Source organism: Pinus tabuliformis, chromosome 9 (genome assembly GCF_031772625.1).
Source record: "Pinus tabuliformis cultivar Carrire ecotype Pingquan chromosome 9, CPIR1, whole genome shotgun sequence".
Lineage (NCBI taxonomy): Eukaryota > Viridiplantae > Streptophyta > Pinopsida > Pinales > Pinaceae > Pinus > Pinus tabuliformis.
The window spans coordinates 1,460,990,424-1,461,062,512 of NC_142307.1; the positions used below are offsets into that span (position 1 = coordinate 1,460,990,424).

The following is a 72,089-nucleotide window of genomic DNA, read 5'->3' on the forward strand; positions in this document are numbered from 1 at the left end:
CCATATCAGACATTGGATCAAAATTCAGAATTTTGGTGACCTGACCTCTATAACTGCTGTTCCTCATCAGTTCAGTCAAGGGAATAGATACCTTCAATTTAGAAATTTCATTTTCTAAACTAAAAGTGGAAGTTTTCTCTACCTCTTTGGCTAGAACCTCTTTCTTCTCAGCTTTATCTTTTGGTACAATGGGCTGATTGACTCGTTCATTTTCTGATGGAGATTTGTTAGGCATAGGATCAACAACTTCTTTGCCTTTATTTGGTGCAACCGGTGGCTCATTCTTACATGATGGACCTTCCTTTCTCTTTTGGATTGGATTAATGGGTACATTTCTGTTTCTTAATGAATATTGACGCTGCTGGGTGGACAAGGCATGCATATACCCTCTTTCATACTCATCCGACTCCTCTTCAAGAGCTGTGTCATTCGACAAGATAAAAGATGCATCATGCTGTACAGCTGAACTTTCTGCATACTCATCATCTTCAGTGATAAATGTGGGCATATCATTAGGAGTAAAGAAGTCATTTTCTTCTCCTATTACATGGTCTTCATCATCAGATTCGATGCCAACAAAATTCTGCTGAAGAGGTGTCTTTACTTGCTGCTGTTGTGATGTCGTTTCTTGTGCTCGCTACTCACGCTGTTTGATCCTAAATTGTGGCTGCTGCTGGCCACGGAAATTGGGATTCCGTATCTACGATTTACGCTTATCAAGTTTCAATATTTCAATCATCTTTTCTACCTTGCGAAGCACTTAATCTGAGGTAGAGGCTTCTTCTTTTATTGAGACTTTCTTCTCTGCTTTCAATCTAGCTCTCTTGTCATTCAAATTTGCCTCAACACTAACGGAAATTTTTTGCATTTCTTCTAAAGTAGTTGGATCTCTCTCTCTTAACTGATAAGCCATGTCTGGATCAAAACCATCCGGGAACTTAAGCAAAGCTGATCTTCCAGTTGGCTTTAAATCATTAGGAATTGCATTATAAACCGCATTGAATCTAATACAATAGTATTGAATGGACTCACCAGCATTTCGCTTGATCTTGGTATATTCAGAAGTGATTTGCAGAGGATCTTTCTTTACTTCCCAGTGTTCCAAAAACTGTCTTTTAAGCTCTTCTAATGTAGGAATACTTCTGGCCGGCAAAGCTCTGAACCATTTTCCTACCTCTCCATCGAACGTCTGCACGAATAACCTCATGGTCACATTTTCTGCATCGATCTCATGGAGATCAAATAAATCCGTCATTTTATCCACATGTTGCTGAGTTGTGATACCCTAAGGCGTACCATCAAATAAAGGAATTTTTCTCTGATAATCTGCGGGCATGTCATTCAAAACTTGAGGCAGCGCAAGAGGTGCAAATCGAGCAGCCATTGCTCTTGGTGGATTTGGTCTGGAGGATGTTGGAGGAGTGGGAGCAGCTAATGTGTGAGGTGTATGAGGAGGTGTATGCAGAGGTGAAGCAATTTTGGATGTAGAAGGAGTAGATGGAGGTGAATTTATAGCAGACTTTTGATCAGCAATATTAGGCTGTGGGAGAAGCGTGGGAATGAAGGGAGGTTCGGTAGGGATTTTCGAAGCGGATGCCGTTATGGAAGATCCGAGGGATGCAAATGTGGCTTCTAGGAAATCAACGATATTTGAAGCGTGAATTTCACTTTGGAGGTGCTTCAAGATAAAATTCTCAATTGATTTATTGTTTCTTTCAACTTCAAGAGTTGCAGCAAAGTCAAGATTTGGGACTATAGAACCAAGAGCACTTTCAGATTTGGTTTCAAACAATGATAATTCAAACTTTTCATCAAAATCAAGCTCTTCAAGATACTTAAAAATTGTAGGACATGAACGAGATTTAAACACGGGAGTGATAGAGCTCTCTTGGCAAACAATTCTTGAAATCAGATTAGGATTCTCGTAGAAAGGGGGAGGATTTGGATCTGGATTAGCTCTGGTATATCTCTTTGAAGCCAGCGTGTTGTTTTCAATAAATCAAAGGGACATAGAAAACTTTTTTAGCCTTTCAAATTCTAAACTTATCATCCAAAAGCTTAGAATACTCAGATGTACTGGGGTGATTCGCAAATCAAGTGTCACGATTACAAGCTAGATCGGAGATTGACTGAAGCAGCGTTTATCTACTTGCGCTAATGCAAAGCAAAAGCGTTTCAAAGGCTACCTGGCATAACTTCAGGCTCCATCTGTAGCTTAGAAAGCCAATGACATCAACAAGCAAACCATTTTCTTCCCCAGTATGGTCGCCACTATGTTAGAGCTTAGATTTGCCTCAGGCTGAAAAGACAAGGTTCTAGGTTCACATCAAACCACGCTCAGCCTCGTAGCTAACCCTACGAGGACATAAGAGGGCTCTCTCCGGGTCGATCTTGGCAAAAGACAAGCGATGGGGCTCGAGATGACGGAAATAAAACCTAATTTTAGGCTAGGTATGAAGTACAAGGGATTTGATTTGAGTTTTTTAGGGTTTTGTTGAAAAATGGGAAAGGCAAATTGGGCTCGGGGATGAGGCACAGTTTCTGCAGAGTTCCGTTTGGGGCAAGGAAGGAAATCATTTTGATGCTTTAAAGTGAGTGAGATGGATAGATTAGAATGGTGAGGAGCTAAGGAGAGTAAGAGAGTCTCAAGAATTCTCCTTAAACAAATGAAAACATGAAAATTTAAACAAATTCAAAGGCAGAGCATAACAGTTATGGATTCTACCTTAATCACTCATTTGTTCAAATTCAGAAGAAGAAGCTTGAAAATGATACACATAACACTAGATAAACTTACAATTACTCGGAGAAGCACACCATCAAAACATAAAGCCACATGGATCCCAAACAGTGCTACAAAACCCTGGTCTTTCCTTTGCCAAAAATGCAGAAAATGAATGTACAATAGAGTGCCAAATTTTTCCCAAGAGTCCAACCCTGAAAATGACTTAGAAATTACATGATATAGACTAGCTCAACCCATTCCCTTACCTCTAAGGGTCGAGCTCATCATTCTAGGAGCTGTTTCAACCAATTCTAAACAAAGCACTACAATCTAGGTAGTCAAAACAACTTGCCTCTATAAGGTAGGAAACTGATTCATTCATTAAATTTTCACTTTTTAGAGAATGAATCCTCTAGAACAAGTAACTAAGTGCCAAAATTACATCATGTTCATCCAATTACATCAAGATAGATCAAAAATAACGTCACAAAGAAAAACTAGTCAAACTGGCCGAATTTTTGAGCTGGAAGGTGAAAAATTGGGCAAAAAACCTCTGTGCGCTGCACCAATTTCTATATGCATCGCACCACTTTGATGATGATTTTGCGGCACTTTCTCACCCAATTCAGTTTGAAATGCTTTTCTTTGACCTTGGCATGCAAAATGACATTGATCTTCATGGAAAAAGCTTATAAAGACATTGATTTGATTTTTGGTTCCTCAAAACCCATTTTTGTAATGTTTTGAAATTGGCACTTTTTCATAATTAATACAACTCTGACTTTTTGTTTCCTCCTTGATTTTTTGGTTGAAATGATGAAATTCTTGGAAAATTTTTGCAGGAATAGCTGACATGTGATTTGGCAAAGGAGACCAGGGCTGCGCCTGAAGAATTCAAGAACTGAAAATTTTGGAAAATTATTACAAAAAACGAAATGTCGACTTGTCTTCAAAACAGAGTTTTGAAGAAAAGTCATAATCCATCCATATGACGATAAAAATCTTTGAAATAACAACTTATCAAGAACCTCCCTCTGGCCTGCTGGCTTTATTAGACTTTGTTGAAGACCAAATTGACTAACCCTAGACCTAATAACTAAAATGACTGTTATGACCTAGTAACTGAAACAGGACTGCAAATGACTTTTAAGACTTGATTTTGATGAACAGACCTGAGCCAGTAGTGCAAAGCATGAGGGGGATGAATGAAAAAAGCCCTTCCGACATATTTATGGCATGCTCCTAACAGAATGCCACTGATCGATTGAGATGGGACACCTAAACATGAAATGCAAAAAGAGTTTTGATCTCTGACAAAGGGATGACCAAACAGACTCTAACACATATCATGGCCTTCTCTTCATTGAATTTTACATCTTTGTGAACAACTGTCATCCTATTGGTTGGCAGGTGCACTCGATAGTTGTGAGTTGTATCAATGTACCCCACAAATATGCCCAACTTTGTTGTTATCTCTAGATTTTTGCATGCATATTTGGTAACATGATAGTATATTGATGAACCAAATATCATGAAGTGTGCCACATATGGTTTCTTCCCTGAAAATCCTCTTCAGGTGTACTCATCCTGAGAGTTCAATGAGGGCTTCTGTTCTGCAAATAAACAACTGTGTTGCATGCTTCAGCCCATAAGTGTAATGGTAGGCCCTAATTATGAAACATTGCCTCTATCACTCCCATAATACTCTTGTTCTTCCTTTCAACCACTCCATTCTACTGTGGGTTATGAGGTGTTATCAACTCCCATCGAATGCCTTCTGATGAACAGAAGTTTTTGAACTCATTTGACACATACTCTTCACTATTATCACTTATAAGAGCTTTAAATTTCCTTCCAGTATCTTTCTCGACAAGTGCTTTAAATTCACAAAACTTAGTGGACGTCTGATCTTTCTTTTGCATGAAGAAAATCCAACACTCATGAAAAAATTCATCATCAAATATAACATAATACATGTGCTTGGTCGTGGATTGAGAATGGTACACACGCACCTAAGTGAACTCGATCAAGGATCGTCTGTGCTTGACTATCTTTGTCATGAAAGGAAGCTTTGGTGTACTTCCCCAATGTACACCCTTTTCATGTGTCTCTCTACTCTAGTGTACCCTTGGTAAGCCCTGTAGAAATTTGCTGCAATATCTTGAAAGGACCATGATGCAAGTGACCCAATCTCATGTGCCACAACACATCGATGTCTCTACCCTCCAACATGGCAACAGAAATCAATTTCTTATTCAAACCCAGAACATACATAACATCTCACAACATGAGGGGATAACTAGACTCCCTTTGAAAGGTAACGGTACCAATCCTGGTTGTGTTGTACCTCCCATCATCACCCATCTTGATATGCATTTGGATATCATTCTCCTCGAAGTTACTGAAGAGCTCTTTGTTACTGTTCATATGGAATGAAGCTCCATTGTCTAGGTACCACACACTACCCATCATTGATGACACCATACAAGCAATGAGGGTAAAATCCGATTCGAACTGTGAAGTAAGAGCTTCACCTACCACTACTCCTGAGAGCTTCTTACTGGCCTTCTTTTGCAGACACTTTGTGGCAAAGCATCCCAGCTCATGACAGTGAAAACACTTGATTTTTGACATGTCCTTCTTCTTGCCCCCTGACAAGAATCTAATTTGGAATGGGATGACTTCCCCTTCCCTTTCTTTGCCTTACCTGCTAAGGCACAATTATCCTCATCATCATGCTTTGATGAGGATCCATCTCTGTTTTTCCGATGAATCTCTTACTCTAACAAGTCAGACCACAATTTCTCCCACTCTAGTAGCTTCTCCCCCCATTAACTAAACCTTGATAACTATGCTAGCTCTTTGGAAGTCCTAGAAATGCTAGGATCACCATATCATCTTCAGCGACAATAATCCCAACACTTCCAAGATCATCTCGACATTGAGTGAAATTGGTCAAGTACTTCAGAATAGAGTCACATTTCTCAATATTAATAATTCTGAGATTGTCCTTCATTGCCATCTTCCTGTGGTCACTGTTATTTTGAAATAGGCCTATAAATGCCTTCCGTATTGCAAATGGAGTTTACTTACCATGGAGATTCAAGACAATATGATCTCTAACTCCTTCTAGGATAATCCTTCTTGCTTTTGCCACACAATTTCTCCATTAAGCCAGTTCTTTAGCATTAGACGTTGGAGGCTTCAGAATATCGTGATCTATGAATTCCTTCATCCCATTGTCTTCCAACACTGCCTCCATCATATCCTTCCAATCTATGTAATTAAAGCTTCCCTCCAGGGCATACTTAACTCTCAATTTGTACAATGACATACTGTTGACTTTGAAGTATGAACCTGCAAATTAGATTTCACCTACACAACAAACTTGAATTCTCCTCTTCTATAATGTCTTTAGCTCTGATTCCATGTATATTTTTACTTGTAGATCAATAACTTATGTGACATGCTAAAACATAAGACAATAATTTACTCTACTCATCAGCAGAAACAAAAATTGGTCGATGAAAACACTAAGCATAAAAGGAAGAATTTCAATCGCACATAACACAATATTTTTATGGGGAAAGCAACTACTCAAAACCCCGACTATCTATATTGCATTAACTAGAATATTTGAGAAGAAAATACAATTCTTGTTCAACCCAAACAATTCCTACACAAGTACAATCTATCTCTCTACTTCACAAACCAACTCAACCCAACACTTAGCCAATTCTTCTATCTGCCAAGCCCCTACTTCCTTGCAAAATTCTTGAGAGAATTAGCCCATATTTAATTGGGAAAATCCCTCACCACAACTGCACAATCCATCATATGCCTTCTACCGATTGCATGCACCATCTGTACAACTCAAAAAATTATACAATTGATAGTACATTGTCCATGAACTCTAATCTCAACCGGGTCTTCCTCCGAACTGACATGCATGAGTTATTTATTAGAATCTTCAATTAACTGGTGGAGCAGTGAAGCTGCATTGAAGTTGATCCCCACTATTAGACCTCCTAATAGTTCCTCCAACTGATTGAACTAGTTTAAATGACTATAACTCAGTTAGACTGAGTTAATTAACTACAACTCAAAAGAACTCAACCTAGACCCCTAAAATTTAGGAATCACTCTACATGACACTAGATAGACTTCCAACTCAAATTTATTGAGCCAACTAAGTCAAATTAACTTAGTTAACTATTACAAGTTGCTATGAAAACATAATTTCAATTTAATTCCTAATTTAATTTAACCTGGGATGAGAGCCTTCCTTACGTGCATCACAACTATAAAATAGCTCTCCATAGATTGACTAGTCGTAGTCCCTTTCAAGTGGGTTTTGGATTTCAACCATTATGTCTAATTGATGTTGCCATGCCTCATGTGACTACACAGACAAAATCCACACATGTATAGTCCAAGGCTAATAGAGCAACCATATTTATTGAATGCATCCATCACATCCGCCAGTAGGTTCATGACATCTTGAAGTTTAATGCCAATTACAAGAAATGACATTATCAACATCAGGTCCCACTCAAGTTGAAGGTGGGAAACAAAGTTTGGTTGCATTTGCATAAAAAACACCATATCATAGCCCATCAGAAACACAAACCACTCCAATATGGGCCCTACACTATCACTAAGGTTGTGGGAGATAATGATTTTGAGCTATTCCCCTATTCCTTGGTCTGCACCTATTGTTCAATGTGGACCACCTTCATCCATACTTTCCACCGTTACTAGAAACATCAGACATTGCAAAACAAGTCACACCAACAGAGCTAAACCCAGACTGCATGGAATAGACCACAACTAATCAGATAATGGACATGCATATCAAGAACATTTGCCAATAGAAGATCCAACTATGTTGGCTTTTCAAAGCTGGCCAACTCCTACACCAAGGAAAGTGGCTCACCATGGACCAAGTTCAACAAAAGTTTCCCCATCTCATGGAGGCACTCAATGCAATGGGGACCATTACTTCCTAAGGGGGGAGGATTAATCTAGGTGGATATTGGTATCCACCCACCTATTCTACTTGGACCCCCACCATTATTTCTTTTAGTTTCCTTAATTGTAGCACAAGTTATTATTTTTGGCAATTTCTCAAGTCCTAAACTTTCGGATCTGTTTTAAGTCCCTAAACAACGTTTTTTTTGGAAAATAGGCAAATGTGAGACTTTGAATCACATTTTTAGTCAAAATTTGTAGTCCTCGTGTAGATATTTATAACGAGGTATCGTACGCATCAAATGAAAACCATATTCCAAAGTTATTGCCCTAGGAAGTTGATGTACCAATTTACCCAATGGGACCCACAATGTTTTGACACTTCATCTCCTAGGGTTTTTTGATGTGTAGGGTTTTACATTGTTTCTCAATAATAAATAGGCATCTGAGCCTCACTGTAACACAATTCATAAGGCATGTAGCCACCACATCGCTTCTTAAAGATAAGCTACCATCACCTGAGATAGTTTATTTCCATTCTGCATGTAAAAAATTTTTTAGTACTTTGTTATTAATGAATTGAAGTTTTGTTTTCGTTATATCTTTGTGTTTTTGTTCATATATGTATTTCATTTTATCCCTGCATAAATTTATATCATAAAGGGTGGAGGTAGTGGACCTTTGGATTCCCTATGAGAAATTGACTACATGAAGTAGCTGGTGGGTGGAGGTGGATGGCCCTCTGGAGTCCCTATTTCAGCTAGCAGAATTAGTTTAATCCCTTAAGAACTCATACTCAAGCTCTAGAATCTAGCTCGGGGGTGACTACTACAGTAAAGGCTTGGATGTAGTGTGTCTAAGGTTGGGTGGAGAGTTCCAAACCCAATATCAGTTGCTAAGCACGTTTTATAAGATAAGTATATACTTAAGCCTTTATGCATTGGTTGTTAAGCATATGTTTGATGAGCTTGCTTAAAGTCTGTTTGATATTTCTTTAATTTACTACTTTAATACCAGTGATTTAATGTGGAATTTAATTTCCTGCATGCTTGAGTAATGTTGATTCATTTGTAACTCCCTAGTAATATAATGTATTCTTATGTATTCATGAGCTTGTTTCTTGTTTATTACCATCCCAAAAGGTCTGTAGACCTCTGAACTATTATGAGCTTGAAATTGGTCCAATGGGCCTAAGTATAAATGGCTGGACAAATCTCTCTCCTATTTATTATGTAACTAGTAGATTGACTATCAGGACTTATCTTATCAGTGCCAACCTCAGGAAGGATAGCGTTTTTGTATATGAGAAATTACACACACTCATTTATATATATAGTTCCAAGCTGGGTCGAAGCCTCTGTAAGCTCAAGAAGGATAATGTTCATGTTATATATATACGTACACTTTAAAAGTTTGGGAGGGATAACTCTAAGAGCTTCATAATACATACATACATACATACATACATACATATATAGTCACACGGGGGTAGAGCCTTAAAGTATTAAGGGGACCGACCCTTGAGTCAAACAAGCTCAAAACACATTTACATATGTCCAGGGGGCTGAAACTTCATCAGTCAAAGGAGAGAAAAATAGTAGACTCCTTGCCAACTATATGGCCAGGTGCTATGACCAGGGGGTGCGGGTTGGATATCTGATTTTTTGGATGTCACAGGAGCATCAGTGCCATCCACATAACCTCAAAAGAATTCCCCAAATGTTTCAAGTGGAGGTTGATTCAGATCTTGCCAAGAATTAATCATTGGGGTGATGTGGCATTGTGTGGCTTGCTAGTAAGGCGGCCTCTTATTGATCTCGGGTATTGAATTCTATAAAAATTCCTCACCATTGGATGGACCCTATGAGTATTTTCCTAGAGATTTTGAAGGGAGCCCAAAACAACCTCACTGGGATCTTATTATTAAGACAATGTGGTGAGGTGGGTGTACTGCTTGTTCGACATATTAGGGCGAAGGACCCAGACTTTATTATAACATGAAAACATGTTTTACCGTGAAGCGTAGGATTGGTGGACCCATGGCCAACATGGTAGGTGATGTGGCCTCGGGGTAATGTGGAAACTTAGAAAGTAGGACACGTGTCAATAAGAATTGGGGTTTTGGTGGGGTCAAGTGGCTTGTAAACGAGTGGCATGTGGCATCCCTAAAATGGAGCCACGTGGAGGGTTTGACATTACCCCAATGATAAAATTTGATGATGTCACCTTCATGCCTCATTCTTGAGAATTTCTTATGGTGCTTGGTGCAATCCTACTAGAATTTTACTTCCACGGTGAGGTGGCAAAGGGGGGGCCCACATGATGCCTTTATGACTCTCCCTCATGTTATAATATAGGCTTGTATAAATGTTTTCTCTGCCACGGATGAGGAAGGTTGTGACACCAAGCATGAATAGGTCAACCACTGGGGTGGAGATTCCACATGGTGGTTATATGACTGACTATGGTAGCCACATGGGCACCAGGTGGCAGGCTAGAGTGACATGGCTCTATCTAATAAGCTAAGCTTTAAATGGCCATATATTTTAATTTGGGAGTCAGATTGAGGCAAATTTTATATCATTGGAAAGATCTCAAGGAGATGAACACATTAATGTTAGCCACTTTAATTTTTGAAGAAGTTGAAAAAAGATAAAAAAATTTAGACCCCATTTCCATAACTAGACTTTGGCGGTAGGGTCAGTATATTAATTTTCTCCTTCTACCCTTAGTATGGGTTAGGGATGGTAAGGGGTGTGTTACAGTGGCCTGGTTATAACACAACCTAATATCCTACTAGTAGTTAGGTTTGACTCCTTCAACCCTTAACTAGAGTTACAATATGGATACTTCTAGAGTCTTATTCATCATGATCACATGGCTAGTCCATTTTCCATATGTAATGGGGTTGGATGTAGCATCCTCTTGAATTATGGTAGACAAAAAAGGAAGGTCAAATTTTGATTGGCATAACTTTTGCATACATAATCTAATTGAGGCAACTAATGTATCATTGGAAAAGTCTCTATGTGTAGAATAGGAAAAAAAGGGCGTGGTGCTAAAGCAGAAAAATGTTACATTGAAAATTTTTGTCTGACGCCTCAAAATTTTCCCATAATGTTTCACACCTCAATTTTCCAAACTGTGTCCTACTAGTAAAAGTGTCCTTGTGCTTTATTTTCCACTTTTTCCACTCTAAAAGCATTGATGTGGATGAAAAATAATCTAATTAATCAATCTGGATTACTAGAGTATAGTTCATGTGTTGGTAAATTGGTGTATTTTTTTGGGATAGGTGCACTTAAGCCTTTTATTTTCCAAGAAAGACATTTCTTAGGAAAGCATTGGATATTTTATTTAAAATTTTTTAACTCTATTAATTTTGATATTATGATTAATTAAGGTGATATAGATGTGATATTATGTTTAATCACTGTTGGACAATTATGGTTAATTGAATTTGATGGAAATTAAAATATGGCGGGGAACTAGATTTTCTATGTTATGATATCATGTATTCCATATCTAGGCCTAACAACCTTATCCTTTTTCTTCTATAGAAAATGCAAGTCATAAAAATAAAAAATGAAGGAATACAAAATAAGTCACTGCATACATTGATGCTTAATAGATTTCCCTTGTGAAAGGCCCATACATAATTATAAATCATGGTGTGAATAATTTTGTTTATTTATTAATGACTTCCCCACTTATTGTTCATCGTATGACATGGTTTTAAATATTTAGATTGATAATCTAGTACAATAGTGTGATATAGAGTGATCCATTTCCTAATAATACTTTATTTACAATACAAAACACTCTGATCAATGAGACACATTTGGAGGATAAAATGATATGTGTGGATCTTTTATCTTGGGTATATCATCATTAGTCAATGATCAACAACTATACAGATATCCTACATATTCAAGTACACAAATAATATAATGATTGGAAACTGTATAGGTCATGTGTATGCTTCATGGATATCATGATTTTTTTCTTTGTGTTAGTTTTAACGAAATTGATTAAATCACATATGTATTAGCTCCTATAATGGTCACTATGTTTTTTTCAAGGTTTATAATGGAATGTGCAATTAGTATTTGGAAGATTATCCAATGAGTGAAATCAAATTTCCTTTACACAAGTTGCTTATGTAGCATATTTATGTCCTCTCCTCACATTGACCATGTCATAAGGTTATTTTACAATGCTTTGATCTCATATAATTTTATACTACTCTATAGTGACAATACAAAATATATAATTGTTCAATCCTCATTTTCTTGTATCCATGTAATTTGTAATTGTTTAATGATTTATTAATGGGTAGTTATGTTCTAGTGTTTCTTTTGTTGACTTTTTTAAGTATGTACACATCAACATAAATTAGATTTTATGGCTTATTTTATTTATGTAAATGGTAAGAAAATCATAAATAAAGTTTATTAACAACTAATTAGTGCAAAGTTGAACCAAGGTTGGAGATTTCCATATAAAACTAATAACTCATACAATTTTCTATTTTTACTTAATATACTTTCAGTTTTGTTTAATATAGCTTGTGTTGAACTTCTATACTTACCCTGTAAAACATATTCCATTATTTGTATATATTTTTATGTATAGGTTTTATACTAATATAAGTGGTCAATCAAATGTTTTCAAATGATTTATTATTTCAAGAAATATGATGAAAATGAATTCATTCCAAACATAAGACATAACAACAACAAAGAAATAGTTAATATCAAAATATGTGATGAACACTTGTATTTTTCATACTAGTCTTTTGTATATATATATATATATATAAAATTTACAATTGAGTATGAATGTTTCTATAAGGTTTTTATGTACCAAGAAGATCTACCAATATTGGCATTGGAATGAAGATGGTTTGTGAGTATACAATGGCATCTCAATGGCTAGTTAATAATTATTTTGATTTTTATAATATAATTAATTTACTATTAATTATGAATGTTTCTATAAATCTCTCATGTGCGAAGAAGATTTACTAGAAGGTTTGATTGACGTTAGAATGAATATGCATTTTCATATCAATGGCTAGAAAAGATGATTGTAAGTATCTATGTTGTTTTCCATCCCCTATTTTATAAATGTTAGAACCAAAAAATAACTTATAACTGTTTCTAAACTTTTTATTGATGTCAAACCTCATAGGAAACAAAGTATGGAGTGTAAGCAACAAAAATATTTCATGGAAATTAGCGCGCCAAGCAAGGATTCAAAACCATGAGTATTTTTATTAAAGTAATGATGTCTTTGGTGATTTTGAATTTATGAAAATCACATTTATTTAAACCAACAACAATATATTAATAAATACCTACATATCTTCATAATAACATATATTCATGGTTACACTTGATTTCTATGTTTTCATATTGAAAATCAAGTTAATTAATGTAACATCATAACTAATTCAAGTATGATATCTCCAAGTGATAATAATGATAATAAGAAACATGTTCTACAAGAAGCTGATAATAAGAAACACGTTCTACGAGAAGCTAGAGTAGTGGACATAGCTTTTACAATAAAAAAATAACTCAAATTAATGAATGGAGAATATAAGTAAATATTACAATTTTAAATTTTAGAATATTTAATGGAGAATATAAATAAATGTTACAATTTTACATTTTAGAATATTCATTTAGAGAATAGTTAAATAGAATTAGTTATATTTCATAAAATTTTATTAATTTTTTACAATAAACCTATCGTCTCATTTTATATGACAAGGTTACTAAGTATTATGAGAATTATAAATTTTGGTAATTTTTTTATAGTAAACCTATTGTCTCATTCTACATGACAAGGTTAGTAAGTATTATGAGAATTATAAATTTTGGTAATTTTTTATGGTCTCATTCTATATGACAAAGTTACCAAATATTATAAGAATTATAATTTGGTCACAGCATTATATTTTTCATTAATATAATGGTGTTTCTTATTCTATTACAACATATAGTAAAAATGTGACGTTGTAAATTAAATATATAGCTGATTTACAAGATTACCAAGTATTATAAGAATTATAATTGGGTCAAAATGTTATTTTTTTCATTAATATAATAGTGTTTCTTATTATATTACAACAATATTAGAAATGTAATGTTGTAAATTAAATATATACCTGATTTACAATACTACAACGAACAATATTTGAAGTTAAATGTTGTCATTGGGCTTATTTTTTTATTCACACAATATAATACATTAATACAATGATTAAAACAAAACATAATAATTGAAATTTATATGATATTGTTTATTTTCAAAATTAATTTTTTTTTTTTTTTTTTATATTTTATAATATTAAAAAAAAACATGTGTGATATGAAAATTATTATATAAAATATAAAAAAAACATGTGTGATATGAAAATTATTATACAGTATGGCTTGGGTAGTGTAATGAGAAGACTTTAGTGGTCTTATTGTTAGGATATGCTCCAATGCTCTTGTCATTATTGGATGCGCATGTAGCTTGGTTTCTGTTATGAGAAGACATTGGTGGTGTTATTGTTACTGCATGCATCAATGATTCTGTCATTATTAGACACACTAGTGTTCTTATCATCATTGTATAAATACATTGGTGTTCTGGTTACCTCTCTATGCATCAACTCTCTTGTCACTTTTGGATTCATCTATGCTTGTAACAAAATAATGCACTGATGTCCTTTAGATCAAACTGCACCAATGATATTATATGAACAGGGGCATCTTATAGATGCATTGATAGGGCATTCATTCATTAACATGCAGTGCAGTGTGCTTATGGTGGGTGCTAACACTTTAAAGCAAAAAATCTAGTTTCAAATGTCATTGTATCTATGTGGAGGTGCACATAACTTTATAATGCAACTCTGTGCTTTATTACACTGATATATACATGACACATGGGTATATCATTACAAAAAAACAGATCAATGAAAAGACTTTTACAGAAACTTCCACTTTCCACTTGTCAATATTTTCCAATTATAAGTGACCTCAAATCCTCAATTATTATTGCTCTTCAAATCCTCCTCAATCATTATTAGTAGGTTATGTCAAGACAATTTTCGGATTTTTTCCTATATTATAATATGAAAAATTTAACTAAACCTTATTTTCCTTATATACGGATATTTCATTACAAATTTACATTTTAAACTTTTCTCTTACGAGATTTTAATATTTTATCTTACTATGAGGCACATTAGGGGAATTTGTAATTTATTTATGGTTGAGTTTTACATTCTAAAGTAAAGTATAATGAGGTTCAAGGATAAAATTTTGTTTTGAATTTTTGAAAATGTGATTTTATTATTGTGTCCAGAAGCGCTTTATAACTCAGCAGAGGGATGATAGGTGTAGTGTAGATAATGTAATGTAGGTGAGTCTGTTTTTTATTAAACAAATATATATATATATATATATATATATATATATATATATATATAAATATAAATAAATAAAGAGAAAGAAAGAAAGAGAGAGAAAGTGTTTATTTTATATTTAAATTAAAATAAATGTAAGGTAAAAATTAAAATGTAAAATGTAGAATGTAAAATCTATATAAATTAAAATAATATTATATTTAAATCTAATTAATAAGTACACAAAAACATAATACTTATAATAAAGTAAGATTTATCTATGCATATTTATTTTAATTTTACTATGGATATTATTAACTTGTAAATAGGCTTTGTTATATTACCATCGGCGAATACCATAGCTTATCAATACAAGATGACCAAAAATCATACTTAAATTTAATTAATAAGCACATAAAAACTTAAAATTTACAATGAACTTACAATATGACAAGCTTTGTAACCATGGATATTCACTCCTCCACTTCACCATGGATGTTATTAATTTGTAAATAGGATTTGTAACAATATCATGGCTTATCAATACATGATGCCCATAAACCATAACTCATTTCTTAATCAAAATGATTTAATTTTACAACTTTTTTAATTAAATCTAAAATAAAAATGATTATAATTACTTTTGAGATATATTAAAACTCTCTAACGTCACCACTACTAAAAATATTTGGTAGATATTCCAGAGAGAGAAGGAGAGAAGGAGGGAGAGAGAGATGGTGTTGAAGGGGGGGGAGAGGGTGAGAAGAACAAAGACATAGAGAAATAGAGATGGGGAGAGAGAGGGAGTGACAAGGGAGAGATGGAAAGAGAGTGAAGGAGAGACTGAGAGGAAGGGAGAGAGAGCTAAGGAGAGAGAGAGATTGGGGGGATAGAGGGAGGTGGGACAGAAAGGGAGAGAGAGGGGTCTTGAGAGAGAGTGTGTGTGAAGGAGAGAGGAGAGTGAGAGGGAAGATAGAGGTTACTTTTAGATGTAAAGTATGTAATTTAATTGAGTCTTAAGCAATCCAATCCCCTAGTGAAGTGACATGATTACCACTAGTAGGATTTGTACAGAGAATACATGGACACAACGTAATGTCCACACACATATATATAGGATATACATATGGAAAGTCAGGTTTATGATGTTAGATAATCATGGGGCCATGCACATTAGTGTATATGATGAATGGTTTAGTGGTAAATTATAAGAGTATGTTGAATGGTTCAGTGGTAAATTAGAAGACTTCAAAGTTCTAATAAATAACATTTAACTTGGTTATCTTTTTTTAATACGTACATAAATATGTTAGAGCTAAAAACCAACAATTTTATTTGTTTATATAATCCAACCTAGATTCATCTTAACTCCAAATCTTCTAAATATTAAGAGAAATCAAATCTATTAAAATACAAACCTCTTTTAAAATGCAAAAAATTGATTTCTCAATACAGAATAGATACTGAATTAAGATAAATTTAAATTAATTATTATTAATAAAAAACAATTACTAATATAATACATAATAATTTCCTAAAAATATAATTATATCTTCATTTAAAATTATTTTCTTAATTTAAAATCAAAGTCTATCTCATTATTTTTATATTTATTTCACACTATCAATTTTATTTAACAAATGATTATAGAATAGAACGTAACCAAACATATGTTTACTCTTTCCATGAATGCAAAGGCAGCTGAACCAACCCATTATAAATGCTCAAGTCATAACATTTCATCATAGGACGCTCAATACCATATAAATTTATTTAAATATATATAAGTAATCTTAAGAAACTCAATAACATAAAATTCATTTGAATATTTTCAAAGCTTCTCGTTTATTTAATATTAATTTATAAATTTATATCAAATTAATTTAAGTAAAAAGCAATGTATTGAAAAATAAAAATAATTTATATTTTTAAATTTAGAATTATGATAATAAATTTTTGTACGAATGTTCATTAATCTAGTAATTAGGAATTAATTCAAAAGTTCTTAATAACATTCATAAAAATTAATATAAAATAATTTTGAATTAATTTTAATAAATAAATTTAATAATTAATTGAGAAAATAAAAAGAATTATACAAGTTATTTATTATTTTTATAATTTCTATAATTTTATTAATAAATGTATTAATTTTGAAATAAATTTTATAAATTTAATTATTAATAATTAATAATTAATAAATAAATGATTTTATTTTATTTTTTTAAAATATTTTTATTATTAGTTAAGACAGAAGATTGATTTTATATATATATATATATATATATTTTGCTGATTATAAAATTATTATAAATTGAGTTATAGTTTTTACTTATGATATTGTTAATTACAAAAATAAAAATTTATATAGTAAAATTATCTATCTATCTATCTATATATATATATATATAGATACATACATATATACATATACATATACTAATCATTTAATATATATCACTATATTAGTTTATTAATTACTACAATCACATTAACTTAACATTACAATCATTTTATTAACATATTTCTACTATATTTAAAATTTTAGAACCTTTTTCTTTTATTATGGTGTACAACTTAACAAAATCAGCCTTAATCATATCATGAAAGTTGTCGAACAGCATTTTGGAAGTAGGAATTTTATTAAGATTGTAATGATAATTTAATTGGTTTATGAGTAGTTATTATTATTATTTATAATAAAAAAAATTGCAATTTAATTAGTAATTAGGTTTATAAAAATATTTATTTTGAAGTAAGATTTTTAAAATTTCAGTTTAATTATTAATAATTATTGAGTGGATGGTATGGATTTAATCTTCACAAAATGTTTTATAATATTTTTAATAGTAGTCACTCATTAAATGTTGAGATTTATCTCAAAGTGGATATGTATTTTATGTTATTTAATTAAATTGATTTATTAAAAAAAATGGTATATGAACATGAGTTATGGTTTTTGGGTATATGGTATTCGCAAGCTATGATATTGGCTCATGGTATTGTAACAAAATCAATTTACGTGTTAAAAATCTCTATGGTAAAATAAGGTAAATCAAAACATGAACCAATACCATATTTTATCAATACCACATGCTAAATAAACCACAACTCATTTCATAGTCAAAATATTCTATATATATTTTAATTTAATTTAATTTAATTTTATAACAATTTTTTAAATTGTTGCTTCACATGTTTTAATTAATATTCAAATTAAAACATATATAAATGTAAAATGATCTATCTTTTTCATCTTAATATATAAAAGATAAATTAATAAATTGGATAAATATAAAGTACACAAAACCATGGGCTCTAACAAAACCAGGAAAAAAAAAATAGATTAAATAAATATAAAGTACAAAATTCTCTGCTATAACCAACCATCGGCAATGACACTTTTATCAAAAGCTACTTTAACACAATCAAGTTCAACTACTAAAATTAAATAGTTTAGTAAGTTATAGCCGCAAGCTATATTTTTATATAATATTTATTTTAATTGAAATAAAAAATTTATAATTTAATAATATTTTTAAAATCAATTAAGATTAATAAATAATAATACTAAGATTAGTATACATTTAGGGTAGTTAAATTTGACCATAAAAATTGAATATAGTAATAAATTTATTATACAAATTATGTGTCTGGTCCATTAAAATAATTAATATAAAAATAACTATATATACTAATGATTTAATAAATGCAAATATTTGTATATGAGAGATTCATTAAACATTTTAACAATACTTATAGTAAATAATATATATGAAAATGCTCATCTTAATTGATAAATGAAATTAAAAAATTATAGATAAATAAATAAATAATAAATTAAACATTATCGCTTATAAATGGAATAATAAAAGGTTATGACATTTTTATCAAGATTATGAATTAAGATCAAGTGGTCTAACTAATAGATGAAATTGTTCTATTCCAAGCATTTTTTTTTGGTTAACTGTATTTAAAATTCAGTACAAATTTTTAAAAATCATAGTTTTAAGTTTAATTTGCAAAGATCAAGAGCCTTTGGGATTTTTCAGGGTGCAAAATATATTTATGCATTCAAAAGTGTATTGTAAACAACAAGAAATCACAAGCTAAAAAAATTATTCTTAGATTCTGGCCAAAAAATCATTTTGTCTATTAATTACACTACACAAATTTAACTTTAAAATATGTATATGTTTTAATTTACAAGTTTAAATTTCAAGAATTACAAAATAATCATTTAAAAAAAATAAATAGATAGTGAGTACTTTTTTCAAAATTTTCAAGATAAGTTATTATTAATATACTATAATTTATATTAATTTATAAAAATGATATTTAGCAAAAGAATGCTAATACTTAATATTTAGTATATTTGAAATATGAAATAAATACTATAAATGGGATTATTTTTAAAACCATTCTAGATCCATCTTATCTTTGGATCTATGAAGTATTAAGAGGGATCAAATTTTTTGAAATATAAACCTCTTTTAAAGTGAAAATAGACTTCATATCTCTTAGAGCTAGGTAGATCTAGAGATAAGATGGATCTAACCTCGTTAAACTAAAAGGAGAAAAGATGTAACAACATTTCATATAAATCTCAATACTTTATCTTGACTATTATTAAAATATGTGGTCCATATTCTATAAAAGTTAAATCCCTACCATCTACCTATTAAATATAGTGTTGTCTACAGAGGCCACAATATCCCCTAGCGGCCTCACATGAATCTAGTGAACTTTTTTTTAAGAAATCTAATTGTGGGAGTGTTTGAATCAATTTTTTATGGTGAAGGTTATCTTAAAGCTTAGAAACCTTGGCAAATATCATTAGTCCCTAATATCCAAAATGTAAAATGTTTGGCTAAATTTTTGTAAAAATACTCAGTTCATAATGATTTTATATAATATCTATGATTTTTTGGCCATTTTTAAGGTAAAACAATCTTGAAAAAAATATGGAAACTAGCTCACCTCGAATATTAGCCCCTACAATTTTGTTTTGAACTGGAAATTGGATGAACACCCAAAATACTAAAACTTGACAACTGTAATCTAGATAAAACTATAACCTCATTAAAAAATAACTAAATTAAAATTCTAAAAATATCAACACATAATTTTTTTTTATTTCAAATGAAATAATTATATACACACTTTATTCAGAAAAAGTAAATCATTGAATACACTCCATTTAGAAAACTCCATGATATAAGTAAGTCCAAATCATTGGATACACTCTCCATTAAGGTAACTAGACGTTATCTATCTAATTTGGTATGAACTTCATTTCAAATTAGATACTGATAATATATAAGCATGACAGGTACCTGCCATCCATTTGGGAAAAGTTCATACCAAATTAGATAAGATAACATTTAATTCTCTCAAGTAAGTCTTCGAGAATCATACCTATAATTTCATTCACATTATCCAACCTCACCTGATTGACTTGTGATGGGTACCCGTACAATAATACAGCAATGTATCATTGCAAAATTTCCCTCACAATCTTTACTTCATTTCGTTCACAGTACGTTGCTGGCTCTTATTCTTACATCACTCCATTCACAATAACAACCTTGCCAATTAGATGGAGGCCGTCCACACTCGTGATACTTGTGTGTGACTCTGAGAGATCACAGCCCCGTGGAAGTGGTGGTGCACGCCAGCCACAACAAACAAAGGACCTGACACTATAGCAGCAAGTTAGAGGCCACTTTTCAATCTCTCCCATGAACCACACGGAAACAGCCAGCACACATATTCCACCTTCCCCCCGTACATGGAATCTCCACGCCTCCTGTCTTTTGCCAGAATGCTGAGTAATTTTCTTCGATTTGTCCAATTCAATCGGTATTTTCAACGTGGTTACAGTGTACAGTGAATTCTGAAATGCATGCACATCTTCAATTTTAAGGATGGTTCCCACTTTTTTCTCCTTCCATGCCATGTAATTTTATTGTTTTGGTTCACCGATGAGATGGAATTTTACTCAAATTAATTACCCTTACTCATTTAAGTATCAGAAGGATATGACACGTAGACAATCACTGGCATATTAACTTGGCATTCCCCTTTATAAGCATGTTGTTTCAGAGCGTTTCCATGAAATTTTCAGTGGAGTTGCACTAGCAAGCATGGAGTGGTGTATTTGCTATGGCTGCTGATTCTGGCATGGAGGGCTGGATCGATAAATGTCTCAGTCGATTGTTGAGGCTGCAGCATCATCACGATTCACACCTCAGTGCCCAACAATTAGTTTTTCTACCCTATTCAGATTCACAATATGAGATCTCTAGCTCTCCGTGTCTAAATATTGAGTAAATCTGCACTCAAGCATTTAGTCGTCAATGAGTGTTGGGTATTTGGAGACTGATAGGTGCCAAGAAATTTAAGTGACCTATTTCTGTAAATGCCCAATGGCTAAAGTCTGAGGAGAGAATCCTGATGATGCTGCATCAACAATAAATGGCTACAAAAGATTGCTTGACTTCTTATCTCTGGTAAGTACCTCAAGTTTCATTCTTCTTTAAAAAAATGTTTTGAATAACTCTCAACAATGAATGGTTACAAGAACATTGTCGGACTGCTCATCTCTGGTAAGTACCTCAAGATTCATTCTTCTTTAAGAAAAATGTTTTGAGTAATTCTCAACAATTAATGGTTACAAGAAAACTGTCAAACTACTCATCTCTGGTAAGTACCTCAAGATTCATTCTTCTTAAAAAGCAATGTTTTAAATAACTATTACACTTTATAAATTTGCAGTATTTCACATTCCCATTTGGATTGATCTTTATAAATTTGTTTAGTACTTCACATTTCTATCTGGATTTAGATTTATCAGGTTTTGCAGGACTTGTCTTTTCTACTGGTAATGAATAGAAACTATTGTTCTTCAAAGGTTATCTATTAGTAGTTTCCATCAGCCATCCTTATCTAGATTACCTATATAATGATTAGTAACTATGGTTCCTCATGGGTGCCCATATAATGAAGAGTAACTATTACTCCTCATGGTTATTATATAATGAAGAGTAATTCTTGCTCCTCCTGTGATATTTAATGAATAGTAACTAGGGTTCCTCATGGGTTATGGATGGGTAAACTTAATCAGCAAATTTTTATCTAGATTGTTTATCCAAGGAATATTCCAATCATCATTTCTAGAATATTTCAACCTTTGATATCCCATATAATTAATGTTAATTATTGCTTCTCATGTATTATGGATTAGTAGTCTTAATCCACCATGTTTATCTGGATTGCCCACTCCTAAAATATTCCAAAATGAAATGGATCAGAGTGATATCAATTCCTTGATCTCACTCCTAAAATATTCCAAAATGATGAAATGGATCAGAGTGATATCAATTTCTTGATCTCACTCCTATGAGTTAAATTCCAAACTATTTCTTGAATGGGCAATCTAGTTAAGTTCAGCCGTCTTAATCACCTTTATTGGTATTAGTACTGTGCGTGGGAAATTTTTACAAATAAATTTTAACACTCAATCCCTCCCTTGATCCTATGCATACTTAGTTTAAAAAAGAATATCAACTCTTTCGCTTTAGTCGCTCGTTAATAAATGCTGACAGTACTTGTGACTTTCCTTCAGCCAAAAGGGTTTGGCTCTGCATGTGCAATCGAACTCCATGTCGTATATTCCCATCGTTTGGGTCTATTTGTATTAGATTTCTATTAGTACAAAAATATTTGTGAGAGATCCTGCAAAAGATGTCGAATCTGATATTTTCTACCTTGTCAATAAAGTTTGTTCTATTTATCTGGTATTAAAATTTTTGAAAGAACAACCCAAGTGATGTATAGAAGCAACTTGCAAGATTGACTGCCTTACATGAAAGATTGCAACATTTTTAAAGACAATGAACTGACTGTCAGGTTTCAATTGGTGTGATTGTTACACATTCTGAGCAGGAGAGGAACTGTGGCTTGTAAGGATGTTGATATATTAGATGAATTCGATGTTGCACCAACATAATACAGAGTCACAGTCAAAGAAAGAGGTGTAGAGAATTTCACACACCATATTCTGTAAGACCGGGAAAAATCTTGAATGGCTTCATTTTGTATTATGTGGAAAAATTGCATCTTAAATGGCTTCATATTGTATTATTTGGTTTAAGGGGTGTGGAGAGCTTCACTATATATATGTGAGAGATTTAGGCAGCTGCGCAAGATTCCAGAGATAGTGAGCTGCGGGATTTGATATCAAGATTTTTCTCTTATAATTTACATGATTTAACCATTTAATTAATTTACTGAACTAATTAATTTTAAACTTATTATATTACTTTCTAAAGTTTTGTATAGAGTATTATATCAGACTGACAATTAGTTATTTCAGTTTTGTATAGAGTATTATATCAAACTGACTATTACTTATTTCAATGTGTTATATATGAATAAATGTGTTTAACATTACAATCTTTTCAATATGAAGTTGTAAAATGTATTTAGTCATGTTGTATATGGTAATAATTTTCCTTTCAATTTTTTATAAAATTTATATTTTGAATATTTTTTTAAGCTTGGTAGGACTACATCTTCATCATGTCTAAATTCTCACCTAACTCAAGACTTTTGGTTCCGTGAAACTTTATTTCAACAATTTTTTATTTGACAATTATTTAGTGTTTTCAAGGTTTATGTTATTATTATCAAATCCAAGAACACTAGTTACTTTAATGATCCTAAAATCCAAGATTGTTAATGACTTTAATTTAGTGTTTGACAATTTAACAATCTAGAGGAAGTCCATTTGTATGAACATGTTGGAGTTTCCCTTCGTCACAAGATGACTAAATGGAGGATAGAAATATTATTTTTTCTTTAAGTAGTAAATTCTGGTTCCTAGAAAGAAAAAGAAAGGTCTATCTCATAGATTTGTTACTATAGTTATTTTATATAGATATGAGGTTTGAAGTTACAACATTTACATAGAAATCAAGAGAACGTTTGAGCAAATCAAAAACAATTTACAATCCCTAATCTCAAATTGAAAAGTAGTATACACCTTATCAAATATGATCTTAGGGGTTGAGCTTCAACCTATTGAGAATGCACATATGGCTAGGGCAGCTATATTAATTAAATGGCTAGTAAATGTCAATAGACATGAAGACACTCTCATATTGCCAACTGTAAAAAAAAAATCACAAAAATTAACTAAATTATAATTTTATCTTAAATTATTATTATCATTATCACTTATAAAAAGAATTAATCACACCCATAGAAGTTTCTATTTTGGAATAGGGCTTCTAGAATTTTAATTCGTTTATCAATAATTACTAGGTGAATGGTAGGAATTTAACCTTCATTGAATATTCCAGAATATTATTAGTAGTAATCAAAGATCAAACATTGAAAATTATCTCAAAAGTAGTTATGCCCTTTCTACCATTTAAATTAAATTAATTACTTAGAAAAAATGTCATATAAATAAGTGTCATATGAAAAGAGTTATTGTTTTTTTAGCATGTGGTATTTATAAGGCATCTTAATTTAAATCCATACTATCCACCTAATAATTATTAATAATTAAATTAAAATTGTGGAAGCCCTATTCTAAAATAGACACGCTTATAGGTGTAATTATGTATCTAATGCACAAGCACAATATAATTAACATAAGGATAAGAGTTTTCCTAGCAATGATTTGAATATAAATAAAAGTCACCTACTACTTAAAAGAAGATGACATCAAAATGTTAATTCTTGATTAAAGCATTTGAGAATTGAGAGGGAGGAAACTCAAGAAACGATTACTACCATGAAAAGTTCTACCATAATTAATTTAAAGAGAAATTGTGGTGCAAGAGAATGAAAGAAAGTTGAAGTATCATAAAAAGATAATTGACCCCAAATTAGATGGTCAATGGTAACTTTCTATCATGGCTTAAACAAGAAACTAACATTTTAGAATAAAAATAATCTCTCACAAGCTTAACATTTAAACTCAATGATGGAAAGACCTAAACCACCTTGGAAAGAATATTTCATTTTTTTGAAACTAAGAAAATATCCGATGAAAAACACTTCTTCTTAGAATGCATATACGTCATATTGTCTCTGAATGTCTCAATTTCCTCAAAGTAAGCAGTATGAAAATGAGTGTGAATATATGGCTAATTGAGCCATGCAACTTTAAGTGGAGGGTCTAATATGAATGGGTTACCATGTATGCCCACTCATCCTAGGTGTAGGGATGTCCCCCCAACAATAAGGAAGGCCATATGTCATTGCAAAACCACTTAATTGTTGAGAGAAACTTATGATTTTGGGGTAGCTTGAGAAGTGTATCAATGACATGGTCTTTGTTTCAAAATATTTATAGCATTGGGGATCTTTATAATTTGTTAACTTTTGAAAACCAAAAGGATCTGAGAAATTTCTCTGCAAGACTTTTGGATATAGAAACAAAATATTAAAAAAATAAGCTAATGCTCATTTCACTAAATTCAGTTTTATTAACCAAAATCTAGACTTCCAAAATGTGAATATTGAATCTGAAAGTGTGACTATTGGGTTTCCAAAGTGTTGATATTCAAAAGTGTAAAAATGATATTCCCAAAGTGTTTAAATGTGTGAACATTGATTATGAAATTTAATTCTAAAAGAGTCAATATCAAATTCCAATATCAATGTACAAAATTTTGTTTATGTATGTACATGCATATCACTCTAACCTACATTCCAAATAATATCAAATAAAAAATATTAACAAGAAGAAAAATAGAAACAAGTATTGTGATTGTATTGTAGACTTATAAGTTTTAATAAATATTTAAAACAACATATAATAATCATTCCTACACACAATGAGAAACTATGAGTCAATTTGTTGCTTTATATACAAATTATAACTAGATTATGGAAATATTCACAAAATCCCACATCTTCACTAAAGATAGAATGATTAAATGACCTTCAATAGTTTTAGTTAGAAATAATAGACTCTTTCATCATAATCACTCTCACTTTCTTTATTTTATTCCATCTATTCTTATTGTGTATCAATAAATACAAATCACTTTCCATTTATTTTTATTATTTATTCTTTCCATCCTATAGTTGGTGGTTATAACCCTATGATTCTATTCACATCAATAAATGTCATTCATTCTCTTTAAAAAATCCATTATCAAGTTTTACTTAAACCATTTTATTTTACTTTTGTTCACATCTTTGTTTTCCTTCATTATTCTTATGGGTTTTCACAGTAAAAACCTTTATCTTAATGTATGTCTCAATAATAGAATCTAAATATTGGTAAAATTATACTCTTCCCTATGAAATTGTATTACAAAATTTGGGTTTGATGATCATAGTAAATTTGGGATTGATGATCATACTATGAGTGTTTATCCCTAAAGAAGATCATCTTTTTCAGAAAAATCATTCATATTTTTTTTTTAATAGAAAGGCTCATTGTAGTGGTTCTCAATACAAATACCTATTTTTGGGCATTTGAGGTGGTTGTATGACCTTTTTATTACTTTTACTATCAAGAAATTAAAATTGATTATTATTCATTATAGAGATTACACATCCTAATTTATTTATTCTTTTCACTTTTTAAAATTAAATATGTTTTTATTATGCACCATTTTTCCTAATAGCCAAACAAAAACAAAAACAAAAACAAACTATGCTTCTCATTGCGCAACAATAATTATTCTTTCATCAACCAACTAAACAAAAGAGGTCTCATCCTCTCTAATTGTATAACATAATGGTTAATCAGATGTTTAACATAACCTAATGCTATGCAACCTCCAAGAGTTCAGAATTTATGCAATAGTCAGACTTCCTTTCAAATGAATTCCACCCTGTGTTGTGATATTTAATATATATTGAACTTTGCTTGTGACCAATATTTTATTATGTAATGGCTCATTGGTTTGCATATCATTACCATGTTTCCCATTTATTCATATAATATCACGATGCTTGTCTGAACATTCTCAACATGGCTAGTTATCACTTTTATGTTTAACTAGTGGCTACATATCTCACTCAAGACAAGTCCTTATATTTCTGATATTTCCATTGAATGAGTAATCTTGATAACAATACGACCGAGTCGAATGTGAATGCCATGCAACTTGTTTTTTTCTAGATAAATTAATTTAGTTGTGTATGTGTAATTATCCTAAAACAAGTATAGGCATTTGGAAGTGATTAATGCAAAAAAAAAAAAAACCTCATAATAATATGGGATACAAAAGAGTCATCATTAAATATTTAAATGTGATTATATATCATATTCACACTAAAGTTAAAACATATACTTACATTTAATTGATTTTGATTTGTGATCAATTCTAAATTTAGTAAATTTAACCGTAAGAAGTGAGCCTTTCTTTTCTTTATGTAATAGTGTTAATATAAAAATAATGTATTTTTGTAATTATTTATTTTATATATTTTTAAAATAATAGGTTTCTCATAAAGTCATATTATTTTAATTATCTGCTTAATACTATGTGTTTCTTTTATAGATACATATTATAAATATGACATTAATACTTAATCTATTTATGAATAATACATAAAAGCAATATTTTAAAGTTTTAATAATAATGAGCCATAAAAAAACTTTTATCTAAAAAAATTGTGTAACCCTATGTAATTGTTATTCTTTCCAAAATTCATTAAAAATATCTCAAAATAAATTAAAATAAAAAATTATTAAAATTTTATTTAGAAAATTATTTCAACTTTAATTTATAATATTATTAATTTATATAATTGTTTTTATACTAAAATATTATAATAATATGTTTTTTTTTTATAAGAAGTTTTAAATCATGAGAAGTTTTTTTCCAAAGTAAGGTTTGGTTTGTAGGTTTAACAGATTTTAGTTGTGGTTGACAAATCTGCATAAATAGATCTATGAAACATCGTAACGACATTGAATAGATGATATGAGTATTTATCCCATGGATCAAGGTTTTTTTTGTTGTTGCTTTCGACAATATTAGGACAATAAGGCCATTTGTGAATCTAGGTCTTGGTTCTAGGGTAGTGTCGATCTATTCATGCAACTTTGTCTCCCACCTTTGATCCGGTAATAGTATCAATCTCCATAACTCCAACTTGGGTAAGGCTTCTAAACCTACCCTTGCATCTTTGGAATCTCCAATTGTTATCATCTATTGAGATAGTCTTGGAATTTTTTTTTACCACATCCCAAATACAGGAAATTAATATAAAATCGCGTATGTTTGAATTTGTGTGGAGATGGACTTCAATGCCCTGAATTATGTTTGGGTCCAAAAGTTTGACTACGAAAATGTTTCATTTCAGTGTAGAGCATGCTATGAAATGGGGCATGTAGCAAAAAAACAGCCCCAAGCATCAAAGCAACAATGATAGGAAAAAATATAGAAGGTTTAATTAGTGGGAAGGAGCTTAGAGCAATCACTCTATAGTTTACAAAGAGGCAGGGTCTCAGGATAAGAATGAACCAAAAGATAAACCAGAAACTAATACTACCAAAGAAAATGCATTCGAGAGAACAAAAGTCAATCAGGAAAAATCACATACTAGTGAGATTCTTCGGACTCAGTTAAAGTGGAAAAGCAACAAACCCTTATGAAAAATGGATCCCCTCTGGAAACCACAAGGAATAATGTTGGAAAGACAACTTCTTGGGAAGATCAGGCAGATGAGAAAGAATTCAAGAACAACACTGTGCACTAGTTAGACTCAAGTTGGGAATAAAAGAATAAATGTTTTTCCAAGAAAAACAAGAAGTCAAATTAAATCAAAACAAAAATAGTGAGTAATAGAATGTAAATGTGTGTGGATATTGGTTGTTTTTTGGAAAAAAATTAATTGGAAATAAACTAAAATTTTTTATGTCATGGGGAACTTGCTTGAGAGTTTGGATTGAGCATTCGTGCTCAATTTCAAACCTCCCAAAAAAAATTAGAATATGTAAAAATTTTGACATTATAATCTTGATTTTTTTTAATAATATTAATCTCTACTTGTTTTGTAAAAAAAAAACTTATGATGATAATTATTATAATATTAAAATATCAATATTAATATAAATAATATCGTTATAAGAGAATTTTAAAATAAAAATGTGAAATTAAGAAATGTTGCCAAGTCTGAAACGATAGAAACACCATTCCACATTAAGTGTAAACAACGATGGAATGGAAACATGGGAAATAAGACCCAACTATCACCATCATTTAAGATATTGAAGTTCTTAGTTAGGTAGTAAAAAAGGTAAGCATATGGTTATAAAGTGGTCGATAATAAGGTAAATAATAATATATTAAATTTTGATTTGTACACCAAATACATGCGGTTCCCGTGATGATAAAATAACATCGTTATATCAGTATTAAATCTTGAAATAATAATAGTGCAACAACATTTTCGTTAAACAGTGAAACAACTCTTTTCCATTGCCCATTGGCATACGCTACCACCAAGGTGTTCAATGTGATTTTCACATCGATCTCTTTCAAAATATCATATTTTATTGCCATGATGAAAATTAGGGATTTTGTGAGTGTCATGGAATTTATAGCTTTGTGGATTTTAGGGATTATGTTATTTTCATTGACACACTGTCTTTTTATCACCTCCATCATTTTCATAAATTCCAGGGCTCTATGGAATTTCTTTTGTTAACTTTGTTGGTAGATTATGTGGCTAGATCACAAATCATGTGGCTACATGTAAAGGTCCTTTAGAATGTGTGGAATGTATGCTCAAATTTTAAGTACATATAGAGACCATGTTTATTAGTTATTATTTCTTTAAACCTAAAGTCTTAATGATCTAAAACCTAATGCTTCAAACATGTCCATCAGTGTAATTTGTTTCTTTATTGTTGTTAGGGCTAACATTAAGGTTTTGTAAGTTTATGCCCAAACAACGCCCTTTCAACTATTTGATCTATTATATTTTTGGGGGACATGAATGACTTCTTGTTTGTACATGTCTCCATTTAACGATGAGAATATTTTCATTATTTTTATTTATGGAAATATTCAATAATGAGTATTTATTTATGGAATTGAATATTATTTAAAAATCTTTCATATCAATTGTAAAGAAGAGGAGAAATAATTACATAACTACAAGCATACATAATATTGAACACAATAATGATCTTAAAATGTTGTTGTGGAATTTTAATAATGATAGGATTAGTTTAAAGAATTCGGCTAATAATGATATGGTTAGTTTAAAGAATATAATCAATTATATTTCAATTTTAGAAATAGAAATAGAAATAAATACGAAATTTAAAACATGTTTGGTCTTTTTGTGGGTGTCTCTTTTATGTCATAGTTGTCACGTGTCTTGTTAGTATTATATTGTATTGTTTATATGTTAGGTTAGAGCAATATTCGAAATCATTAACTCACATTTTTGTATTGTATTGAGTTGAACTAGCATAACATATGTGTCCTATTGCACCACAATTGTATTATGTTTAATCAAAATTGCATCATGTTAATGTTAATGGTGTTTTTTTGTGCAAAATTATGTGTCATTATTATGTTATGTTCAATCAAAATTGTGTTAATGTTAAAATGGTGTTAATTTAATGTCAAAATTATGATACAATTATTAATAATGTTTTATTATTATTTTAATAATATCTTATTATTTTTTAATAGTATTTAGATATTGATGAGTTTAAATTTATTTTACAACATAATAATCATGAGAGGAAAAATGATCTAAATATAAACAAAACACCTTGACCAATTTCACACCATTGGAGAAACATACCATGTAACCATACAATTTTTTATGGAATTATATAACATTGACATTTAATCAATTTTACATCATGAAAGAAACAACCCATGTATATACAAACACATCAATGCAATTTTAGATTTAACTGGAAAATTACTCTATATTTTTTTTTTTCTCTTTGTAAACAAGTGGTATAATGACACCGTAAGAAAAGGCCAACAATATATGCAACATTGCATGAAAAAAATATAGACATATATGACGAATGAAATAAATTTGACATTAGGAATTGATTTATCTATTGTCATTTCCCTCCACATCTTCTAAACCCTCCTCATATTCACTCTGTAGAAACCTTGTAAAAGAAAATCGGTTCAATAAATAAAAAATTACTAACATTTATAGGTTAAATACTTATCAATACTATATAATCTCTCTAAGTCACCCTCGTCATCATTATTTTAGAAGAGTGTAATATATTTCAAATAATGAATGAATATCTCTCTCTTTACATACATCTCGTGATATGTATGTGTATGTGTGTGCGTGTGTATGTATGTGTGTGTGTGTGTGTGTGTGTGTGCGTGCGTGCGTGTGTATGTATATACACACATACACACACGCATGCACACACACACACACACACACACACACACACACACACACATAATGATAAGGAGTTAATATTAACTCTGCACTTGGTCGCAACAAAATACTCGGGAGGTTTACATATATTCTAGAGATACAAAATAATCAAGAAGGTCTAAGAGGAGAATCCCATAAAGTTCTTGCCAACTTTTTCTACAATTCTTCTTAAAGCTATAACCTGAGCTGCTATAACTCTAAACTCTACAATATTGACCAATGAGAAAAATGCATTTGCATTGAATAATCAAGGCTTACTAAGGAGGATCTATTCAAATATTGTACATTTGGTTCTCTAAGGCACGGCTAGTAACTCTTCTACTATCCTTGTTGTTGTGATGGTCCTGCAGCTCAACAAATTGATGCCTCACCCACTCCATCTCATCCTCTAGTTGTCTGATGTGAGATTATTGATGTTGCATTGTTTTAGTTAATGACAAGATTAATGCATCTTGTTGAAATACTTGTTGGAAGAGGTCTTCAATTTCTCTTTGGATATCCATCAAGAGGTGTGGACACAGATTGCATGGAGGAGGGTCTTTGAATTCCATTGGTAAATTCTTTGATTGGATGTGAAAGGAACCCCAAAAGTTTGAAGAGGGGAACCTAATTATGACACAGAGGCTAGCTACTTGTGGAGAAGCTCTTGTCGCACTAGTTGGACTAGAAATATGAAAGAGAATCTGTCGAGATGTTGTAATGTTAAGAGTATAATGCCTCGAGCCTATCCTTATTTCAAGAAATGAGCCACACTTATTAAATTGCAAAGTGCAGCACCTTCTCTTTGGAATAGAAACAACTGAAATTGCCTCACTAGCAATCCAAAAATCCATCTTGGAAAGGATGAAACTTGCGAGTGTTTCCAGAGCCAAGATGATCTTGCAGATAATGTTGATGAAGGAAGATCATAGGCAAGCGGATGAGGAGGAGACCCCAAGCCCGACAGGAGCTAGCTTGGGAGACTTCAAAGAGACTAAAGAGTTGAGCCCAACACTGAAATATAAGAATTGAATCACCCACCTCACATAGTGGTGGTCGCCATAGTTCCTATGTGAGGAGTTATGATCCATCATCTTCTCCTTAAGCCTAAAGTCAACTAGTGTGTGTGCATATAGATATTCCTAGGTTTCCCATGCTCCAAGAGGTGGTGCCAACTCTAAATTCATGCTCCTACGCCATACTTTGGTTTCCTTCTCAATACGATGGCTGGTCTAGGAAGGAAATGAAACCTGGATTGAACTTGTCATGCATGCAACTCATAAATGTATCCTTTGCCTCCAATAAAGAGATCTTCCACCTCATGGAGAAGGAGGATATGGTGATGCTGCATGGAGATCATGTCAATGTCATTCAAAGGGATCGGCTTCAGAGAAGTAATGAAGGGGATTTTGCATCTGTCATATATTTTTTTAGCATTCCTGACCCTTTTCTCATCTTTATTTCTAATGTTTATTGAGGAATCGTCTAACTTGTTTTTGTCCTTCATGGAATGACCTTCCATCCTAGGGAGTTATTAACCTCATACTAGCCCTCATCCAATTGGCAAATGATATTTGCTTGAGCATAGACTTCTTGATTTTTATTGTGGAGGATATGGAAGAAGCTCTTATTTGTAAATGAATAAAGAATGTTATAGATTCTTCTGAGAAGTTGAGAGAGAAGATTGTTCTTTGGGAGAGATCACATGTGGAGATGTTGAATTATGATGAGGGAGTCCCCTAGAATGAAAATGGATGAGATGGTGTGTTCTTTAGCAAGATGTATGCCAAGAAAGAGCCCATACATCTCAACAAGATTGTTCATTCGTTTACCCAACATATATATTACACAAGGCAACGGATGTATCTATTCCACCATTATTTTATAACCATTCTCAATGAATACTTTAATTCTTCAAGAATGGACGAGTATAGTCATTTAATTCTATGCAATAAGAGAAAACCATATTTAATAATAATTGATAATAAGTTAGTATATAAGCATAATAATGAAATTATATGATAAAAGTGTCTTCTAATCAAGGCTCCCTTGGATTGAACCAAAGAATGTGTAATTACTAATTTATGTGCATCTATTTGTGGCGGCACATAAAAAATATAGGACTAGTTAAGTTTATGAATATTTGAAAATTGATCACAAAGTAGGTTAACCATATTAAAATATTACAAAGATAAATTGAAATCATATCAAAATAAATAATTGCAAGGATGCCAAAATACATAACTAGAAGCATATATTATTTTATTACCTTTGTGGCTTTTTCCTATGGTGCCTCAAAGTCCACTCCTCATGCCTTATTTTCATCAACTGTAATAACCCTTGGTTGATATTCCATGTAAAAAAATATAAGACCAAGTTCAAGGGACACGTATTCCAAGTTGAATGGTGGGAAAAATATTTTACTGGGTGTCACTTTCAGTTATTTATGGCTAAGGAAATTGGCAAAGGAAAAGAGGTATTAATTGTAATTTATTTATGAAATAAAATAAAATAGGAGAAAACGGAGATGAAAGGTCACAAATTTCCATGTTAAGGAAATTAGAGGACAATGAAGAAAATAGAGGCCTCAAAGATAAAAAGGCTTATAAGGATCAATTCATGGTTTTTTGTGAGTTGGGCTTTGGTCAGTTCAGTTTTGGAGCTCTCCTCTATTCTCTCATTCTCTCATACTCTTTCATGCATAGAGTATTCTTAGAGCATGCTTGTAGCTAATCCATAAATTGTCGTGGATATTCCAATGGATAGTTCGTCACAACAAATATAATAATATTATATTAAAACTATGAAAATTCTACACTATTACTATTTATTAAACTTTAAGATCTGTGGATTTAACTGTAATTAGTGCATGCATGTGAATGGAAATTATGCAAAAAAGTAGAGAATGAAAAAATAAGCACACACACAATTGACACAAGATATGCTCTCTGGGAAACCCTTTCGGGAGAAAAACTAGCTAGAAGGTGAGGTTGCTTCGCTCTCTTTCTCTGTTTGGAAATATGGTTGTAGGCATAAATAATTAATGTTTGTGGTTCGTGGGTTTGTACATCACAAAGATCCTCTCTATGTGCTCTACCTCATATCTCTCCTAGCTATCTTTTCTCAGCTATGGAACAAAATTGTCTCAAAAGAATGGAATGCCTCTTCCTCCTAGTGGCCCAGTTATAACACATCTTGATAGCCTACTAGTGGTCAAGTTTTACTACATCAACTCTTAACTAAAGTTACAAAATAGACTCCTTTTTTTTTTCGCTGAAGCAAGAGTCGTGCCTCCTATATCATTAAGCCAACAAGAATTTACATAGTATACAAAAGTCATCTAACACTGTGGACCTCCGCAAAAAAGGCTAACCGCCGAAAATATGACCTTCAACCTAACAGAGAATGCCTCCTAATGCTAGAAAATACGTACAAAGAAAGCGCCTAGTGAGCAAAAAAACAAAATAGAATAGCAGAGTCATCCAGACACATGCTCACCAATCTTGCCTTTAGATCTTTAACCATCCAAACCACCGAGCCATCCATCCGATAAGACAAAAATTGCCCGAAAAGTCAAACGAAGTTTAACGGTCCAGCCCACCAAACAGCATGATCATTCCCGACCGTAGATCTGCCCCACCAGATCCAACGGTCATGAGCCATATCGCACAGCACTAGGTATCCGAACAATAGTGCCCAGGGAGGGTGGTATTCATTTTCTCTCTCCTGCCACGTGTAGGATCCCAAATGGAATCGCTCCCAAAACACTAAAACCACTTTCCACTTAAGTGTCGTGCGATCACCAGAAAACCACCATAGTAGCTGTTTTCCTTCCCGCCAAAGAAAAAAGAGGAATTTGCGGTTGCCAGAAAAGCCAAGTTTCCCATCCCACACATTCGTTTGTCTATGTCTGTAATGAAACTCTGGATTGTTATGAACCTCTCTGCAATGTGCCCACCTAGAAAACTGCGAAAACCAGTTAACAAATACCAAGGTTTTTCGAGGCCAACCTCCAAAAACCCGACTGAAGAACAAAGGTGAAACTTTCTGCATTATAGTCATTTCATACACTCCTCCTTTGCTCTGTTACCAAATATGTCCATATCCTCTGCGGCTTGCTCACTACAGAGAGCCTTTAGTCTACTTTGAGGTATCTCCTGCCACTTCCTCAATGCATTGCCTTCAGTGCAACTCACTCCTTGGTTGGCCAGGATATCCGCCAGCTTATTGGCCTTTCTTCGCACATGGTTGAAACTAACTGTGTGAAGACCCAGGAGATGACTTTGAATTCTTTGGAAAACCCTGATGAGCCTCCAATGTTTTGAAACTTTCTCTGGTTTAGTTCCATAGCTAATTCTTTTCACCAAATTAATGGCTAACTCAAAGTCCGCTTCAATAATTACATTTAAGCAGTTGTCCTACTTCAAAAACTCTAAGCCTTGTTCCAAGGCCATTAATTCTGCCATGTTTTTGGTAGCTCTGCCTAAATGACCATGGAAGATAAAGATGATGATTCCTTCTTCGTCCCTTAAAACCCCTCCAAAACCAGCAGTTCCCAGGTTCCCTTTCGAAGCACCATCAATGTTTAATTTCAAAAAACCTGTCATAGGAGGATGCCAAAAGTCCTTCTCCACCTCCCTTGTGATCCCTGTCCTCTCCAGGCTTTGAGGAATGAGCCCTTGCAAACCCAGTTGTCTGAGAATTCTTAAATCCGCCTCTAAGGAAGGATTCTTGGGTTGATTGTGCACTGTGGAGCTAACAGTTTCCTTAAGTTGTTTCAAGGTTAGCTCGAACAATCTCTGAGGGGGATTTTTTTCATCCTTGAAAATTCTCTTGTTCCTTTCTTTCTAGACATTCAATATAATGAAGCTTGGCATTAGGGCCCAAGCCAAGCTGAGGAATTCGTTGTCCGGGAAATTTTTGCTCCAATTGTTAAGGGTATTAATGATACTTTCTTTATCCCTATCAGGCTTTTTGAAAAATGATGGCGAAAAAATCCCATAACCAGGAGGAGAAAATGCAATTGTTGAGTACATGCTCCATTGTTTCCTCCTGAGCTTTATAGAGTTGGAAAATGGAAGGCCCCAGAATGCCCCTTTTTCTAATATTGTCCCAAGTCAGGATCTTTTTTTGAAGAACTAGCCACATGAAGAGTTTTATCTTCATCCATCCTTGGTGCTTCCAAAGTTTCTGCCAGATCTTATCTGGAACATGGGAATCCAGCTCTAAGAGAATACTTTTTGCTTCCTTAAGATTAAAGGTGCCTTCTTTATTGTTGCCCCATCTTAGTTGATCCTGCCCCCCTACTACTAAGATCATTCTTTGATCCAGTATTCTTCTAAGTTCTTCTGCTTTTGTTTTCAAGGGTCTATTATCATCACAATTAATGTTCCTCCAGACTCTCCACTTTTCAGGATTCTGAGTGTGATCCCAGAAATCTTTTACCTTACTTAAACCTTGGATGTTTGTTTCATTCTTAAGGCTTAGAAAGTCCTCTTTTAGCAATATTGGTTCTTGTTGCCATCTATCCTCCCAAAATAGTGCTAGATCTCCCTCTCTGATTTCCCAGAAGCTATTATTTTGTACAAGACCCCTATTCTCCCAGGCTTTATTCCAGATGTATGACCCTTTTATAATATCAGACATTCTTATGAGATCACTTTTTTTCCGAAGAAATAGAATTTGTAATTTCTATTATAAAGATAATAACAGAGATTACATGTTGTTGATGCCGAAGCATATGCTGTAATGTGGTATATCCACTGATCAAAGGATTTATAATCCATCCTGTAATGTCCAAAAATGGTAGATACTGTGTATAGTATCCACAACACAAAATACCGGAAAATAAACAGAGTTCATGTAGCAGAAAATAAAACAGGTATCTGAGGCATATACATCCTCATACAATAACAGATAGACATAGAGCCGATATAGAGTGGCTGATATATACAAGAAAAAACCATGTAGATCAAAAATTCTATGTATCAGGGGGATCCCCCTGTAGAAGGCCGTCGATATATGGGCGGTGGTAGTAGCTGTGCATGCCTTCTGGAGTGTACTCTTCAATCTGCCAGTCACCTATGTGACGATCCGCCGCTTCTTTCGAGAGCCGGTCAGCAAGCGCATTTCTTTCCCTGTAGATGTGAGAAACAGTGATCTGGTCAAAATGTGTTTTTAGAAAAACAATTTCTTCCAAGATGTGTTTCAAAGAATATGCATGACAAAAAGAGATATTGTTTGCCCAATCAATAACAATCTTTGAATCCCCAAATATTTGAATTTGTCTGCACTGTTTGGTAAGAGCAAAATAGAGGAGATGTCTCAAAGTGATCAGCTCAGCAAAGTTATTAGAGCCCATCCCCAATCCCAATCTCAAATGATAGTAATGTGTGTCAGATAAATGGAGAACGATACCCCCCCCACATCCTTGTAGGGGTGCAGCCCCGTCAAAATAAGCCCAGGGCAGTTCCTTATTGATGATTTCAGGCTGTATGTTCCGAGGGATATTAGATTTATGCTCAAAGGGAATTTCAGTGTAGGCCGCGCAGATAGAAGGCGGGAGAAGATGCCAGGTGACTTTATAGTCCTCGAAGATAATGGCATTTCGACAGTTCCAAATGTACCAGGAGACCACCAGCGGAAGGTTCCTGGCCTTTTCAGAGGACACCGCAGTCCACCATTGATCCCAAGCAGAGAGAATATCAACGCCTTGCCAGACAGTATTTATATTTAGCACCTGTGTGACTTGTGTCCATATATTCTTCGTGACATCGCAGTGAAGGAAAAGATGAGCCGTCGATTCCTCCTCATTTTTGCAGAGAACACACCAAGTTGGACCAGTGAAGGCCCGCTTCTTGAGGGTGGTACCTGTTGGGAGTTTATCAGCTATGATGTTCCACATATGGAGTCTGGTACGGGGCTGTGCCTGAAGCTGCCATACATCCCGCCACCAGTTTTTAAGAATATCCGGTTTTTTTCCTTCGATTAACTTCATGTAACCGAGCTTAGGTGCATATGTACCAGATTTGGCAGGGGCCCAAATTAATTCATCCGCCTCCTCCTGCAGCTTGATGTGAGATTCGGTGAGGGCCCGAATGTAACCTTGCCAATGTGCAGACCAATCCTCTGGCAGAAGCCATTGTCGACCCGTAACCCAAGCTTGTGAAAAAATAGTTGATCGGTGCGGGTCTCCAATTTGAGCCAAATATTGGATGCCTCTGTGATTGAGGTGTCGAATTAACCCTTCAGGCAGTAGATGAGCATTCCCAGAGCCGGGCCATGGATCCAAACCGATGCGAACCTGTGCACCATTCCCTATTCTCCATAGCAGGTTGTCGCGGATTAGGGGCATAGCTTTTAGAGTAGCCTTCCAAATAGCTGATATGCCAGAGTGGTGCCAGGTAGGTCTGCGAATCCAATCCGTAATGCTGGAAGGCCAGATGTATTTGTGGTGAACAACTTCCGCCCATAAGCTGTCCATTTTGATAAGAGACCAACCCTGCTTTGCCGTTAGTGCCTGAGCAAATTCTGACAGAGATTTTATCCCCCATCCTCCCCATCTCTTCGGCATGGAGACAATAGCCCATCTGGTCCAAGCAAAAATCTTACCCTTTTTGTTGCCATTCCACAGAAATCTATTACAAATTTGTTGTATTTTTTGTAGAATTCCTTTTGGGATCCAAGTAAGCGACATCCAATAGACAGGTGTAGCCTCGAGCACTGTTTTGATTAATAGGAGTCTGCCCGCCTTTGACAGTAGACGGTGTTGCCAGCCAATAATCCTCTTTTCGATTTTAGTAATGAGCCAAGTCCAGTGGGCCACTTTATATCCATCCGGTCTTAATCTGAAACCAAGGTATTTGATACCATCCATCAGCTGGCTTTCCGTGAAGGGAAAATGCTGAGCAGCCAGCAGAGATTCCTGTTGTGTGCAGCGCATCAGGGATCTGGTGGATTTGTCCTGGTTTATTTCCATGCCCGTGGCTTTGCAAAATAGCAGCAGTATATCCTTCAAAGCAATGATGTCGCGTACACTCCCATTAAGGAAAATTAAAATGTCATCAACAAACAAAAGGTGGGTAAGTGTAAACTGTTCAGTGATTTTGAGACCGCAGATATCACCATTTCTTTTAGCTTCCGCAATGAGCCTACTCAAACCCTCCATGACAATGAGGAAGAGTAGTGGGGAGAGGGGGCATCCTTGCCTTATTCCTCTGTTGATATTAAATCTTTCCGAGGCTGCACCATTGATAAGGATAGCAAAGGAGACCGAGGAGACACATCCCATAATCCAGCTTATAAGAAGGTGTGGGAATCCCAGATGTGTAAGGATCATCTTGAGATAGAGCCAATTCACTTTATCAAATGCCTTTGCTAGATCAATCTTTAATGAAATACCTTTAAGATTCTTCAGTTTTATGGAGTGTAGGGCTTCCTGGGCAGTGCCAATGGCCTCTTGGATGTGTCGGTTACGGAGGAAGGCGAATTGTTCAGCAGATATATGCGAAGATAGGATAGGTTTGATGCGATTTGCTATGATTTTTGCAATAATCTTATATAGGCAGTTGCAGAGGGAAATAGGGCGAAAATCATTAAAGGATGTGGGGTCATCAGATTTAGGTATCAAGGCAATGAAGGTTTGGTTCATAGGAGGATGAATGTGCCCTGTGATTCTGCTCTCCTCGACGACAGCCAATAAGTCCTCTCCTATCTGTTCGTAGAATGCCAGATAAAATTCCACTGGCCATCCGTCAGGCCCAGGACTCTTATCCTTCTTAAACCATTTGAGAGTACTTTCTAACTCTTGTGAAGAGACTGGTAGGTCAAGGTCTTCTCTGTCTTCCTCCCCAACAAATCGAGGGAACTTTCCGGCGAGGCTGATGATGTCAGGCAGATTGACATTATTTGGGGCCGTGAATAGTCTCTTGAAGTGATCAACCCCCAATCTAGCAAGTTGTTGATGTGTAGTAGCCCATCCATCTGGTTCCGCTGGAAGCTTCCAAATGGTATTGGATGCCTTTCTGCCGTTTGCTAGATTATGAAAGTACTTGGTATTATTGTCTCCGGCTTTGAGCCAGATGGCCCTGCTTTTGAGTCGCCATAGTTCCTCTTTATCTTGCAATAACTTCGATCTCTGCTCCATCATCTGGCATAATAGTGCTTTTGTGGCATCAGATTGAAATCCAGCACCTCTCTCATCAGTCAGATTAGCAATCTGCTCTTCCAGATACTTCAGGGACTGTTCATCTCTATCCCGTTTTTCTCTTGCCCATGTTTCGGTCAATGATTTGAGCTTCTTTAGTCATGTGCAAAAATCCATCGCTTTTCTCTGCTCTCGCAATGGGGGTTGGGATGCCCAGAAGTCAATGACCAGCTTGTGATAATCCGGGTCTTGGAGGTAACCAGCAAAAAATTTGAAGGGAGAGCGCGGCTTTGGATTGTTATCACTAATCTGTAGGAGAATCGGGTGGTGATCCGAGAGGCCCCCAGATCCGACCCACTGTCTGTATAAGGGAAACATCTGAATCAATGCTTCATGCATCATAAATCTGTCAAGTCGCCTTCCAAGAGCAGCCTCACCAGTTCTTTGGTTGTGCCAAGTGGGGAGCATCTTGTTCATAGGAATATCCACAAGGTGGTGAGCATCAAGTAACATGCTCATCTGTTCCGCCAGAGGGTCAAACTGCGCCTGATGACCCCAGGTTTCCCCAGCACCCAAAGAGAAATTGAAGTCGCCCCCTATGATAGTATTCTGAGTGATATGGTGACCAGACAGGAAATGATGCCAGAAGGTGTACCGATTCTGGTTAGGCCCATAGATATTAATACATCTGATCGGGATGTCGAGTTCTCCCAGAATAAAATCCATTCCAAGAAAACCACAGCCCCCCCAAGCCGAGATAAGTCTGCATTTTCTAGGGTTTATGCCAATAAGAAGCCCACCAGATCTACCACAGGCATCTAACCCATGTAGAACCCATCCAGGAAGCATAGCTTGAAGAGTTTTCACCGCCATCTCAGCAGTGCATAGGGTCTCCTGTAGGAGGATAAAGTCACATCTAGATTCATGTATAAGCCGCTTCAGCGCCAAACGCTTTTTGGGGTTGGCTAGTCCCCTACAATTGAAGGAGAGCCAGATCATGGGGGAACACAGGTCAGGGGCTCGTTTGCTCTAAGTGCCCGCTCGATAGTAACTTGACGGCCCATGGCGACGTCTGCAACCGCATTAAGCTTAGCAGAGGAGATTTGGGATGGTCTACCACGCTTTTGCTTGCGGTGACGACCAGGGGATGATCCTAGTCCCAAATAATTTGCGCGGACCCGGGACCGTAGGTGGTAATGATGTGCTCCAGAGGCGACCGGGGAGGGAGGGGAGTCAGGCCAATCCAATTTTGGATTGTAGGAGGGGGGGGTGGTAGAAAAAGTGGGCGGAGGCGGGGCTATAGTACACAGAATGGATGGGAGGGGCTCATGATCAGTGCAGGGAGTCCGAATAGATGAGTGCATAGTAGATTGCAATGCATCAGAAATAAAAGGATTACATAGGGGGAATGGAGCAATACCCGAGTGTGTAGATGCAGCCTCCGCCGATTTTGGTGCAGCCTCTGCAGTCTTGGAACGTGTACGCGGCGGCTCTGTGGAAGATAAAGCCTTTCTTCGAGTGCTCTTATTTGCTTCTGCACCCTGCTTCTTAGTAGAATTCTCCTGCGGTGCTAGTCCTCCAGTAGTAGGTATGTTGTCGCCAGCATTATGGACCCCAGTAGACTGCTGTCGAGGGCCATTCGGATCCGCCGATGACAAACCTGTAACCAATGGGCAATCCTTGTACAGGTGACCAATTTTATGGCATCTGCGACAGCGGAAAGGGACGCCCTCATAATCCAGTAGCTGTTTCCGGGAGACATGTCCGTGATGCAGAGTAATCTTCTCCACTAGGCCCGGTTTGATATCCATGTGAACAAGAATACGTGCCATGGACCTGTTGCCCGTCTTCTCGAATGAACGGTCGTGTTCCAAGTATGAGCCGAGTGCGTTCCCTATCCTCATAAATGCATACGTGTTCCAAAATTGCCATGGCAGTCCAGGAAGACGAACCCAGATGGGGCCTGCCCCCAATTGCTCTCTTTCCGGATCAAATAAGGGATCCCATCGCTTGAGCATGACAGGAGCTAGCTCGATGTGCCAGAATTGTGATAGAATCCACTGGGTGAGATCTGGCCGGTTGAAGTGCAAGGCGAACCAGCCCCGGGTGAGGACCATGACTTCTGGTAAGTCCTTAAGCAATGAACCCCAAATCTCCTCCACCCAGAGTTTTAAACGTTCGGCCGTGTAGGTGCGTCCACGAACCCGACCCACCAGGACTTTGCGAGAGGCGTCCATCACGTCTGGCATCGGAGGTTCAGGCCCAAATATAACGCTTATATCAGGATCAAGAGCCCGTAGGCATCTACCTTTCTTTGCCTTCTCTGTGCGCTTACCAAAAGGGGTCTCCTTCAGAAGTCTGCGGCACGAGTCCGAGGAGCTGTGTTGGGCGGATCCCACAGAGCGAGCAGGTAACGGCGGAGTGAAAACGCCGGACCTAATAGGGGAGCGAGGAGCCGAGGTAGAAATGCCCAGGGGAATGCAGGAGTGGGGGGGGAGCCGTTGGGTCTGCGGCATAAAGGAGACTGAGAGGGAGTGGGAGCTGGAAGGGGGCGGAGGAGGTGGGGGCGCGGGGAGATCAGGTCTAATATGGGGCTGAAGCGGAGCGTCCAAAGATGGCGAGGATTGAAAACAAGGACCCAAGAGCTGTAAGGTCGCAGGAGATAACGGCGGACAATCTAGCGGAGAAGCATCAGCGAGGTTAAACTCAGTAGATTTTTCTTTACCTTTGAGCGGCAAAAGCGGATTCCTCGATGAAGCACCTGTCTCGACCCTGTGCGCGACACTCCTCGGTATTAAGCACGGCCTGCTGGTGTGTGCCCAGATATCCTGATGGGGCATGGGGTCCGCATCATAATCCAAAATATCCTCTTCGCCCATAGTAACAGTCGGGGAGAAGCCTATGACCGTGATCGTAACTGGAGCCGTCTAGCGGAATGAACGGGGGGCGGTTGTTGGCAGGTAAAACGGTGGGGGGTCCGCAGCAGAGAGCGACAAATGGAACCTCGTGAAAAACAAAACTACTGTCGGTGCTCAGACAGTCAGGTCTGTCATTCCAGTGATAATCCAGGTGCCAATCGCCATGAAACGGAGTCTTGATACGAAACCCTAGCTAGGGTTCCACCATCGCCGCGAGCTCCTTCACTTCTCGTCAATTGTTGTTCAGGTTCCGTCATCATTTTGAATGCCTTTTCATTCTTATGAGATCACTTGTTTGCTAGGAGTTGGCATATTTTTCTTTCCAAATACTTGCCCATTGAGCATTTGGATCATGAACCCATTGCCACCATAGTTTGGCCCCTAAAACTTTACTGAGAATCTCCTGGTCATCCAAGCCAAGGCCCCCATGGTGCTTGGGTTTACAGATTTTTTCCTAGGAAACCAAGGCCCATTTCTTCCTAGTCTCCTCCTTACCCCAGAGAAAGTCTCTTTGGATATTTCTGAATTGCTGCAGAACTCCTTTTGGAGCTGGGAGAGCTGATAACATAAAAATAGGGATAGCTTGTAAAACAGCCTTTGTAAGGACCAACCTACCAACCAGATTTAAAGCTCTGCTAGTCCATCTTCTGACTTTGTCCTGCATCTTATTGATCAACGGTTCCCAAATGCTTTTGTGCATCAGTTTGGTAGTTAGAGGAACTCCCAAATATTTTGAGGGAAGGGAGTCTGTTGAAAACCTAGAATTCTGGCGATATTTCTCTGTATAGCAATATTGGTATTAAAGAAAAAGATTTTTGATTTAGAGAGATTAACTTCCATACCTGAAGCCCGGGCAAAGTCATCCAGGATATTTTTGTAGGCTGAAGCTTCTTTGGCTATGGGGATTCCCTATAGCATTGTGTCATCAATAAATTGTTGATGAGTCAGAGCTTGACCATTCTCTATAAGTTGTAGTCCCTTGATCTTACCTGTTGCTTTAGCATTTTTGATAGCTCGACCCAATCCTTCCATCATGAGAATGAAAAGAAATGGAGAAAGTGGGTCTCCCTACTTGAGGCCTCTAGAAGGAATGAAAACCTCAGAAGGATAACCATTTGCAAAAATTGAAAAGCTAGAGGAAGTCACTAGGGACATTACCCATCTCACCCAATTATGATCAAAACCGAAGGCCATTAGAACTTTCTTGATGTAGGACTAGTTTACCTTGTCATAAGCTTTGGTAATGTCCAGTTGCATGATCATTCCCGCCTGCCTCTTGCTAGTCAGCGAGTGAACCACCTCGTGAGCTTGAATAATGTTATTTAGAATTTGTCTACCTTCCACATAACCTGATTGTTCCCTTGAAACCAGTGAAGGAAGTAGAGGTTTGAGCCTGTTGGCTACTACCTTGGATATGATCTTATAAACCACATTGCATAAAGCTATGGGTCTATACTTGTCAGGAGTTTGAGCAAAGTTTTGTGTAGGGATATTGGAGATGGAGGAGGTATTGAAAGCTTTCAACATAGTTTTTTTCAACCTGGAATCCTCTACAACATTCAAAATATCCTATTTAACAATATTCTAGCCGGCTTTAAAAAAATCCACATTAAATCCATACAGGCTTGGTGCTTTGCCCTTCTGCATTTCTTTGAGGACCTCACTGACTTCCTCTTCCGTTACTGGCCTATTGAGATTGAAATTTTCCTCTTTGGACACCAGCTTAGGGATGTTGTTGGTTATTTCCTTGATGGACTGCTCTCTATCTGAATTGTTTTCCTGGGTAATGTCAGAGAAGTGTTGAACCAATACAGAATCTATATCCTAATGGGAAGTATGAAGCCTTCTATCCTTGTCCTTGATCGAGGAGATTCTGTTGTGAGTTCTATTGGCCATGGTAGATCTGTGAAAGAATTTAGTATTGCGCTCTCCTTCTTTCAAACATTGGATTCTTGACTTTAGCCTCCAAAATATTTCCTCTTGTTTGCCCAAATTCTCCCATTCTTGATGATATCTGTCAACTTTATCACTCTTGACTTCATCAAAGCCTTCCATTATTAGAGCTTGATTGAGTATTTGAATTTTGATTTCCACAGATTTTTTTTCCACAAAAATATTACCAAAATCATTCTTGTTCCATTATTTAAGCCTGAGTTTGATGTGCTTTAATATTTTATGCAGAAGGAACATATTTGTTCCTTGAATATGCAAATCTTCTGACCACCATTTTTCAATATTGTTGATGAATTTTGGGTGAGAAAGCTAGATGTTATCAAATCGAAAAGGTCTGTTCCTAGGAGTATCTATGCCCTTGATTTCCAGTTGAACCGACCAATGATCTGAGCCTCCAAAAGGAAGAATTCTCGTTGTTATTTCTTTATCTATAAGCATGAGATCTTTTGAGCTAATGAATCTATCTAATTTGGAGGCGACCTGAGCCTCTCCTCCTCTTTTATTATTCCAAGTCAAAAGGCCATTGCTCATTTATGTATCAACAAGATTCATATTATCTGTAAAGGTTTGAAATGCGATAGAGTCTTTACTTAGAGCTCTAGTTCCCCCTATTTTTTCTGAAAGATATTTAATCATGTTGAAATCTCCCCCCATGATCCAAGGAATTCCTACATGTCTATCCCCGAGTTCCACAAGGGAATCCAAAAACTTGAGTTTATCCTATGATCTTTGGGGGCCATAAACATTCATGACCAGATAGTTATCCTTATCTCCTACAGGCTGAATAACAACTGATAAATAATTCCTAGATGCCTCTGCATCTATTATGCCAATTTTTTGGGGGTTCCAAAGAGTGAGGATGCCTCCTGCTGTGTTTTCTGCTTTAACTTCTAGATACTCGAATCTATTGAGCCATTTGCTATGAATTTGTCTTAATTTTTGAATGGAACATTTTGTTTCCTGGATGAAGATTATGTCCGGCGCCACTTGTTTCATTCTATTACTAAGCATTCTCTGTTTTCTTTTACTGCCTAAACCCCTAATATTCCATGATGTAAACTTCATAATTAAAGATTTGTAAAGGAGTAGCTGGCTAGATCTTTCATCTTACCCAAATCTATCATTAGCTTTCCACACTCCATCAAGAGCTCATTTTGCTTTTTTCTACCTCTTTTTTTCCCGGATTTCTGGTTGCTAGGGGTTGTTTTCATTGTTTTCACACCTTTATTATCCTGCTTGTTACTGTTTTTTTCCTTTTCAAATCCCTTGGCCTGAGTTTTCCATAAAAACAATTGTTGTATTCTATTGAGCTCTTCTTGAGGCACCGAATCTACCCCTCCCGTGGTTCCTTGAATTAAGAACCCTTCTAGATCTAGGTGTTCCTTGTCAAGAATCTCTTGAAGCTCCTGGTCCTCCAGTTCCATTTCACTTTGGGTCATTTCCAGGTCCATCTCTAGCTCTGCATTTCTTATCATGGCTTCATTTGATTATCAATGTCCTTTATTTGTTTCTGAGTATCATTTTCCTCCTTTTCTTCTGGACTCCCTTCCATTTCTTGATCTTCTTTTGTATTCACTTCTTCTTCCTCAAGAACTTGGAACTTGTTTTGACTGACCTTTTGCCCATCATTTAGATGTTGCTTTGGCCCTCTTTTTCCTCCTTTTCCTTTATTTACCACTTTGTGAAAACTGTCATTGTCCTTTACTGTGTTAACTTTGCCCTTGTTTTCTACTTTATTGAGGGGGCAGTCTCTGTAAAGGTGCCCATGTTCATGACATCTACGACATCTGAATGGAATATGTTCATAGTCTACTGCTTGCACCCATTCTTCATCATAAACTTCCAAGATTACCTCATCTAGAAGGGCTCCAGAAAGATCCATTTCCACACATATCCTTGCGAAGGAAGTATATTTTCCTCTTCTTGTGGCTTCAGAGGCTTTGACAAACCTACCTAATTTGTTGCCTATAGCCGTTAGCGATTCTATTTGCCAGTAATCAAGAGGTAAAGAATAGAGCCTTACCCAGACTGGTACGAAGGTAAAAGTTTCGCGCTCTGGGACAAAATTCATCATCCATGGCCGCATGTAGAGGCCAACTGCTACATAGAAGTAGGGCCCTCCTTCAAACACTCTATCTTTGTCCTCAATGTTTGTGAACACTACTGTGAAGAATCCCTTTGACCCAAGATTTAGTTAAATGCTTCCTTTAGATTTCTAGTGATATTTGATACAAGTTTGTAGAGCTTTTTCAGTGGGCCATAGGCCCATGAATTTGCAGATGATGGAATAAGTCCTCATGTGATCCCTGTAGTTACAAAATAGACTCTTATAAAGTCTTTTACATCAAAAAAATGTGGATATCCCCTTTTCAATGAATAATGGGGCCTGACGTGGCATCCTCCTGAACTATAAGTGTGAAAATACGAAGGACAACTTCTGAGTGGCAAACTTTTGCATACAGACTTTGATTGGCACACTTCTTACGTCGTTGGAAAGGTATCTGTGTGTACAATAGCATGAAAATATGTGGTGCTAACGATAATTTTTTACCCCCAAAAAAAATTGTTTGATGCCTCAAAACACTCCTGGAAGGTTCATACCCCATTTTGCCAAATTGGGTCCTAGTGGTAAAATCAGTCCTATGAGCTAATTCCTCCATTTTTTCCACTCCAAATGCATCAATATGGATGAAAAACAATATAATGATCCAATTCAGATCACACCTGCCCATTTTGGGAGGCATTTGGTCCCCAAAATATTTTACTGAATGAGGTGAGGAAAATTTTTCTCCACCTTCTCTTTGGTGTAACATTTAGCCTTGCCTGGAAATTGTCCCTTCAACCGAATCTACCAAAGGTCATGCTGACCTTGTCTTGTAGTTTTGGAACTCTTTTTCAAAACTATATCTTCATTCAACTCTGCCTGTGCATCTGGTGCCAAATCCTCCACAAAAGGTAGGACATGTTCCTCTTTCTGATCTAGCATGGAAGGTTCATAGAGTTTCAAATTATCTACATTCACAACTGAGTAAATGTGCATATATGGTGGTAAATTGAGTCAATGGGAATTATCACCAACCTTTTCCAGTATCTCAAAGGGACCATACCTTAGAGCCTTGATTTTCTTACCAGGCCCCTACAACCTCTCCTTGTTCAACTGTAGCCATACTTTATCTCCCACCTTGAATGATTTCTCTGTTTTGTGTTGATCATGCCTAGCCTTATACTTCTCCTACGACTTCTACAATGTTTCCTATACCTATAGATGGATATGCCTGATCTTCTATATAAATTTTTCATCCCTCAAAGAATCTCATGTAATATCTTCCCTCACTCCTCCTTGATTCCCATATGCAATATCCAAAGGTGAAGGTGGAAAATATCCAAAAAAATTCTCAAATGGGGACTTTCCTATAGAAGTGTGGACTTCTTTGCTTCTGGTTGTATCCCCTCGGAAGATGCACCAAAGTCATGTTGACTACTTTTTTCTGCCCATCTATTTGTGGATGGAATGATGTAGATATCTTCAACTTTCTATCCATCTTCTCCACAATGTAATTGAGAATGCACTGAGAAATCTTGTATCCATGTCTGAAATGATGCTCCTTGGTATCTCAAAGTGCACCCAGACCTGTGCAAAGAAAAAATTTTCTACTTCTTGTCCATTGATGGTCTTTTTATAGGGCATCAAACACACATCTTCTTGAACCTATCAACTACCACAAACATGTAGTCATGTCCCTTCCTATTGTTGGTAAACCTCCCACAAAGTCCATGGAAACCATTTCCCAAGGATGAGTAGGTATAGGTAAGGGATGATACATACCGTGTTTCTTGTTACTAGGCTTGTTGGTACAACAAAGCATGCATCCTCTTATGAACCTAGCTACCTGCTCTTGCATCTTGGGCCAATACACATACCTTTGCAAGTTATCCATGGTCTTTCCTACACCAAAGTGCCTTGCAACCTTGGAGGTGTGAGCCTCTCTAATCAGCTACAAACATTCACCTTTAGGAACACATAGCTTATCCATCTTGTAGAGTATCCCGTCCTAGAGATGGTAGTCAACAATGTTGTTTCCATCGTGCACATGACTCTAACTCTGCAACTGTTGATAACCTCCTTGAAGTCATCATATTCTGAATATGCCAATTTGTATGCATCATCGGTGAATGGCTTCATGTGCATAAGGGTCCCCAAATATGTAATATTTGATGTGTGTGGCCTTGAAAGAATATCATCCAACTTTTTTTTGTTTCTTTTCTTATACTTGATCACCAAATAAAATTGTTGTAAAAACCCCATCCACTTGTAATGCTTGGTCTACTATAGCTTACTATGGGCCTGCAAGTATAGTAATGGCTAGTGATATGTGTGGATTATTGTGTCCCTTCTGATTAGATAGTTCTTCCACTTCTTCACAACTTTCACCATGGCATAGAGCTCCTTATCATAGGTAGGGTATTTAAGAACTGCCGCATGAAATACTTCAGAATGGTAGAAAATGGGCCTTCCTCCTTGCATCAAGACAACTCCCATAGGATACCCACTTTGCATCTATCTCCATTTCAAAGGGCTGTTGCAGGTTTGGTAATGTTAGAATTGGTGCTTTATTGATCTTCTTCTTTAGCTCCTCGAAAGCCTTCTGCTGACATTTTCCCCATTGGAAACTCTTGCCACTTGTTGTTATGGCATGGAGCGGTGCTGCTACTGCTGAAAATGAGGCTATGAATTTCCTCGAGTACTGTGCTGCCCTGGTGAAACTCATGACCTCAAAAATATTAGTAAGCACCAACCATTTCATGATGGCCTCCATCTTGGAAGAATCTATCTTCATCTCTCCTCCACCAATCACATACCCTAGATACACCAAGGAGTGCTGCGAAAACTCGCACTTCTTGAGATTTGCTAGCAGCTAGTGCTTCTTCAATGTTTCTAGCACATGTGTCAAATGTGAAATATGCTTCTCGCTAGTAGAATTATATACTAGTATATCATCCAGATAGACAATAAAAAATGAATCTATAAAAGGGCACAGTATATCATTCATTAATCTCATAAATGTAGTTGGTGCATTACATAGGCCAAATGGTATAACTAATCACTCATATAAACCTTGCCTGGTTTTGAAGGCAGTCTTCCATGTATCTTCTTCTTTGACTCGAACCTAGTGATATACAGACTTCAAGTCTAGCTTGGTGAAATACTTTTCTTGCTACAACTGATCTAGCAGATCATCTATCATGGGCAGGGGGTATCCATTCTTGAGAGTGATTTTATTCAATGCCTTATTATCTATACACATCTGCCAAGTCCCATCCTTCTTTGGCACAATGATGATGGGTGGCCCACATGGTTATGTATTCAGTCAAGTGACACCCTCTTCTAGTAGCTGTTGCAGCTGTTTCTTCACCTCACTTGTTTCTATAAAAGATTGTCTGTACAACCTAATATTTGGCAATGGGGAGTCTAGCAATAGCTGGATCTCGTGCTCCACTTCTCTCTTACATGGTAACCCTTTAGACTCTCGGAACACATCCTTGTATGCCTGTAACAATTCCTCCAATTGTTGTTTATGTTTCTTAATACACCCCTCTAGGGATGCCTTGCCTCTTATTAACTTCTCTTTAGACTAACTTTCTGTTAAAAATAATGAAACATACTTCTTGCTGGAACTAATCAATTTCTTAGCTCGGTTATCACTTACTAATGGAATTTTTGACTTGCCTTTGTGTGCGTTGATGATGAATGATTTTCCCTCCTTGACGAGTTGGTACTGGTTATCTCTCCTCATGAATATTGCATCATGCATGTACATGTATGGACTCACAAACACAACTCCACACACATTAAGAGGAACCACATCTAGATCTACTTCATCAATAAAATCAACACTAGTAGCAAATCTAATTTGCATTGTTTTTTTACCTTCAACTCTGCATCCTTATTTACCCATCCTAGTGGGTATGGGTTTGGATGATCATGAACTTCCATACCCAACTTCTTCACCATCTCTACTGCAATCAGATTCACCTGCGATCTTGAGTCAAATAGAGCATCAATCTTTTTCGTCTCGACCTATATCTTTATATGGAAGAGTTTGGTCATTTCTTTCTCTTCCTGTTGCTAAAGGCTACTCAGATTCACCTCCTCCTGCACTGATGTACAAATGATCTTCTCGTCCATGTCTGAGTTGATTTCAACTTGGTTGCTCGAATCAGTGGCCATGAGATTATTCTTCTTATTATCTTTCTTCTTTTTCTTCAAGTTTAGCTTTGGATGCAACTTCTAACACTCCTCCTCTCTATGGCCATCAATGTTGTTGTGGTTGTAGTGGTTGCTGGGATCTTTGCACTGGTGTGTTGTGGCTGCTATAGTTTTATCTTTACCCCTCTTTTCTTCTTCTTCCCCTCCTTAGAAGCTCCATGTTGCTCTTTTTTCTTTAATCCACTTGATTCCACTCTTTTCAGGCCTATGTTCTCCAAGTATTGTGCCTATACATAAGCTACACTAGTTTGGGCTTGAACAACATCACTTGCTCATGTAGATGGTGGTGCAGAGCCCCCAAATACTTGAGGAGTACATCTGGGTTCTTTGGAGAGATACCCAGCAATATAGCCATCTTTTTAGTTTTGTGGTGTACTCTTGCACGCTTTGGCCTGACTTTTGCCAGAAGTAATGCCACCGGATCCATTGGTCCTCCACGTACCCAATGGGATAAAACTGTGACTTAATGAAGGTTTTGAAATCCTCCTACTTATTTACTAGAGGTTCTCCCTCCAACCTCAGGGTTTCCATAAGGCTCTCCCACCAAGTCAACGCATGGCCCTCTAATTTCAACTACACAAATGAGATATTTTTCCCTTCCTCGATCTGATGGACACTAAAATAAACTTCTAGTTGCTACAACCATTAATTAATCTCTTGAACGGGGATTTATTCATGGCACTCGAATTGGGTTGATATTTTACGGGTTCTTTATTTGTTTGGTTCTTTGTGTCTTCACGATCTCCCAATCCCCATTCTGATATTTCCTCTGCATTTGAATCCCCATATTCTCCAAATATCCCCAGATTATTGCTTAGGTCCACCATGAGGGGGTTTACATTTTGATTTATATATGTGACATGTTGTTCAAGCCATGAAAACCTCACCTTTGTAGGATCTTGAGGTTTGTTTACATATTCGTCATCCATGATTAGGGTTTACGATTTTCGAGCCCACCGACCTAGATCCCCGGCAAATATCCAAAAATACCAGAAGAAACCTATTTTGATACCAAATTATCTATAAATTGCTGTGAATATTCCCTGGATAGTTCGTCACAACAGATATAATAATATTATATTATAACTCTAAAAATTCTACACTATTACAATTTATTAAACTTTAAGATCTGTGGATTTCATTGTAATTAGTGCATGCATGCAAATGGAAATTACGCAGAAAAGTAGAGAATATAAAATAAGAACACACACACAAGACACAAGATATGCTCTCTATGAGACCCTTTCAAGAGAAAACCCTGTTGGAAGGTGAGGTCGCTTCACTCTCTTTCTCTATCTAGAATATGGCTGCAGGTACAAAGAAGTAATGTATGTGGCCCGTGTGCTGCTACAGTGCACAAATCCTCTCTGTGTGTTCTACCTCCTATCTCTACTAGCTATCTTTTCTCATCTATGGAAGAAAATTCTCTCGAAAGAATGGAATACCTCTTCCTCCTAGTGGCTCGGTTATAACAGAGGCCAACAACCTACTAGTGGTTCAGTTTGACTACATTAACTCTTAACTGGAGTTAAAAAATAGACTCTTCTAGAGTCTTTTACATCACAAACACATGTCTAGCCCCTTTTCAATGAATAATGGGGGCTGATGTGGCATCCTCCTGAACTATAGGTGTGAAAACATGAAGGACAAATTATGAGTGGCATAACTTTTGCATACTGACTCTAATTGACACGTTTCTTGTGCCATTAGTAAGGTCTCTATGTGTAGAATAGAATGAAAAGGTGTGGTACTAAAGAAACATATTTTATCCCAAAAAAAATCCATTTGATGCCTAAAAATGATTGCTGAAGGTTTCAGACCTTGTTTCACCAAACTGAGTCCAGCCGGTAAAAATAGTTTCGTGAGCTGATTCCTCTATTTCTTCCACTCCAAATGCATCAAGATGGATGAAAAAAATATAATGATCCAATTTAGATTAAAAAAACTTTAGTTTTCACTTGGATTGGAGAAATAAGGCAAAGAAAAGCAGGAAAGCATAATGAAACAAGTGGATTAGCAGCTACAACTGAATTGCTTGTAGGTATCGAGTTGCATCTATGCTTTCCTTGCTAGTTTTGGGATGTATGGTATATGCATGTGGCTTTTTGGTTATGTGATGTCATTGGAAAGGAGGATTGCTTATATTGATAGTGGTTTTAACTTTTCCTTTCTATTTCCAGATAGCCATGGTGTTGTGGGTTTTTCCACTTGTTGTTCTCTGATTGGTTCTTAGGTTCCTTATGGTTGTGGGTTGAGTTACTAGTTCTTCTAGTCATTGGTTGGAAAAAACAATGTGGAGCCCTTGATGGGTTGAGTTAATAGTCCTTGGAGTTGGGCTGGGCAAGCACTCTAGAGCCTTGGAAGGTTGAGTGTTGAGTTATTAGTTCCCGGAGCCATGATTGGAACAAACACACTTGAGCCCTGGAAAACTTGGGTAAAGACTGATCTAGTTGGTGTTAGGAATGCCCAACCGTGAGGTGGAATCACTAGTTGAGGTTGAGGTGGTTTGTACTATGACCTGGTTTGGTTTTATTTGGTCTATTCTATGAGATCTCACATTTATGATTGTAATATGGCACGAGGGTGATTAGCTGAAAGAGAGATTTGGTTCAACCCAATCTATCGTTGGGTGGTACGTGAAATTCCCTCACTTGGTTGGAATTTTCATATGTTAATATGAGGTATTTTCTATTGTGATATATGAGTATATGTATTGATTATGATGGTGATATCATGGCTAAGTAGGCATGGTTTATATTTTCGTTATTTGTAGGTTATATGTTGGTTATATGATGTACATTATATATGACTCTTGACATGTTTGATGAATGTACGAATGGTTGATGGATGCATGGACTAACACATGTTATTGTATCTATTATGAGAGGGAATTAGGCCTTATTAGTGAGTCTCATGTAAGTTTTAGACTCCTATGTTCAGATATGCATTCATGACTTGAAAATTACATGTTCACCATGTGTTTGAAAAAATGATTGTCATGGTTATGACTGAATAGGTCAATTATTTGATCAAATGTTTTATGAATGGCTTTGTCTTGATATCATTTACCATTCTGGAAAGTCTCACTGAGTTCTAGGAAGTGGTATGGGGGCTGACCGAGAATTTAGGCTCAGAATATGGGACCACACCCTCTGAACTAAAGAGATTGGGTTGCAACCACATGGATGCAGTGTTGTGCATGAGGTTGGAGGCTCCCAATGCATGGATGCCTTGATGTGTGTGCATTTGAGGTCCTATTGCTGAGAAAAAAGTCTAGCTTAGGGTTTGTCCCCTTGGGGTGGTTATTCAACCCCTGTGTGACCAGTAGCCCCTATAGGATGTGTTGAGTTGTTAGTTTGTCATCATTATTTGACCCCACTTCCTTAAGTTGATCTAGGAGGTCAGTTCACATCATAGTATCTATTTCTCTCATGTTTACCCTGGCAATCTAGTGAAACTTGGTAAATGTGGGAGGGGTGGTTACAGATTAGTACCAAAGCTTCCAGGTTCAAACACTTGGACTGGATGGGCTAGATGCATGTTGTTAGCATGCATAATAGGTTAGACATGCATCGTGGTGATGATTATGCAATTTGTATCTTCATGATCTTGTTGGTATGTTATGATGCTGATATGTTGGATGAGATGGAGCAGGAGATGTAGATCATTAGAGTGAGGTTGCAATACTAGATCTTGGGGTAAGAGTAGATCATCATATAGGTTTGTATGTTGGCATGCATGGATGGTGGTTAATGGTTGTTATACACATTATGGTTATTTACATGCTTATAATTCTATCATTGTTGTGATTACATGCATGATAGCTACTAGTTAATCAGTGCAATCATATGCACATATGTCAGATATTCATGCATGGTAGTAACTTGTTGTTGTATGCATTGCATCCATATAGATGATGATTATGGTCATTAGATTTAAGATCTTGATGTTATATCGATTGTTCTAATCTTGATTGGCCTGTGCCGATGGTTATGGTTATGATATTCGTGTACAAGTTGATATATTTATTATATTGTGTCATACTAATCTGGGATGACTTCTACAGATGTGATATCCTCCCCTGAGATACATTAAGGCATGAGTTTTATTATGTCATCTATTTGGTTTATCTATCATGGTATGTTTACAATTTGCTTGAATGTTTGATTAATTGCATGATATGAGTATGTATCTATAAGATTGCATGGAAGAATGATCTTATTTCAAGACGATTGTACTAACACAATATGTGGTGAGAAAGTTGATATGTACTTGAGTATAAGTAGGTGATAGTTGTAGCATTATGTTTAATGACTCTGAGTTGATTATGACATGGTTGTTAGTATTGGTAAAGGTTTATTTCAAATTAATGGACACAATGTCTTGATCCTTAGAACATGTGACTGACATGTGTGAACAGTTGCAAGGAAACATACTTGCATCTGCGTGACAGAGGAACATTTGATTTGTTTATATAACTAATTGGGTGATATGATAGTGCCTAATAAGACTCAATTGCAACAAGGAAAAAGGTAAAGAAAGGAATTGGGTGATAATTATTTTGGATAATTTTTGAAACCATAATTCCAAATGAATGAGTGCTTTGCATAAATACAGGAAGTCTTATTAACCTTGATTTTGTCTTACATTACGTGGATATGTGCTATATTCATGAACATGTATTTGACAGGTATAACAATTGGTTTCCAATTATGGTTGGATTCGTCAAGGAATTGGAATCCCTTGAGCGATGATATATGTAGGTGTTAAATTACAAGGTAACGTGCTTGACATAGCAAGGTAAGGTAACTAGTATGCTATTATAATTATTTATGCATCGAAAATTATGTGTTTATGGCAGTATGATGTAGGGAATTGCATGGAAAAAGAGACTACCAAGAAGTCTTGAAGAAGGCCAGGGTTGAGCTTTCCCTTGGAAACATTGGGAACCCATGGCGATTGAGTCATGGTGTCTGTTTCTAGTTTTTTCTTTCAGTATTTTGTGAATTGTTTGCATTTGACTTGTGGTCTTATTTATGTCTGGTGCATGGCCATGCCAATTTGTTTGTGGTTTCATATTTCTATTGGTTCTTCATGTTTTCTTCTTGTTTGTTTCATTTTATTACCTTTTTGTGTTTTGAGGGTTTTGGGAATTGGTTGGGGAAAGAGGAAAGTAAATTAAGCTTGGGGAGAGCTGAATGGAGCCCAATAGGTAATGTAAGACTCGAATGAATCCTAATGCATGAGTAAAGGGTAGCTTAAGGCAAGACTATGATTACCAGTTTGGTTGGTTGGGTCCACCGAGAAAAATGGATGGTGAAAGGATAGTCTTGAGAAAGGTAATAGGAAATGTAAAGTAAATGGATTTGAGGCATCAAATGCCTTGGCTATGATGGGAATTGGTGTTCTCAATGTTGTGCATGATGTGCACAAATAAAGGGAGGTCTCTTAACCTTGATCTGATGATATCTGGTAATTATGTTGTGGTTATGATTACGTTGATCCCTATATATGTATATATGTACATATGTATGTCATTGTCTGTTAGTTTTTTCAAGGTTCATGACTGTTTTATGCTAATTTTATATGTATATATGTATGTATTTATGTCGTTGTCTGATAGGTTCATCAGGGATCATGCTTGTGGAGGAATGGTTGCTTATGCAGGTGAATGACATGAAGACGTTCTTAGTTTATGAGGAATAAATTAGGTAGAGTAGCCCTAACATACCTATGAGGTTAGTATCATGTGGATATGATTTGATATTATTTTTTTATGTTATGGATAGGCTATCCTGAGGGATACATAAAGGAATGAAGGTAGTGTGATCTGTGACATGCTGGGACAGGCATGGATAATGGAAAGGCACTAGAAGCAATTTTTCTTGGTAGAGACATTGTGGTCTTCATATGTGTAGTATTAGTGTTGTGTACATGTTGCATATCTAGTATTGTGTGCATATGGTGTTGTGTGCATGTTGCATATGTGGTACTGTGTACATATAGCGCTATGTGTAACACCCTCCTCCCACATTTACCCAAGTTAACAGGTCCGCTGGGTAAACATGTTATGAGAGGCTATGATGATGTGATTCAACTCCCCATATACAGTTAAGGAATTGGAACCGAAAAAAAAAAACCATTATGGCCTTCCACAAATGCTACAGAACCTTCAGGAGCCAACCAACCCTTCCAGGTGACCAACCCCTGAGACAACCTGACATTTCACTAATCTTGACCCTTAGGTAACTCCATGACAAGTCATGCATGTGATTGAGGCTTTCCAGTCGCTCCCACAATAAGGCATGCTAGTGACTGTGTGTTATAGACATTTTTGGGCACTACAACCCCAAGCATGAAATTTCCAAAAACCAAGGGCTCCTAAGTCCCTAAAAGTGTTGTTCTAACCCCTAAAGGAACAAGGTCAACTGATTACAGCTTCTCCCAGAAGTTCTCCATGAAAAATTGCTCAGAATTGGTCAAAACAGGATCATTTCGGCTGCTCCACTGCCCAAGTGCGTTGCATCTCACCTAAGTACACTATGTGGGTGCGTTGCATTTCAAAAATCCCTTCTATGGGGTGCGATGGGTGAGAAATGACAAATGGCAGTGTCATTCCGCTAGGTGGAGAGGCAATGGGAGCTTCCAGAAACTTCTCCTGTGACACTTGCCTCTCTGAATTCGACCAAGGATGAGTAAGAGATCATCAATCTCCAAGTGGAAGCAAGAACTATCAGAGGGAAGACACTAATCAAATCATGAGCTGAATCATCTCCATTACAGATATCTATATATGGATCCCTCATCCTAGAGATCCAGAGGCTGGAATTTTGCATATTGTAAGGAATTGTTGTTGGTTTCTTGAGACAAACATCAGATTGTTGGGTGATCTAAGCTTTTTATGAGGTGAAGAGGGGCTTCCTTGCTGAGAGGTTGATGCTGGGTCAGAACAACTGGTTGTAACTCCTCTTGGCTCTTTCTTGTTTATCAATAAAAGCTATTCAAGTTTTCCTCCATGCTCTTGTGTCATTGATATTTGCTACATTTGTATGGTCAATTTACATCTGATCCTAGATTGTTTATGATTATAGATCCATGTCTTTGTATAGTGCTATGCTACTGTGATCTTACAGGTACTTTGTGAAGCTGGGCGTGCAAGGGAACAAGTAGCGAAAGACTATCAAGGAAGAGAGGAATCAAATCAGGAGATTAGCGCAAGACAAAGGTTGGTCTTTCTGTTCCTCTCTATCTATAATTCATAAAGGAAAAACGAAAGTAGCTTTACTCTGTTTGTTTCTAAGGCAGCTGTCACACCTTAGTGGGATAAGCAGTTCTGAGTAGACACTTTTCCCTGTAACAAAATGGCGACTCCACTAGGGAGCGAATTAGTTTGTTTGTTTATCTTCCTTGTTGTCTATTTCATAAACTTACAGGTAGCATTCGAACTGCATTTGCCATAGCAAATGCAAAGTAGATAAATGCTACTTCAGTCCATCTACGGGATCTGTTTATGATTTAAACAACTGATTCACAAACTCTCTGATTGCCCTTGTGATAGCTCTTAGATCCTCCTTAGATCTACCCCTGATTGTTGAGTTACTGATTACCTTTTGCTCGGCCAAAACCCATGAACTGAACTGCAAACTGTGACCCGGAACCCAAACAGAGTCTCGTTTCTGGCCCAGTGCAGGTACTGTTCAGAGAATCTGAACTTCATCACACTTCTCGAGTGGAGAAGGTGCGTTGCATTTCAAATTCCCTGTGTTACAGGTGCGTTGATCAGACTAGGCTTTGTGCAGTTTTGGTTTCTGTGATTCATTCTTTCCAGTTCTATTCCTGAATTTTGCTGCCTATGATCAGTATATGTCTGTTTGAAACCCCTTTTCCTTGTTGTTATTCTGCCTCCTTTGTACAAAAGAACTATAAATGTTTTTGTGTGTTTGTTGAGTCATTTTCAGTTCTCCTTTGCAAAAGTAGCATAATCGTATTGTCGTCCTTTGATTTGAAGCTGTCGCAAGTGTCAATTTCGATCATAGGAAAGAGTTTGATTGCTGTTGATGGTCGATTATCCTGTTACTATTGTTTTTGGTCTGAATTTGTAAATTTTCTAGTGTCGAAAACAAGTATTCATTTCAAAATCGTAAGGTGTTGTGATCGTCTCCACTTTTGATTTCGAAAAGAAACTTGTTGATATTTGTCGCTTGAAAAGAAATTCAGATTTGTGCATCAACTTTCTTTTTATCATTCATATACTAAGAAAGTCGAAAACAAATACATGCATGTGCATTTGCATATAGACAGTCTGATTGGTTTGATTTAGGAAAGTGCATTTAGAGTGCTCTTTGCTCTTTGTGAAAAGATTCTGTCTTTCTTTCCTTAGTGGCTAGGATTTTCATTGCACAAAGAAAAATATAGGAATTACATCTACATCTCGCGGTGAACCTGAAAGGCAAACTTCATAAACAAGATCAACTATAAAATAAATTAAATGAATCTAACAACGCTTTGGAACTTAACGCACAACATTTAGAAGTCTAGGCTAGAGACGCATTCCGGCGTCGTAAAGCCTGGTAACTGTTGTTCTCACTGATGGTTGGGTGATTCCTCCACTTTGAGACGATAAGTGCCAGTACGGACTTGTGCTCCCACGTACCGTCGAGTATATTTTTGGAGACCCCAATAGGCTTAATCCTTTATCCATAGGAAGCCGTGTCTGCCACCCTATTGATCGCAATGCACTAAACACAACATTTGGGAAGATTGACTGCCGTACCGTAAAAAGTATTCTGCACTTTTGCGATTGGTTTGGTAATCCCTCTACCTAGATTTCCAGAGCAGTCCCTTTCGTTCCTTTTTAGACTCTTTAACAGAAAAGGTCCATCTGAGCACTTGTCACTTCAGGCTCATTAAAAATCGAAGGAGACTAGAGTCATCTTTTTTTTTTCTCGACTCTTAAAAATTGAAAAAACAAGTTGTGTCAAAGCGTCTAAAATTTATTTTAAATGGAATATTCATTACCCTTTCCTATGTTGATCTTGGGTTGAGAAAATGGAATCCACCAACCAAGGAATTCCCCTTGGAGGAAATCCTAGTCCCTTCTCCTCTTGGGGAGATGTTGGTGCACCCCAATTGGCCACATTGTCGCTTCCAGGACTGACAATCAGCTTGCCTATATGGCTCTTCTCAACCTCTATCATTCAGAACACCACAATTCCTGAACAATCGAATCAGCAACTAGACGAGTCCAGAGTTACTCACCAACCTTCTACTTCCTCTAATTCTTCCTCTCCTCCTTCCTCTTCGCTTGATGGGGTTGGTAAAGCCAAAAGTCAAGTACCTGAGAAGAAGAAGGAAAAGAAGAAGAAAGAGAAGAAGAAGAAGGAGCCAAAAGCGAATGGGGGCAAACGAGCGTCATCTAGCGAAAATCCACACACTGCACCGACCAGGCCTAAATCGCCATGTGTCATTTGCAAAGAAGACCACTATCATAGAGATTGTCCTTGCATCCCTCGGATCTTAAGGGACTGGTCTCCTCGTTTGCACAACCCGGTGTCATCAACCTCTGGTGATCATGTTGAAAACACGCCGTCGACTAGTGAAAGTGAAGCCCCAGGAAAAAAAGGAAAATATAGATTTCCTTGTAAACCATGCGAAGGCGATCATGCCGTCCACCATTGTCCCTTCTTAGACGAGGCTAAAAGAGTTTTGGATGATCGTTCGGTTTCACCGTCATGACTTCCTCCTGGATATAAAAAACTCTTGCCGAGTTCGTCACTAGTTGAAAATTCGGCTGGCCCGCTCAGGTGGTCAGCTGAAGTGTCTATCATTGAAGAGAAACCATCTAAACCCATACCAGACAAAAGTCAAAAGGTCGAGGCAACAGTTGACCTGGTCTTGCCTTCAGAGGTTCCATCTTCAGATGATACAGCCATCGAAGAGAACAAGGATGACACCGTCCAAATTCTTTTCATAAGCACAGACTCCAATGAACATGGGGGCAATTTACCCATTCCTTTACTGCAGGAAGGAAGTTCGTCAGAGTCGTACCCGGCTGTCTATTCGGTCCCACCTCCAAGCAACCTAGTTGTCTCCTTCGACTGGAATCAACTAAGCAGACCTCGTTTACCAGCTAGTGTACCATTCCGAATCATTGTTCAAATATATAGAATGGTTATGGCCGGTACCATCATAGATGAAGGGGCTTCTGTGAGTATCCTTTCCTCAACTGCTTGGAAAGCACTTGGTTTGCCATCACTTTTGCCTGAAATGAGAAATCTAACAGGCTTTGATAAAGGAACCAGTCGACCATTAGGGATCCTTCCCAATGTGCCCATAACACTGAGAAGGAAAACCGTTCACATGAACGTAATGGTAGTTCAAGGACCCCTGGATTATAATCTACTCCTTGGACGAGACTATATTTATTGCATGGGAGCGATTGTCTCCTCACTCTTTAGAGTAATGTGTTTTCCGCACGAAGGAAGAGTGGTCAAGCTCGTAGACCAGCTTTCATTTCCTGGTTCACGCATAGCAAATAGTTAGATACCATCCCTGAATGGTCTTTTCACGCAAGAAATGTCTCAATCTCCAGTCCGCCCACCTGATGAGCGCGAGTGATTCGGGGGACATGACTGAAACCCAGGGGGCATGCACCCTGGTCTGCTTCGGCAGGAAAACTTCGGGTATAGGGTAGGTTTCCGCGAGAGAATATGACTAGTCTGTACTCTCGTCCGTGATTGGAAGAGGGGGTTATCCTGGAACAAGATTCTCTTGTCAAAGTTACATGAGTGAAGTAGCCTCCTCCACTCACCTTTGTCTATTTCGGTAGACATCGCCAAAGAAGTGTTTTGTTTGCGTTGTGAATAGAACAATCTTTGGTAACCTGTAAGAGGTAGACCTCTCTCGGTAAAACAATGTTTTGGCGGAAAGAAGAAGGGGTAACCTTGAAACTCTGTTTTATACCTAGGGGCATGCAAACCTTTTTGCGTGCAAGCGAAGAGCGACTATTTATTTTTTTAAATTTGGTCGTTTCCTAACTTGCATAAAGAAAGGATGTGGGGCAAAACTCTAAAAATTGCCGTTTTTATATATGAGACATTCTTATCACACGACTGGATTAATCGAGCAGTTTTAGCGCATAGTTCAAGCTCGTTAAAAAATAAACATAAGCCATGAGCAAATGTTTTCCCCTGCGTTTAAGCTCATTAAAAAATGAACTATTCCTCGGTAAATAACCATCGTGAATGTAGTACTTCAGCCATTAAAGCCTTGGTCGTGTTTGCACCGTCACCTCCACTTTTGCATTGGCCGATCATTCACCTCCATTTGATTGTTTACCCATTTTGAGGAATAGCTGTGAAGAGTGATCTCACTAGCCATCCTTGTAACACTGCCGTGATTGGAAAATTCAAAACCTTACCTGGAATCAGTTGCTATCAATTTTATCACTCGTTCCTAAAAAGACGAGTCTCCTTTAAGCTCTTTTCAACTGACTCGTAAAATATGAAAAGATTGCCGAGCCATTGACCTCTCCAGCTCATTAAAGGGACCAGAAGTGCTATCCCTCCTCTAAATTTTAATCTTTTTGGACCTGAGGGATTATTACACAAAACGATCGAGCGCTTGTTTTGTTCGGCTCGTTAAAAGTATCGAAAATTCATCCCTTCTGTATTGTTTTATACTTTTTCGGACTTAAGGGATTAGATGACGAAAAAGGAATTTTGGAGTTTCCTTTACGTTCCTTTTCAGACTCTCTAAAATTGAAAAGGATCGAGTCATCTTTGTCGTTAAACTCGTTAAAATTTTAATAGCTACAAACTTGTCTATAAACGAGAACGAGTTTCACTATCGCTAGGCTCATTAAAACATAGCGATGGGTTTGCCCGAAGGGAAAATTATAGAACAAGCATATGTTATCCTCCTCAAGCTTGATAAAAATAAAGAGGTACTGGTCAGCAATGACTGGGGAAAATTGGGAAGAAAACTTGAAGAAACTTTGTTGGTAGCAAGTCGCTCTTGAACATGACACTTTCACTCCGCATCCAAGTCGGGTTGGGTTGTTTCATTCACCGGTCACATCACCATGGTCCCATCATACCATCCACATTTGGGGTTAATGCTACCAATCCATCATGTCAGTGTCGCCGATATGTTCAAGAGAAGTCATTCAGAGAATTCACCTGTGTCTCACCCACTACAATACATTTATACTCCATTCTTTCATGACCGCCACCCTGAACCTTATATCACCAGATCGTTTTCACCTCCATTAAAATCATTTGCTCCGTTCCGTGTCATTGATGTGGGATTCATTAAGGCCCTCCTATGATGGATCACTTCTTGTCGACATCAGCTCATTATCCAAGAAGTTGATCTAGGAACACCCCATTCAGTACTTTGAAGCTTGCATGCCTCAATGGCAAGTTTCTCACTTCCGGCGACACGTTTACATTAATGACCTTCGACCAAAAGATTTTGCGTGGTGTTCGACGCCAAGTCCTTTATTCACACCACGTGAATTGTACTCTGGTACCTTGAGGGTCATTATCATTATCAGTGATTCCTCTCGCGCTTGTTAACAGCTTATATCATTGGCTGGTAATCAAGTGATGTCTTTCCATGTTCGACTTCAGAACATTTCTCACATGGATAGACTTGTACTTCGAGTGAAGATCGAACGAGATTGAAGACCCCGGATCTAGTTTCATCCATCCGAGCTGCAATATACATTCAGGAAAATAAAAACATCAAATGTACATCATTGCTGCACAGATAATCATCCAATCAAAGGGATGATGGCTCTATCAGAATCATCAGTCTACACTCAGACGATTGTCTGTCCTATGTACATGAAAATGAATTTATAAAGCTGAGCATGGGAATGACCGTCTCAGCTAGATCATGAAAATATTATGAAGATAATGTATTGTATTGTATCTTATTACAGGTCTCCTCCCAGCTTGAATGAACTTCGGATCCTCATAATAAAGCATTTCACCCGACATCAAAAGATTAACGACCTCATGCTTTAGGGGGCAACTGTTATAGACATTTTTGGGCACTACAACCCCAAGCATGAAATTTCCATAAACCAAGGGCTCCTAAGTCCCTAAAAGTGTTGTTCTAACCCCTAAAGGAACAAGGTCAACAGATTACAGCTTCTCCCAGAAGTTCTCCATGAAAAACTGCTCAGAATTGGTCAAAACAGGATCATTTCAGCTGCTCCACTACCCAAGTGTGTTGCATCTCACCTAAGTACACTGTGTGGGTGCATTTCATTTCAAAAAGCCCTTCTATGGGGTGCGATGGGCGAGAAATGAAAAATGGCAGTGTCATTCCGCGAGGTGGAGAGGAAATGGAAGCTTCCAGAAACTTCTCCTGTGACACTTGCCTCTCTGAATTCGACCAAGGATGAGTAAGAGATCATCAATCTCCAAGTGGAAGCAAGAACTATCAGAGGGAAGACACTAATCAAATCATGAGCTGACTCATCTCCATTACAGATATCTATATATGGATCCCTCATCCCAGAGATCCAGAGGTTGGAATTTTGCATATTGTAAGGAATTGCTGTTGGTTTCTTGAGACAAACATCAGATTGTTGGGTGATCTAAGCTTTGTATGAGGTGAAGAGGGGCTTCCTTGCTGAGAGGTTGATGTTGGGTCAGAACAACTGGTTGTAACTCCTCTTGGCTCTTTCTTGTTTATCAATAAAAGCTATTCAAGTTTTCCTCCATACTCTTGTGTCATTGATATTTGCTGCATTTGTATGGTCAATTTACATCTGATCCTAGATTGTTTATGATTATAGATCCATGTCTTTGTATAGTGCTATGCTACTGTGATCTTACAGGTACTTTGTGAAGCTGGGCGTGCAAGGGAACAAGTAGCGAAAGACTATCAAGGAAGAGAGGAATCAAATCAGGAGATTAGCGCAAGACAGAGGTTGGTCTTTCTGTTCCTCTCTATCTATAATTCATAAAGGAAAAACGAAAGTAGCTTTACTCTGTTTGTTTCTAAGGTAGCTGTCACACCTTAGTGGGATAAGCAGTTCTAAGTAGACACTTTTCCCTGTAACACTGTGGACTCTTTCAACAAGTTCTAAGCCAACGACCCCAGATTATGTGCCACTTTTTTAGGGCCATGGCTCAAGCCACTGCAGAGGACTTCATGAAATTTTCAGAAATGATAAATAACAATGGAATAAGGCTATTAATGAAATAATTGGTACACTTACTTGATCTAGCCCCTACTAGCCATGACAAACATTTCGTCAAACATGTCACAAATATGTAATCTACAGGTCATAACAACATATATGAGTATAGGGGTCTCATACTTATCTGAGAATCATGAAGAAACATTGATTCCTTATCAAAATGGTTGCAATCATCTATTATCTATTCATTGTTCATTCATTTGTTAATTAAAACATGATGAGATCCATACATCAAGTCTATCATAAAACATCCTCATAACCAACATATATTCAACATAATTAACAAATATATAACAACGATAAAAACCACATTTGAACAAGTATATTTACCCATCAATAAAAGAGGAAATTATTTCTTATTAACATATGAAAAGTGCAACAAGGTCTGGGATTTCCACGTACCACCCGACAGGAAGCAAATAAGAAGAAAACCAAAACCAATAACAATATGATACCACAAGAAGGCAAGGCCTTGCACCAGATGTAATAAAAACCCATAAATCAAGATCAAAAAATTCAAAAAATAATGAAGGCATAAAACTCCCAACAAACACCATTACTAAATCCCCATGGGCTCCTATTCTTACAAGGGAAATCTCAAACCAATCCTCCTTAAATATTTGATGGAAATCTCTTTTTCCATGCAATCCCCTGCATCATACTACCATAAACACATAAATATCAATGCATAAATAGATACACAATGTACCAATTACCTTACCTTGTTGTACCAAGCACATTGTCATGTAACCAAACACGTACATATATCATCTTTCAAGGGACTCCAATTTCCTTGACAAGTCTAATTATAACTGGATGTTGGGAAAAATACTGACGGGGGGCTGAACGAGTATTTCCAAACCATTAACCTTTTCAATTTAATATCCTAATTTTTGTACGCAACTTTACTAAAGGTAACCTCTGTGTGTACACGATTTTTATTCATATAACTAGCGTATATCAAGTGAAACATATTTTTCAGTTAATTCAACTTCTGTTTATCTTAAGCCAGCGCATCAGTACTTCATTCAACATTATATAAACAATAACGATGTGCAGTAAGAACAAAATAAACCATCACACATGAACACTAGGCTTTAAGGTGGAAACCCAATGTGGGAAATAACCGTCGTTGTTTTCATCTCTACCTTCTTTTTAATATAAATAAAAATTTCTTACAATCTTGTACTGGAACACACTCATATCAGCATGTAGGCACCCACCTACAGAAGGCTACAACCTTTGCTCATTATCCAATGCCCACTGGAAGGGAGCTGCAACACCCTAATCTCATTTACTGACACCCATAGGAATGGAGTTTCAACCCCCTGATTTGATTTACCAGCTACCACTAGAAGGAAGATTCAAATCCCTCACTGAAGGCTCCAACCTTCAACACATCTAGGGACTACGTTTCGTAAATTTTCATACTGGATCCACATGATACAACACATCACAACTGTAAACCGTGTTTCATCAAATTTTCAGACTAGACTCACTACAAACATTTAAGCCCAAAACCAATTATCAAAATTGAAACTGATCTTTACAAGAAATCACTCAATCATCATCTAAAACAACCAATCTCTGAGCCAACTGCTACATGTCAATTTGTCGCCATGAAACTTGATCCATTTATGGGCCCTTTTACTATCCGTGAACATGTTTGAATCAACTCCCTCAAAAGTAAAATAGCCCAAAATATCTTGAAGTAGATAAGGAATTTGGGGAAAATAACTGTCACACTTTGTTAGGTTCCACCTGCGTTGATTTTTCTATATTTTCCCACACATTCGTTGGAATTAACTCTGAGAACAATGCATATTTTCGCTCTGTCTGCCACTGTAAATCTAAGCAGGTGAATTCAAGAAAGTAAAAATAAAAGGTACATTCCATAAACATAGTTGGTCAAATATTTCCCAACTAAAAGCTTCCAGGTGATGACTATTCTAACTGTAACCCTTAGATGATGCATCTTAATCCTTTTTCTCATGGAAACCTAATCCCTCAATTAAGGAGTCTCATCCTCCTCTTTTGGATCTGAAATTTCTTCCTCTTGGCCTATAAAATGACTAGAGCGATTGAGGAGGTTAGAACTCAGAGAAGATAAAATTATGTTGTTAGTTTGAGATTGGAAAGGTTGTCATCTAAGGAGGAGATTGAAGGAATTTGGGAGGGAGCTCACAACATCAAGGCAAAGGTTGTAAGGCTCCTCTTTATCTTTGATCAATACAAATGAACACTTTCTCCCATTGATTTTTATTATTGGAATGATGAATGGTTTATAATTGTTAATAATGTTTATTAAGGAAAATTCAATTCCTAATTTATTTGATCATTAGGTTAAGTTTTGTTTGGATTATTATATCGCATGTGCTTTTGATCCTTTTATGGTCGATGTTTGCACATCTTATCAATCATTGAGGAGCTGCATCAAATCACAACAAGGGATCTTCATCAAGCATTTCATGAAATAGGTAAGATGCTCATCCATTATCTTCAATTCTCATAACTCAAACAAGTTCAACTTAGGGAAAGAGTTAGTTCAATTGTCTTGTTTGTTTCTAGTTTCCGTCAAGGATCTAGGTAGATATCCCTTGTTAGCAAGAGGGATTTTTCTGGTGTAACACCAACTGAATCAACCCAGTCATTGAATCAACCAAATCAACCAAAACTCAACCAATCAACTGAAACCCAAATCAATCAACTTAAACAACCAGAACAATTAGATCATTGTAATCAGAATACCAATCAACATACTGCACATCACAGAAACCAAATTTTGTCACTGCAAACCCTCATCATTCATATATCAAAATATATACACTAATTTACAATAGTAAACCTGCGCGTGTACTCGCTTTTCATAAAAGATACCCACATACACATCTTAAATCATTGAAACCTAAAAGCAAACCACTGAATCCTGAAAACTAAGCCACTGTCACTCTGAAATAAACATTGAATCATACACATATTTGATGCATCATTCTGAAATTATCATAGAACCATTACCAATCTTTAATCACGATCAACTAGTAGCTTCATCATTCTTCAATCAATCAATCCTTAATCAAAACATCATAATTAAGCCAAGATCATCAAGTAAGACTTCATTGGCAGACAATAAAAACATAGTAAGACTGACTAAACGGATCAAACATCCTTTTCATCAAAACCCTACTTTCTGTACGTGCTTTCCTAAAATCATATGCACGTGTATCCATGCTTTTTAGGAAAGAAACCCACATATAGATCATGATATATACACAACTTACTAGAACCACACTCACGTTTGTATGCACCTTTCAGGCTATACAACCTACGTAGATATCTGTAATTTCTTACTCAAACCTTCGCTGTAACACAGAACTTCAGACATATCTAGATCTCAGCATACACAGAAAAATCATGTGTCACAACACTATCAACACAGAACAAATCACCTCATAATCAAGACTGTCATCTCATATCTATTGGATATGTTCAATCATCAAATTCTTGAGTGCATATTTAGTTTTAGATCAAGAAAAACATCAAGAGTCCATTACATGCATATTTGTTTCATATATAACTATTCATAAAATATGCATCACTTGCGCCCCTTCTACCACTTTGATCTTCAACTCCTTATATATCTCTTCCCTTATCCAATACCATAGGTCAAAACCATACTTCAGCTAATGGTTTTCTTAGACGGGATCAAAACATTTGTTGTTGGGCTCAATACCAGAAGACAATACCATGGTAAGGACCCTTGGTATTTAAAATACCATGGTGTGGAAACTGTGCGTGCCTTTGGTTCTTTATACCCGTGTGTGTACATAGATTTGATTCACAAAACCTGTGTATACTCCACTTTTCTTCACCAAACCTAAGTGTGTATACTACTTTGCTTCATAGAACTTGTGTAAACTCGACTTTGTTTCACCAAACCTGCATATACTTCTTCATATTTATCATTTCTCTTTCTCTAAACTGTTATGACTTTGATCAAACCCTCTATCACATGTAAATACATCATGTTGACATCTTCATCAAGTAGGTTTTCATCCAAGGAAAACTCATCAAGTAGGTTTCCATCAAGAACAACACATCAGTCATAATGAAAACACTAGAAACCATTTATTATACATGTCAAATACATGTTCATGAATCTATCACATATCCACATAATGTTAGAAAAAATCAAGGTTAAGAAGACTCCTTGTATTCATGAAAGGCACTCATTCATTTGGAATTGTGCTTTCCAAACATAGCCAAAGGAATTCTCACCCAATTCCTTTCTTTTAAATTTTACCTTGTTGCAATTGATTCTTATTATGTACTATCACATCATCTAATTTTTAGTTATATAAACACATCAACCATTACGTTGTCACGATAATACCAATCATGTTGCCCTGCAATTGTTCACATATTTCAATCACACATTCCAAAGATCAAGACATCATATCTATTAATTTGAAATCAACCTTTACCAAGACTAATCAACCATGTCCTAATCAACCAATAGTCATTAGCCATAATACTACAACTAGCACCCACTTTCACTCAAGTACATATCAATTATGTTAGCACACATTGTGTTAGTACAACCATAACAAGATCATTCCGTCATGCAATTTTATACACACATACTCATATCATGAAATTAATAAAACATTTAAACGATCCGTAAACATGCGATGTTAGGTAACCAAATAGATGACATAATCAATATCATACCTCAAGATATCTCAGGGGAGGCTATCACATTTGCACAATCAGTTCAAATTATTATGACACAATATCACAAGTATAACGACTCATACCTGAATATCATGACCACAATCATCTGCATAAAACAATCCAGATTAACACAATATATATAACATCAAGGTCTCAAATAATCATGCATATGGCCACAATGCATACAACAACAAGTTACTATCTTTCACGACTAACTGTCGCATGTGCATATAACCACACATATTAACTAGCATCTATCATGCATGTAACCATAACAACAATAGAATGACAGGAATGCACATAAATCTCAGGTGTATAAAAACTATTAACCAACATACCTACATACCCAACATACAAACCTATATGACGATCTGCTATTACCTTGAGGTCTAGTGCTACAATCTTGCTCTGGTGATTTACATCTCCTGCTCTATCTCATCCAACACATCTGCATCATAACATGCCAATAGAATCATAATGACACAAGACTACAACAATTAACATCAAAATTCATCTCTTACCAACTATACATGCATAACCATGACCATGAAAATGCATGCATAACAACATATATACATTGACATGCATAACAAATTCATATACAACCGATATGAATTCATGACAAACATATCACAGCAACAACCTCATTAACTTATACATGAAAAACAACTATAAAAATTACCATCACCATGCATACATAACAAGCACATATACATCCTTCATGCATGCATGACAAATAGATTCTGCCCATCAAGTCCAAGTGTTGAACCATGCTTTGATACCACTCTGTAATTCCCACATTTACCCAAGTTAACCGGTTGACTGGGGTAAACATGTGAAGGGAGGCTACTATGATGTGATTCAGCTCCTAATTTATATTTAAGGAAGTGGAACTGAGAAAACAAAACCATTATGACCTTCCAAACATGCTACAGAACCTTGAGGAGCCAACCAACCCTGCTACATGAGCAACCCCTAAGACAACTTGACATTTCACTAATATAGACCCTCAACCACTCCCATGAAAATCCATGCATGCGACTAATGCCTTCCAGTCACTCCCATAACAAAGCATTCCAATGACTGTTGACTTTTTCATCCAATTTTGAGGCAACAACCTTGGATTCCATGCCACTTTTTCAGGGCCAGGTCTCAAGCCACTGCTCAAAACTTCATGAAACATTTAGAAATGATAAATAACAATGGAATAATGCTACTAATGCAATAATTGGTACAAGTAATTGAACTGACCCCTACTAGCCATGACAAAAATTTCGTCAAACATGTCACAAATATGCAATCTACAAGTCATAACAACATATCTAAGCATAGGGGTCTCATACTTATCTGAGATGTT

The 72,089-nt window shown here is 36.2% G+C and overlaps 1 protein-coding gene and 1 long non-coding RNA gene across 2 annotated transcripts; one reads left to right on the forward strand and one right to left on the reverse strand.

Annotated features, from left to right (window-relative positions):
* The first annotated feature begins 21,215 nt into the window (after positions 1 to 21,215).
* LOC149154097 (uncharacterized) lies at positions 21,216 to 23,256 on the forward strand. The gene is made up of 2 exons (XR_016263034.1): positions 21,216 to 21,613; positions 23,049 to 23,256. It is a non-coding gene; the product is annotated as an uncharacterized LOC149154097 (long non-coding RNA).
* A 12,010-nt stretch (positions 23,257 to 35,266) lies between these two features.
* Positions 35,267 to 40,644, reverse strand: LOC149154098 (uncharacterized). Its single transcript, XM_089444048.1, has 3 exons — positions 37,917 to 40,644; positions 35,569 to 35,757; positions 35,267 to 35,457 (listed from the first exon to the last, which is right to left on the reverse strand). The coding sequence occupies exons 1-3, from the start codon at positions 40,642 to 40,644 to the stop codon at positions 35,267 to 35,269; spliced, it is 3,108 nt and encodes a 1,035-aa protein (XP_089300174.1).
* Between the last annotated feature and the right edge of the window lie 31,445 nt (positions 40,645 to 72,089).

Coding starts and splice junctions, on each gene's coding strand:
- LOC149154098 (XM_089444048.1), bottom strand. CDS start 40,644: ATGGAGCAGAGATCGAAGTTATTGCAAGATAAAGAGGAACTATGGCGA. Junction 35,758..37,916: donor CCTACAAGGATGTGGGGGGG/GTATCGTTCTCC, acceptor GTCTTCACACAG/TTAGTTTCAACCATGTGCGA. Junction 35,458..35,568: donor TAACAGAGCAAAGGAGGAGT/GTATGAAATGAC, acceptor GCAGTTTTCTAG/GTGGGCACATTGCAGAGAGG.